General features: G+C 47.9%; 1 long non-coding RNA gene, 2 other non-coding genes and 2 pseudogenes across 3 annotated transcripts; 3 read left to right on the top strand and 2 right to left on the bottom strand.

Moving 5' to 3' along the window:
* Positions 1–44774: 44774 nt before the first annotated feature.
* LOC137353602 (uncharacterized) lies at positions 44775–45619 on the top strand. The gene is made up of 3 exons (XR_010969859.1): positions 44775–44889; positions 45029–45090; positions 45183–45619. It is a non-coding gene; the product is annotated as an uncharacterized lncRNA (long non-coding RNA).
* A 2740-nt stretch (positions 45620–48359) lies between these two features.
* On the top strand, positions 48360–49068 carry LOC137353518 (U3 small nucleolar RNA-associated protein NOL7 pseudogene; annotated as a pseudogene).
* A 587-nt stretch (positions 49069–49655) lies between these two features.
* Positions 49656–49819, top strand: LOC137354223 (U1 spliceosomal RNA). Its single transcript, XR_010970323.1, has one exon. It is a non-coding gene; the product is annotated as a U1 spliceosomal RNA (small nuclear RNA).
* Positions 49820–52871: 3052 nt separating this feature from the next.
* On the bottom strand, positions 52872–53035 carry LOC137354970 (U1 spliceosomal RNA). Its single transcript, XR_010970617.1, has one exon. It is a non-coding gene; the product is annotated as a U1 spliceosomal RNA (small nuclear RNA).
* Positions 53036–53365: 330 nt separating this feature from the next.
* On the bottom strand, positions 53366–55953 carry LOC137353517 (U3 small nucleolar RNA-associated protein NOL7-like; annotated as a pseudogene).
* Positions 55954–72089: the final 16136 nt, after the last annotated feature.

The following is a 72089-nucleotide window of genomic DNA, read 5'->3' as shown; positions in this document are numbered from 1 at the left end:
AAAGACCCTTTTTTCACCCTCCCCCCCCAGGAAATCCCAAAGCCCCTTTCATCACCCTCCCCGCCCAGGAAATCCCAAAGACCATTTCATCATCCTCCCCCCACAGGAAATCCAAATGACCCTTTCATCACTCTCCCCCGCAGGAAATCCCAAAGTCCCTTTCATCACCCTCCCACCCAGGAAATCCCAAAGACCCTTTCATCACCCACCCCTCCCGAGCAATCCCAAAGACCCTTTCATCACTCTCCCCCGCAGGAAATCCCAAAGACCCTTTCATCACCCTCCCACCCAGGAAATCCCAAAGACCCTTTCATCACCCACCCCTCCCACGGAATCCCAAACACCCTTTCATCACTCTCCCCCGCAGGAAATCCCAAAGACCCTTTCATCACCCTCCCACCCAGGAATTCCCAAAGACCCTTTCATCACCCACCCCTCCCGAGGAATCCCAAAGACCCTTTCATCACCCTCCCACCCAGGAAATCCCAAAGACCCTTTCATCACCCTCCCACCCAGGAAATCCCAAAGACCCTTTCATCACCCACCCCACCCACGGAATCCCAAACACCCTTTCATCACTCTCCCCCTCAGGAAATCCCAAAGACCCTTCCATCACCCTCCCACCCAGGAAATCCCAAAGACCCTTTCATCCCCCTCCCCCACCACCAGGAAATCCCAAAGACCCTTTCATCACTCTCCCCTCCAGGAAATCCCAATGACCTTTTCATCACCCTCCCCGTCAGGAAATCCCAACGACTCTTTCATCACCCAACGCCCAAGGAAATCGCAAAGACCCCTTCATCATTCTCCCCCGAGGAAATCCCAAAGACCCTTTTTTCACCCCCCCCCCCCAGGAAATCCCAAAGCCCCTTTCATCACATTCCTCGCCCAGGAAATCCCAAAGACCATTTCATTATCCTCCCCCCATAGGATCTCCAAAAGACCTTTTCATCACTCTCCCCCTCAGGAAATCCCAAAGACCCTTTCATCACCCTCCCACCCAGGAAATCCCAAAGACCCTTTCATCACCGACCCCTCCCACGGAATCCCAAAGAACCTTTCATCACTCTCCCCCTCAGGAAATCCCAAAGACCCTTTCATCACCCTCCCACCCAGGAAATCCCAAAGACCCTTTCATCACCCACCCCTCCCACGGAATCCCAAAAACCCTTTCATCACTCTCCCCCTCAGGAAATCCCAAAGACCCCTTCATCACCCACCCCCCCCAGGAAATCCCACGGACCCTTTCATCTCGCTACCACCCCCCCCCCCCCAGCAAATCCGAAAGACCCATTCATCCGCCTACCCCAGGAAATCCCAAAGACCCTTTCATCAACCTCCCCACCCAGGAAATCCCAAAGACCCTTTCATCACCCTCCCCCACCACCAGGAAATCCCAAAAACCCTTTCATCACTCTCCCCTCCAGGAAATCCCAATGAGCCTTTCATCACCTTCCCCATCAGGAAATCCCAAAGACCCTTTCATCACCCAACACCCGAGGAAATCCCAAAGACCCCTTCATCATTCTCCCCCAAGGAAATCCCAAAGACCCTTTTTTCACCCTCCCCCCCCAGGAAATCCCAAAGCCCCTTTCATCACCCTCCCCGCCCAGGAAATCCCAAAGACCATTTCATCATCCTCCCCCCATAGGAAATCCAAAAGACCCTTTCATCACTCTCCCCCGCAGGAATTCCCAAAGACCCTTTCATCACCCACCCCTCCCGAGGAATCCCAAAGACCCTTTCATCACTCTCCCCCTCAGGAAATCCCAAAGACCCTTTCATCACACTCCCACCCAGAAAATCCCAAAGACCCTTTCATCACCCACCCCTCCCACGGAATCCCAAAGACCCTTTCATCACTCTCCCCCTCAGGAAATCCCAAAGACCCCTTCATCACCCACCCCCCCCAGGAAATCCCAAGGACCCTTTCATCTCGCTACCACCCCCCCCCCCCAGCAAATCCGAAAGACCCATTCATCCGCCTACCCCAGGAAATCCCAAAGACCCTTTCATCAACCTCCCCACCCAGGAAATCCCAAAGACCCTTTCATCACCCTCCCCCACCACCAGGAAATCCCAAAAACCCTTTCATCACTCTCCCCTCCAGGAAATCCCAATGACCCTTTCATCACCCTACCCGTCAGGAAATCCCAAAGACTCTTTCATCACCCAACGCCCGAGGTAATCCCAAAGACCCCTTCATCATTCTCCCCCGAGGAAATCCCAAGGACCCTTTTTTCACCCTCCCCCCCCAGGAAATCCCAAAGCCCCTTTCATCACCCTCCCTGCCCAGGAAATCCCAAAGACCCTTTCATCACTCTCCCCCTCAGGAAATCCCAAAGACCCTTTCATCACCCTCCCACCCAAGAAATCCCAAAGACACTTTCATCACTCTCCCCCTCAGGAAATCCCAAAGACCCTTTCATCACCCACCCCTCCCACGGAATCCCAAAGACCCTTTCATCACTCTCCCCCTCAGGAAATCCCAAAGACCCCTTCATCACCCTCCCCCCCAGGAAATCCCAAGGACCCTTTCATCACGCTACCACCACCCCCGGAAATCCGAAAGACCCATTTATCACCCTCCCACCGCACCCCCCTGGAAATCCCAAAGACACTTTCATCACCCTCGCCCCCCATGTAATTCCAAAGTCTCTTTCATTACCCTCCGCCAAGGAAATCCCAAAGACCGCTTCATCACCCACCCCTCCCACGGAATCCCAAAGACCGCTTCATCACTCTCCCCCTCAGGAAATCCCAAAGACCCTTTCATCACCCTCCCACCCAGGAAATCCCAAAGACCCTTTCATCACCCACCCCTCCCACGGAATCCCAAAACCCTTTCATCACTCTCCCCCTCAGGAAATCCCAAAGAACCCTTCATCACCCTCCCTCCCAGGAAATCCCAAGGACCCTTTCATCACGCTACCCAAACCCCCCCAGGAAAACCCAAAGACCCATTCATCAGCCTCCCCCCAGGAAATCCCAAAGCCCCTTTCATCACCCTCCCCGCCCAGGAAATCCCAAAGATCATTTCATCATCCTCCCCCCATAGGAAATCCAAAAGACCCTTTCATCACTCTCCCCCTCAGGAAATCCCAAAGACCCTTTCATCACCCTCCCACCCAGAAAATCCCAAAGACCCTTTCATCACTGTCCCACTCAGGAAATCCCAAAGACCCTTTCATCACCCAACACCCGAGGAAATCCCAAAGACCCCTTCATCATTCTCCCCCGAGGAAATCCCAAAGACCCTTTTTCCACCCTCCCCGCCCAGGAAATCCCAAAGACCATTTCATCATCCTCCCCCACAGGAAATCCAAATGACCCTTTCATCACTCTCCCACCCAGGAAATCCCAAAGACCCTTTCATCACCCACCCCTCCCGAGCAATCCCAAAGACCCTTTCATCACTATCCCCCGCAGGAAATCCCAAAGACCCTTTCATCACCCTCCCACCCAGGAAATCCCAAAGACCCTTTCATCACCCACCCCTCCCACGGAATCCCAAACACCCTTTCATCACTCTCCCCCGCAGGAAATCCCAAAGACCCTTTCATCACCCACCCCTCCCGAGGAATCCCAAAGACCCTTTCATCACCCCCCCACCCAGGAAATCCCAAAGACCCTTTCATCACCCTCCCACCCAGGAAATCCCAAAGACCCTTTCATCACCCACCCCTCCCACGGAATCCCAAACACCCTTTCATCACTCTCCCCCTCAGGAAATCCCAAAGACCCTTCCATCACCCTCCCACCCAGGAAATCCCAAAGACCCTTTCATCCCCCTCCCCCACCACCAGGAAATCCCAAAGACCCTTTCATCACTCTCCCCTCCAGGAAATCCCAATGACCTTTTCATCACCCTCCCCGTCAGGAAATCCCAACGACTCTTTCATCACCCAACGCCCGAGGAAATCCCAAAGACCCCTTCATCATTCTCCCCCGAGGAAATCCCAAAGACCCTTTTTTCACCCCCCCCCCCAGGAAATCCCAAAGCCCCTTTCATCACATTCCCAGTCCAGGAAATCCCAAAGACCATTTCATTATCCTCCCCCCATAGGAAATCCAAAAGACCTTTTCATCACTCTCCCCCTCAGGAAATCCCAAAGACCCTTTCATCACCCTCCCACCCAGGAAATCCCAAAGACCCTTTCATCACCCACCCCTCCCACGGAATCCCAAAGAACCTTTCATCACTCTCCCCCTCAGGAAATCCCAAAGACCCTTTCATCACCCTCCCACCCAGGAAATCCCAAAGACCCTTTCATCACCCACCCCTCCCACGGAATCCCAAAAACCCTTTCATCACTCTCCCCCTCAGGAAATCCCAAAGACCCCTTCATCACCCACCCCCCCCAGGAAATCCCACGGACCCTTTCATCTCGCTACCACCCCCCCCCCCAGCAAATCCGAAAGACCCATTCATCCGCCTACCCCAGGAAATCCCAAAGACCCTTTCATCAACCTCCCCACCCAGGAAATCCCAAAGACCCTTTCATCACCCTCCCCCACCACCAGGAAATCCCAAAAACACTTTCATCACTCTCCCCACCAGGAAATCCCAAAAACCCTTTCATCACCCACCCCTCCCACGGAATCCCAAACACCCTTTCATCACTCTCCCCCGCAGGAAATCCCAAAGACCCTTTCATCACCCTCCCACCCAGGAATTCCCAAAGACCCTTTCATCACCCACCCCTCCCGAGGAATCCCAAAGACCCTTTCATCACCCTCCCACCCAGGAAATCCCAAAGACCCTTTCATCACCCTCCCACCCAGGAAATCCCAAAGACCCTTTCATCACCCACCCCTCCCACGGAATCCCAAACACCCTTTCATCACTCTCCCCCTCAGGAAATCCCAAAGACCCTTCCATCACCCTCCCACCCAGGAAATCCCAAAGACCCTTTCATCCCCCTCCCCCACCACCAGGAAATCCCAAAGACCCTTTCATCACTCTCCCCTCCAGGAAATCCCAATGACCTTTTCATCACCCTCCCTGTCAGGAAATCCCAACGACTCTTTCATCACCCAACGCCCGAGGAAATCCCAAAGACCCCTTCATCATTCTCCCCCGAGGAAATCCCAAAGACCCTTTTTTCACCCCCCCCCCCCCCCAGGAAATCCCAAAGCCCCTTTCATCACATTCCCCGTCCAGGAAATCCCAAAGACCATTTCATTATCCTCCCCCCATAGGAAATCCAAAAGACCTTTTCATCACTCTCCCCCTCAGGAAATCCCAAAGACCCTTTCATCACCCTCCCACCCAGGAAATCCCAAAGACCCTTTCATCACCCACCCCTCCCACGGAATCCCAAAGAACCTTTCATCACTCTCCCCCTCAGGAAATCCCAAAGACCCTTTCATCACCCTCCCACCCAGGAAATCCCAAAGACCCTTTCATCACCCACCCCTCCCACGGAATCCCAAAAACCCTTTCATCACTCTCCCCCTCAGGAAATCCCAAAGACCCCTTCATCACCCACCCCCCCCAGGAAATCCCACGGACCCTTTCATCTCGCTACCACCCCCCCCCCGCAGCAAATCCGAAAGACCCATTCATCCGCCTACCCCAGGAAATCCCAAAGACCCTTTCATCAACCTCCCCACCCAGGAAATCCCAAAGACCCTTTCATCACCCTCCCCCACCACCAGGAAATCCCAAAAACCCTTTCATCACTCTCCCCTCCAGGAAATCCCAATGACCCTTTCATCACCCTCCCCGTCAGGAAATCCCAAAGACTCTTTCATCACCCAACGCCCGAGGAAATCCCAAAGACCCCTTCATCATTCTCCCCCGAGGAAATCCCAAAGACCCTTTTTTCACCCTCCCCCCCCCAGGAAATCCCAAAGCCCCTTTCATCACCCTCCCTGCCCAGGAAATCCCAAAGACCATTTCATCATCCTCCCCCCATAGGAAATCCAAAAGACCCTTTCATCACTCTCCCCCTCAGGAAATCGCAAAGACCCTTTCATCACCCACCCCTCCCACGGAATCCCAAATACCCTTTCATCACTCTCCCCCTCAGGAAATGCCAAAGACCCCTTTATCACCCTCCCCCCCAGGAAATCCCAAGGACCCTTTCATCACGCTACCACCCCCCCCAGGAAATCCGAAAGACCCATTCATCAGCCTACCCCCAGGAAATCCCAAAGACCCTTTCATCAACCTCCCCACCCTGGAAATCCCAAAGACCCTTTCATCACACTCCCACCCAGGAAATCCCAAAGACCCTTTCATCACCCACCCCTCCCACGGAATCCCAAATACCCTTTCATCACGCTCCCCCTCAGGAAATCCCAAAGACCCCTTCATCACCCTCCCCCCCAGGAAATCCCAAGGACCCTTTCATCACGCTACCACCCCCCCCCCAGGAAATCCGAAAGACCCATTCATCAGCCTACCCCCAGGAAATCCCAAAGACCCTTTCATCAACCTCCCCACCCAGGAAATCCCAAAGACCCTTTCATCACCCTCCCCTCCCAGGAAATCCCAAAGACCCTTTCATCACCCTCCCCACTAAGGAAATCCCAAAGACCCTTTCATCACCCTCCCCCCAGGAAATCCCAAAGACCCATTCATCAGCCTACCCCCAGGAAATCCCAGACCCTTTCATCAACCTCCCCACCCAGGAAATCCCAAAGACCCTTTCATCAACCTCCCCTCCCAGGAAATCCCAAAGACCCTTTCATCACCCTCCCCCCCTAAGGAAATCCCAAAGACCCTTTCATCACCCTCCCCCCAGGAAATCGCAAAGACCCTTTCATCACCCTCCCACCCAGGAAATCCCAAAGACCCTTTCATCACCCACCCCTCCCGAGCAATCCCAAAGACCCTTTCATCACTCTCCCCCGCAGGAAATCCCAAAGACCCTTTCATCACCCTCCCACCCAGGAAATCCCAAAGACCCTTTCATCACCCACCCCTCCCACGGAATCCCACACACCCTTTCATCACTCTCCCCCGCAGGAAATCCCAAAGACCCTTTCATCACCCTCCCACCCAGGAATTCCCAAAGACCCTTTCATCACCCACCCCTCCCGAGAAATCCCAAAGACCCTTTCATCACCCTCCCACCCAGGAAATCCCAAAGACCCTTTCATCACCCTCCCACCCAGGAAATCCCAAAGACCCTTTCATCACCCACCCCTTCCACGGAATCCCAAACACCCTTTCATCACTCTCCCCCTCAGGAAATCCCAAATACCCTTCCATCACCCTCCCACCCAGGAAATCCCAAAGACCCTTTCATCCCCCTCCCCCACCACCAGGAAATCCCAAAGACCCTTTCATCACTCTCCCCTCCAGGAAATCCCAATGACCTTTTCATCACCCTCCCCGTCAGGAAATCCCAACGACTCTTTCATCACCCAACGCCCGAGGAAATCCCAAAGACCCCTTCATCATTCTCCCCCGAGGAAATCCCAAAGACCCTTTTTTCACCCCCACCCCCCCCAGGAAATCCCAAAGCCCCTTTCATCACATTCCCCGCCCAGGAAATCCCAAAGACCATTTCATTATCCTCCCCCCATAGGAAATCCATAAGACCTTTTCATCACTCTCCCCCTCAGGAAATCCCAAAGACCCTTTCATCGCCCTCCCACCCAGGAAATCCCAAAGACACTTTCATCACCCACCCCTCCCACGGAATCCCAAAGAACCTTTCATCACTCTCCCCCTCAGGAAATCCCAAAGACCCTTTCATCACCCTCCCACCCAGGAAATCCCAAAGACCCTTTCATCACCCACCCCTCCCACGGAATCCCAAAAACCCTTTCATCACTCTCCCCCTCAGGAAATCCCAAAGACCCCTTCATCACCCACCCCCCCCAGGAAATCCCATGGACCCTTTCATCTCGCTACCACCACCCCCCCCCCGCCCCAGCAAATCCGAAAGACCCATTCATCCGCCTACCCCAGGAAATCCCAAAGACCCTTTCATCAACCTCCCCACCCAGGAAATCCCAAAGACCCTTTCATCACCCTCCCCCACCACCAGGAAATCCCAAAAACCCTTTCATCACTCTCCCCTCCAGGAAATCCCAATGACCCTTTCATCACCCTCCCCGTCAGGAAATCCCAAAGACTCTTTCATCACCCAACGCCCGAGGAAATCCCAAAGACCCCTTCATCATTCTCCCCCGAGGAAATCCCAAAGACCCTTTTTTCACCCTCCCCCCCCAGGAAATCCCAAAGCCCCTTTCATCACCCTCCCTGCCCAGGAAATCCCAAAGACCATTTCATCATCCTCCCCCCACAGGAAATCCAAAAGACCCTTTCATCACTCTCCCCCTCAGGAAATCGCAAAGACCCTTTCATCACCCTCCCACCCAGGAAATCCCAAAGACCCTTTCATCACCCACCCCTCCCACGGAATCCCAGAGACCCTTTCATCACTCTCCCCCTCAGGAAATCCCAAAGACCCTTTCATCACACTCCCACCCAGGAAATCCCAAAGACCCTTTCATCACCCACCCCTCCCACGGAATCCCAAATACCCTTTCATCACTCTCCCCCTCAGGAAATGCCAAAGACCCCTTCATCACCCTCCCCCCCAGGAAATCCCAAGGACCCTTTCATCACGCTACCACCCCCCCCAGGAAATCCGAAAGACCCATTCATCAGCCTACCCCCAGGAAATCCCAAAGACCCTTTCATCAACCTCCCCACCCTGGAAATCCCAAAGACCCTTTCATCACCCTCCCCTCCCAGGAAATCCCAAAGACCCTTTCATCACCCTCCCCCCTAAGGAAATCCCAAAGACCCTTTCATCACCCTCCCCCCAGGAAATTCCAAAGACCCTTTCATCACTCTCCCCACCCCCCCCCCCAGGAAATCCCAAAGACCCCTTCATCACCCTCCCCCCCCAGGAAATCCCAAGGACCCTTTCATCACTCTCCCCACCCCCCCCCCAGGAAATCCCAAAGACTCTTTCATCACCCAATGCCCGAGGAAATCCCAAAGACCCTTTCATCACCCACCCCTCCCACGGAATCCCAAAGACCCTTTCATCACTCTCCCCTCCAGGAAATCCCAAAGACCCTTTCATCACCCTCCCCCCAGGAAATTCCAAAGACCCTTTCATCACTCTCCCCCCCCCCCAGGAAATCCCAAAGACCCCTTCATCAACCTCCCCACCCAGGAAATCCCAAAGACCCTTACATCACTCCTGTCCGAAAGCCAATTTTTGATCCAGTCGGGCACTGACCCTCCTGTTCCATGAGCCTCAATTTTATTAACCAGCCTTTTATATGGTACCTGAACAAATACTTTCTTAAAATCCAAAGGAATGACATCCACCACATTTCCTTCATCAACCTTCTCTGTTACTTCATCAAAAAATTCAATTCGTCAAGCATAAACCATGCCTTTTACAAATCTATGCTGGCTTTTCTTAGTTAACTCAAACCTCTCTGTGTCTGTTGATATATTCCCTGACTATTGTTTCCAACATTCTAACATTCAAACACCTCGAGGAATGCCTCTCATGTAAAAAGATGAATCTATTACTCTGCCTGATTGCCTTACATCATGGTAGATTTTACATTTGCAATTACATAATTTAATTAATGCTAACTTGAAGCCTCACCTAACCAGTGCAATTTTAAGCACTAGTTGGGCACAGTATCCAGATTACTGTCAAAATGAAACTACCCCGGCCTGTGTCTGTGCTGACAACTTCTATGCAGGTGGCTGACATAATTTTTACATCAGGTAATGCACTGAAGCATTAAAGAAATCCAAGACATTAGCAAAACAAAGAAGACATGTAACGCTCGGAGGTGAGAAATTGAAAGAGAGATCTTGCAGCTAAAGCCTGAAATTAAAACAGAAAATTCCAAAAGTGTGGGGTCTAAACCCAAGTAGCAAATCAGCTCCCAGCAAACAAACTGTTTGTGAAAAGGGTGTAGAACTGCCCAGAGCTTTAAAGAGACAGTCCATTAAAGTGACCAAAATTATTTTGACTTCTATAAATATAGCTCCAAACTCACATCTTTAGCTTCCGGTTTTCTGTGGTTTAGTTTGTCGCACTTTAGCCTCTTAATCAAGAGGGCAAGGGATCAAATCTCACCCCAGAAACTTGAGCACATAACCCAGCTGACAGTGATGTTAGATGTTAATTCGAGGCTTTCTCAAGCCAATGGAAAAGATCCTCTGGCATTATTCAAGGTAGAGTTCTCCCTGGTTTCCTGGTCAATTTTTATCCCTCAATCAACATTAGTTCAAACATTATTTGTCATTATCTTATTGCTGTATATTGGACTTTGCTGTGCACAAATTGGCTGCCACATTTCCAGCAGCAAAACAAATTTGAGCAGTTCCAAAGCAGTTAATTGTCGAAAGTGCTTTGGGACATCCAGCAATGAGCAGAAACAGGAATGAATGCCTGTTTGTTGACTCAGAGCCCCAGCAGAAACTGAAGTGGTAAAAATGAGGGAAATTCCTCCTTTGCCACAAGACAAACCGATCAAATGATCTAAAACAGGTTCTAAATCTGAATTCATAAATATCACTGTCCGGGAACCATTAACAAAATTTCTCATCAGAAAGAGTGGGATTGATCAGAAACTGTCCAATCCATCTGAACTGGGTAATTTTAAATCCCACTGTTTGATAGAAACTGAACTGGGTTGGGGTGTGCTGGGGTTGAGTTTCTGTTGAGTTTCTGCCCCAAACATGCCAACTGCAGTCTGGCTCCTTGCTATCTAATGCTAATTGTAGGATTGACAGTAAACTATTAAAACAAATGGTTTAATGCTGACCATTCAATCTGAAAAAAATCTCCAAAATACAAAACCTGCAACACAATGCACAGCTCCTGGCCAGTGAATAATGGTGATCATCGAAGTGTGAATACCTGCAATTCATTCCACATTGAGACAAGCACTTATCTTTAAAGTCTTTGCACCATTGTTGTCTGCACAATTACTAGACATGGCATTTCTTTTAAAATGTTTTATTCCCTTCTCAAAGATTATTTTCTTTCAAACTTGAGGAATTTTTCAGCCTTAAACAAACTAACAAAACCACATGGATGCACAGGACAGTACGTCAACCTGCACTGATTTCCTCTCTCCCTTTTCTTTCAATCATCTTTTCAAACTTCAATCAGTCCTGGTGCTGTAGGCTAGGTAATTGGGGAGAGCGAAATGGGAAGAGAAAGAACTAACATACGTATTAACCTCTAGGCAGGGAACTGACTTACCCTACAAAAGTAACTATCCAAACTGTAAAAATGTCTGTCACAAAACTTTGAACTTGAAATGCAAAATAGCATGCTTACCTGAGTGTGTGTCACAGTCTTTTCTGTCTATCTCACCCAGCTGTTAGCTTCTTTTGCCTTTTCAGTCGAATGTCCCGGTTTCTTGTGCTTACTGCAGTTTTGATGTTCCTCCTGGCAATGCACTAGGTTGTCCTTTTCTTGTGAATGCTCCATTATAGATCAGCGCTCTGTATTTCTGTATTCAGTAGAGGCTGCGAAAGGAGAAACATTTGACCCCTGGGCCCTTGCCTTAGTAAAATCCAAGTGGAACATAAAATGCTGCCGTTTCTCTCACTCACAACTGCATTTCTTGTCTTTTCTTCAGGCTGGGTTTGAATAAGCATTGCAGCCTCCAGCCACAAACAGATCCCAGGTACAGGGGCGGGGGTTGGGGAGAGGTCACCCAACATCTTGACTCCGCCCCCTGACTCCTACCCCAGAGACTAATTCTCTCTCCAGCTTATTTGCTAATGATCATTAACTGATTTTTTCCAAAAATATACTTTATTCATAAAGTTTGTAAAAATACATTACATAACAGTTCAAATTTGACATTACATAAAGTACAATACAGATCAGTCTCTGGCAGCACAGTTTGTGGCACTCTGGAGGTGTCTCACTACACCTACAATTGCAGGTTATATTTATAAAGTATATTTCATCTGAAACATACAGCCTGAGGGGTTTTACATGAGTTCCAACCCCTCAGTGGCTGGTGGTAAGAAGGGCCCTCCCTGTCAGATCCTTCCTGCAAGCCTGGAGTCTCACTGCCTCAGCACACTGTCCTCGAGTTGGCTGCGGTGGGGAAAAAACCGTTGCCCACCTCCTTCTGGAATGTGCCTTTGCAAAGCAGGTCTGGAAAGAGATGCAGTGGTTTTTTGTTGAGGTTCATCCAGAGCAGGACTCTGTGCTCTGTGGGCTGTTCCCAGGGATGCACATCGAAGCAAACATCAACTACTGCTGGAGGACCATCAACTCTCTTTGGTCTGCCCGAATCTTGTGGATCTTCTAGTGCACAGTTGTCCACGACAGAGTGTTGCACACTGGCACATACCAAATGACTAGAACCCATGTTAAACCCCTTGGACTGTATTCACCAGAGAATGTTTAATATGGAATGTAAATGTACATTGTAAATGTAACCTGTAAAGATAAGTGTAGTGAGGCACCTGTATTGCACTTGATATAATGTCAAGTTTGAACTTTTCTATAGGCATAAAATTTGTAAAAATATATTCAAGTATATTTTTAGAAAAAAACATACTATGACATGAGGGTTTTAGACAGTGCTTTTCCATAGAGTTGTTCATGACCAAGGAAGGAAAAGAATTTCACTCTCTTACAGTGGTCTCCCCTCATTACTTTGAGAAATAAATACTAAGTTGTCAAATTAATCCATTTTTTAAACTTAAAAATATTTTTTAAATATTGCAAATGTTCTGCATTTACTTTTTCAATTTACTCAAATATACATTCTGCTCTGTTCTGACTTGGACATATGTCACTGTTCCTTCAGTGTCACCGACTCATGAATTAAAAGATTTAGATAAGAGCCTGAGGATTGTTGTCAAACTCCTTTCTGATATTAGACCGCGTCATAAACTTGGCATGAACAGGCGGGAAGGATGTTTCAGTAAGGGAATTTAAAAGGCTTAGTTTCTGCTTTGTCATTTGAGGCTGCTGGATGTTTTATGGTCTGTTTTCTGACTCTAAAACCTTAATCCTGACCGCTGAGAAGAGGTTTCATTGGTGTTATTGGCTTTATTCACAGCTGTTGTATGGCTCTCATGGGTGCTCTGCAAGGGTTCCCATTGTGGCTGGAGGACAAAGGGGAGCAGCAAACTCAGGAAACAGTAGAAGCAGTTCACCCTGTAGGGAGGTAAATGGCTCCGTGCCGCAGTTTATACGAAGATCAGATCTCCTGCTTCAGCTGACAAACACCGTCAGGGCTTCGAGACGAGTAAAACTCCCGGAAGCGATGGCTTACCAGTTGAGTTGTATTCGGCCCTGTGGGACTGAACCTGCTGGAAGTACACGAGAGTATGCTCCTGGCCGGCAGCATGTCAGAATCCATGAGGAAAGGCACCATCACCCTCATCTACAAGCGGAAGGGGGAGAGGGCAGAAATCAGAAATTGGCGGCCCATCTCACTGCTTAATGCCGACTACAAGATTCTGTCCAAAGTCATAGCCAGTCGAGTCAAGTCTGCTCTGGAGTTGGTGATCCACCCCGATCAGACCTGTACTGTACCCGGCAGGAAATTCTCTGATAGTCTCGCGCTACTCAGGGATACGATCGCCTATGTACAGGACAGGAGGGTGGACACCTGCCTCATCAGCCTGGACCAGGAGAAGGCTTTTGACAGGATATTGCACACCTACATGATGGATGTGCTTTCCAAAATGGGGTTTGGGGAGAGAATCTGCAATTGGATCAAACTGCTCTCCACAAACATCAGTAGCGCAGTCTCAATCAATGGATGGAAATCAGAAAGTTTCCCAATCCAATCTGGAGTCAGACAGGGCTGTCCTCTCTCTCCTGTCTTGTTTGCTTGCTGTATTGAACCCTTTGCTGAGTCTATTGGGAAGGATGTGAGCATAAGAGGGGTGACAATCCCAGGCAGTGGAGGCACTCAAGTTAAAACCTCCCTGTACACGGATGACGTCGACGTCTTCTGCTCGGACCCGCTGTCTGTGCGCAGACTGATGAACATCTACAACCAGTTTGAACTGGCCTCGGGAGCCAAAGTTCAACACGGCAAGAGCGAGGCCATGTTCTTTTGGAACTGGGCTGACGGATCCTTTGTCCCCTTCACCGTTCGGTCAGATTACCTGTAGGTGCTGGGGATATGGTTCGGAAGGGCCGGGGCGTGCACCAAAACCTGGGAGGAGCGAGTAGCCAGGGTACAACAGAAGCTGTGCATGTGGGAGCAGCATTCTCTCTCCATTATGGGTAAGAAACTGGTCATCAGGTGCGAGGTGCTCACGTTGTTGCTGTACGTGGCGCAGGTCTGGCCCATACCTACTCCTGCACTGTGGCAGTCACCCAAGCCATTTTCCGCCTCATCTGGGGATCCAAAATGGACCGGGTCTGGAGGAACACGATGTTAAAACCTCTGGATAAGAGCGGAAAAAATGTACCCAACATCGCCCTCATCCTGATGACTGCCTTCGCGTGCGGCTGCATCAAGCTGTGTGTAGACCTCCAGTACGCAAACTCCAAGTGTCACTACGTGCTGAGGTTCTATCTGTCCCCAGTGTTGCGAAGGATGAGCCTGGTCACATTTCCGCGGAATACGCCATCCATTTGGACTGTGCCATACCACCTATCCTTCGTGGAGCAGTTTCTGCGGGAAAACACCTTTGACCACCAATTCATCAGGCAGTGGTTTGCACAGAATGTCCTCAAGGCCCTACGGGAAAAAGAGATGGTGGATCCTGTCAGATGGTTCCCCGAGCAGACCGTCAAAGTCATTTGTCGGAATGCATCATCACCAGAACTTTCAAACAAGCACCAAGATGTTGCTTGGCTGGTGGTGAGAAGAGCCCTCCCCTGTCAGATCCTTCCTGCACGCCTGAAGTCTGACCCCCTCCGCACAATACCCACGAGCTGGTTGTGGTGGGGAAGAGATGGTTGCCCACCTCCTTCTGGAATGTCTTTGCTAAGCACGTGTGGAAAGAGATGCAATGGTTTTTGTCAAAGTTCATCCCAAGCAGCTCTGCAACACAGGAGTCTGTACTCTACGGGTTGTTACCAGGCACACACACCGAGATAAACATCAACTGCTACTGGAGGACTATCAATTCAGTGAAAGATGCCCTTTGGTCTACCCGACACCTGCTGGTCTTCCAGTGCAAAGAGTTGTCCACGACCGAATGTTGCAGACTGGCACATTCCAAGGTCCAGGACTACGTGCTGAGGGACGCACTAAAGCTTGGGGCAGACGCTGTGAAGGCTCAATGGGGAAAGTCTACTGTGTAAGGTCCTCCCATCAAAGTGAATTGAGGGGCTGGATCCATGGAAAACCCCTCGAACTGTATCCGGAAAATATTTGTTTGCTGTAAAATGTACATGGAATGAAAAATAAAAATGGAAGGGTGGTGAGGCAGCTCACTCCTGTATTGAAGGAAACTGATCTCCTTTGCACTCTTTGTATTTTTTGACTTGGTGCTGTTTGGAACTGTTTTATAATGCATTTTTTACAGATTTTTATGAATAAAGTATATTTTGGAAATTAAAAAAAGTCACGTCTCCTGCTTCAACTTCTTTGTGGAGCAATGTGTGAAGCATCATCTCTTCACAAAGGGGGCTGTCACTGCACTATGTTACCTGCTGGTAACATTTCATACTTCTCAGCAATAAATTTTGTATATCATGTCCTCCTGTTACTATTCTCCAAATTGTTTCTACATTTCTGAGCTTGTGTCACCTGCAAACTTTGGGCTGAATTTTATCAGACCCCCGAGGTGAAGGGCAAGGAGGTAGGGAGGGGGCAAACAATACCAAGGAAAGGCGGGGGGTGGAGTGCCCGTTGCCTTCCCAACGCCATTCAGGGGTGGGCCTTCCCATCCAGAGGCAGTTGAGGCCCTTAATTAATGGCCACTTAAGTGCCTCATCCCGCCACCGTTGGCATTTTACCAGCGGCGGGGGAGCCCTCTACTATCCGGGGATGTTGCCCAGTAAAGCCAGATAGCCTCCTTGTGGGCTGGTTTGGGCTGGGGAGGGGTGCATCCTGCTTGGGCAATCTGTGGCCTGCACAGGGCCCCCGGCCGTAAAGGCCACCCCTGTGCCAACACCTAGTCCCCTGCCCTTAACCCACATGGCCCTCACCCGTTGCCTGGGCCGCCTGCCTGACTGCTCCTGGTCTGGGAACCAGCAGTGGCCACTGCTCCCAGTGGCGCTGTTGGGACTGCTGAGCTTCTGGCTCTCTGATTGGCCAGCAGCTCTTGGAGGCGGAATCCCTGTTCGTAAAGGGATAAGGACTCTGTCGCTGGGTGGTTTATTGCCTATGCATTGTAAAAGGCAGCCTGGGGTCCCCAAAACATCCGCAGCAGGGTTCTCCTTGCCTTTTTAGCCTGGCGTCCAGACTCATGCTGGCTGCATAAAATCCAGCCCTGTTTACAAATTTGCAGGTGCAGGTCATTAATATGCATGAAAAAGAGCAGAGCTCCGAGTACTGATCACTGGTGAACAGCATTATAAACTTCTTCCCACTCTGAAAAACAACCATTCATCACTGCTTTCTGTCCCTCAGCCCATTTCATATCCACGCTGCCACTGTCCCTTTAATCCCATGAGATTTAACTTGGCTAACATGTCTACAATGTGGCACTTTTATCAAAAGATGTATATTAACCCTTTAAATAGCACTGCTGAAACATCCTTCCTGTCTGTAAGCTCCACATTGCTGGGTGAGTTTACTATGGGGCGGGTCAGCCACTGGGGCACCCCAATATCAGAAAAGGGTCCGACAAAAAGCATAGGATCCTTATCTAAATATTTTAATTCATGTTTTTCATAGTTCTCGCATGCACCATAAACACCAAAAGATTCCATGGCACTAATCCAAGAGCAGGGGAACGCTCCCTGCTATTCTGACCAATATTTATCTCCCAGTCAACATCATGAAAACAGATTATCTGGCCATTATTACATTGTTGCTAATGGGATCTTGCTGTGCACAAATTTGCTACATAACAGTTGATACACATTGAAAATATTTCATTGGCTGTAAAGTGCTTAGGGACATCCTGAAGTTGTAAAAGATACCGTACACATGCAAATCATTCTTTTCTTTCTTTCAATCATTATTTGCTGCTTCCTTATTTTTCTTCTCTCCATATATGGACCTCTTTGCGTGAGTTTTGGGGTCAAATCAAGTCTCCAAATCCTCTCTTCCATCTAAAATGAAACCACAGATTCTCTTTAGTCAGGGCTTGGCTTATCCATAACTGAATCTGTGGAAATTCACATGGATGGCTGGCTATGCCAAGGAGGAAGATCTGAGGGATGTGTGTCTCAGGGCAGCTCATCATCCAATGCTATCCAGCCACCCCATTCAAAGGACTCGTGCGGAGCAGCTCAACTGGTACCTGCAACTGCAGGGACATCTTCTGATCCTCTTGGAGAAGGTAATGAGCCAGTTATGGCCCAAGTCCTCAGAGAGAGGCAGCAGCCAACCTCTTCATTTAAGAAGCAATATTAATGATTAATGGACTCTCATCAAGCAGCAGAGCAAGAAATCCTAGGCCACACATGAAGCACAAATATTCCACATGAATAAACTGGTACATTCAGTCTGTAATTTGATGTTGGAAGTTCCTTCATGGTGATGGCTCTGACAGCCGACTCCATGCAATCCTGCAAGAAGGTGTTGGATGCATTTTTAGAAAACTGCAAGATTACGTTTGAAGAAATGTAAGAACTTGCATTATGACCACGTAGTTATGGCCCCCGACATTTACCCGAGGGCTTTTCAGCCCTTGGAAAGGAATCTTTGCCAGATTTTTCCTGGATTGGCTGTGGACGCGAGTGCAGTGGGGCGAGTATGTATTAGCCTGATGGACTTTTCTCATCCAGAGTACATGGAAAGATTTTGGCTGGTGACTGCATGTTCCAAATGCACTGGGCAAGAAATTCATCTACTTACTCCAATTCCCTGGGGATAGGCAGTGCTGTGGGCCATGGCACACTCGGCATTCGGCATTGATATGGCTGCACACAACTGAATATCCTGCGTGTGCCCAAACACACCTGACTTCACACAGCCCAACCGGCTGCTGTGACGCCAGGATACCAGAATTGGGCAACACCGGTCCTGGCAACACCTGCATTGTTCAGCAAGGAAAAAAGAAATGACAAGTATCAAGATGAGCCCTGGAGTAGTGTTATTCAAAGCATCAGGCACCTTGATTGCAGTCAGTCAAATTTATGGAACTTTCAACTGTAAAGTATCTGAAAGTACTCTTGAATGTTTTTGGAGGTGTTTTGTTGTATTTGTCAGAGAGTGTTGCTGCATCCTAAAGGCCTGCTCGGGTATAAAATTAAAACCTGACCCGGGCCCGACCCGACCACAGCCAAACCGAACCCAACTGGAGCCAGAGTCCTTTAATATGTTTTCATGCCTGACCTGACCTGAATATCACTGCAATGTAATAATGCATTTATTTATAAAACACGGAGCCCAACACTTCAGCCCAACCCAACCCGAACCCGAATGCTGGCAACAGAATATAGACCCCACCCCACCCCAACCTGACACATGTAGTCGAGTTCGGGTCGGGCAGCCAGGTTTTACTGCATCCTCACAGGGACGGCAGAGAAGTAGGTGACCTGCGCATACAAAGGCTGCAACAGCAATGGGGGCTGCAGTGCCTCTGGGTTGGCAGCAGAAAGCTCTGTGCCAATCCCTCTGCCAACTTGGAACCAGTCTCCTCGAAGCTCCTTGCCAGTGACAGAGGCTATCTTGTGGGACAGCCATTGCACCCAGCATCTCGGCATGCATGTCCATTAGCGCTCTCCGTATGCCACCCCATTGAGTTCCTCATCTGAGTCCTCTGCAGCAGAACTCATCTATGACTTTGCCTTCAGAAAGCTGACAAACGGAAACATCCTTTATCCCCAAAATAAAAAAAATGTACTGGAAAAACTCTGCAGGTCTGGCAGCATCTTTGCAAAGAGAAACAAAGTTAACATTTCAGGTTGATGACCCTTCCTCAGGGTCATCGACATGAACTAATTCTGTTTCGCATTCCACAGATGCTGTCTGACCCGTTGAGTGTTACCAGAGTTTTCTGTTTCTATTTCAGATTTCCATCATCCGCAGTATTTTGCCTTTGTGTTGGAATGATAGATTTTATGTTGGTTAAGGGTTTCGGGAATATGGAACAAAGGTGGATAAATAGGCTTGAGGGGTACAGATTAGCTAAGAACTAGTTAAATGGCTAAAGAGGTATTTGAACTGGACAACATAAATGAAAAATAGTTTGCAGAAAGAGAAGTCAGGTAAGATCATTCTGTACCATGGCAACACATTGGTTAAATGTTTACCCTGGAAAGTGATAGAAGGAAAGAAAAGGCTCAATTTTATCCTAACTTTGTTTTCATTTTCTGCAACAGGAGTCAGCTAAACTCAGCAACCTATGTTGAGCAATGTACATTGAGTTTGGCTGCTGGGCAGTGATCCATCAATGATGTCACAGAACAGTGACCATTCCTATGATGACATAGATGTCAGGCAGGGATCAGGAAGAGTTACTGCAATGCAAACAGAGCAGGCTCTAGCTATTAGTCATCCACTAACTCAAAGAAAACTACTGGGAGAACCGAAATCAGGAGGAGCTTCAATTCGAATCGATCCACCTTATTTTCTTTAGCAGTCATGAGATAGTGAGCTGGATAAAAGTCCTGGCTGAGTGTAATTTCTACTGTTTTTCTATTCTTTTATTTCCAAAATATACTTTACTCATAAAAATCTGTAAAAAATACATTACCAAACAGTTTCAAACAGCACCAAGTCAAAAAATACAAACAGTGCAAAGGTGATCAGTTTCCTTCAATACGATCATGAGTTGCCTCACCAGCCTTCCATTTCATTTCTCATGCCATATACATTTTTACATTGTACAGCAAACGAAAATTTTCCCGATACAGTTCGAGGGGTTTCCCATGGATCCAGCCCCTCCATTCAGCTTGGTGGGGTGACCTTACACAGTGGTGTAACCTTTGCTGCGGCTGCCCCAAGCTTTAGTGCGTCCCTCAGCACGTAGTCCTGGACCTTGGAATGTGCCAGTCTGCAACATTCGGTCGTGGACAACTCATTGCGCTGAAGACCAGCAGGTTTCGGGCAGACCAAAGGGCGTCTTTCACCGAATTGATAGTCCTCCAGCAGCAGTTGATGTTTATCTCGGTGTGTGTGCCTGGTAACAGCCCGTACAGCACAGACTCCTGTGTTACAGAGCTGCTTGGGATGAACCTCAACAAAAACCACTGCATCTCTTTCCACACCCGCTTTGCAAAGACACATTCCAGAAGGAGGTGGGCAACTGTCTCTTCCCCACCACAGCCACCACGAGGGCATTGTGCGGAGGGGGTGAGACTTCGGGTGTGCAGGAAGGATCTGACGAGGAGGGCTCTTCTCACCACCAGCCAAGCTACATCTTGGTGCTTGTTTGAAAGTTCTGATGATGAGGCATTCTGCCAAATGACTTTGGCGGTCTGCTTGGGGAACCATCCGACAGGATCAACATCTCCTTTTCCCGTAGGCCCTTGAGAACATTCTGTGCAGACCACTGCCTGATGGATCGGTGGTCAAAGGTGTTTTTCCGCAGAAATTGCTCCACGAGGGATAGGTGGTACGGCACAGTCCAACTGGATGGAGCGTTCCGCGGCAATGTGACCAGGCCCATCCTTCGCAACACCGGGGACAGATAGAACCTCAACACGTAGTGACACTTGGAGTTTGCGTACTGGAGATCTACACACAGTTTGATGCAGCCGCACACGAAGGTGGTCCTCAGGATGAGGGCCACGTTGGGTACATTTTTCCCGCCCTTATCCAGAGGTTTGAACATCGTGTTCCTTTGGACCCGGTCCATTTTGGATCCCCAAATGAAGCGGAAAATGGCTCAGGTGACCACCACAGCGCAGGAGTGGGGTATGGGCCAGACCTGCGCCACGAACAGCAACAATGTGAGTGCCTCGCACCTGATGACCAGGTTCTTACCCAGAATGGAGAGAGATTGCTGCTCCCACATGCTCAGCTTGTGTTGTACCTTGGCTACTCACTCCTCCCATGTTTTGGTGCATGCCCCGGCCCTTCCGAACCATATCCCCAGCAACTTCAGGTAGTCTGACCTGACGGTGAAGGAGACAAAGGATCAGTCAGCCCAGTTCCCAAAGAACATGGCCTCGCTCTTGCCGTGGTCAACTTTGGTTCCCGAGACCAGTTCGAACTGGTCGCAGATGCTCATCAGTCTGCGCACAGACAGCGGATCCGAGCAGAAGACGGCGACGTCCTCCATGTACAGGGAGGTTTTAACCTGAGTGCCTCCAATGCCTGGGATTGTCACCCCTCTTATGCTCGCATCCTTCCTAATAGACTCAGCAAAGGGTTCAATACAGCAAACAAACAAGACCGGGGAGAAAGGACAGCCCTATCTGACTCCAGATTGGATCGGGAAACTTTCCGATTCCCACCCATTGATTGAGACTGCGCTACTGATGTTTGTGTAGAGCAGTTTGATCCAATTGCACATTCCCTCCCCAAACCCCATTTTGGAAAGCACGTCCATCATGTAGGTGTGCGATATCCTGTCAAAAGCCTTCTCCTGGTCCAGGCTGATGAGGCAGGTGTCCACCCTCCTGTCCTGTACATAGGCGATCGTATCCCTGAGTAGCGCAAGGCTATCGGAGACCTTCCTGCTGGGTACAGTACAGGTCTGATCAGGATGGGTCACCAATCCAGGAAATGCAAGGATAATCCAAGAAGTTATAGGCCGGTGAGCCTTACGTCAGTGGTAGGGAATTTATTAGAGAGGATTCTTCGGGACAGGATTTACTCCCATTTGGAAACAAACGAACTTATTAGCGAGAGGCAGCATGGTTTTGTGAAGGGGAGGTCGTGACTCACTAATTTGATCGCGTTTTTTGAGGGAGTGACAAAGATGATTGATGAAGGAAGGGCAGTGGATGTTGTCTATTTGGACTTCAGTAAAGCCTTTGACAAGGTCCCTCATGGCAGACTGGTACAAAAGGTGAGGTCACACGGGATCAGAGGTGAGCTGGCAAGATGGATACAGATCTGGCTCAGTCATAGAAGACAGAGGGTAGCAGTGGAAGGGTGCTTATCTGAATGGAGGGATGTGACTAGTGGTGTTCCGCAGGGATCAGTGCTGGGACATTTGCTGTTTGTAGCATAAAAAATGATTTGGAGGAAAATGTAGCTGGTCTGATTTGTAAGTTTGCGGACGACACAAAGATTGGTGGAGTTGCGGATAGTGATGAGGATTGTCAGAGGAGACAGGAGGATATAGATCGGTTGGAGACTTGGGCGGAGAAATGGCAGATGGAGTTTAATCTGGACAAATGTGAGGTAATGCATTTTGGAAGGTCTAATGCAGGTGGGAAGTATACAGTAAATGGCAGAACCCTTAGGAGTATTGACAGGCAGAGAGATCTGCACGTACAGGTCCACAGGTCACTGAAAGTGGCAACGCAGGTGGATAAGGTAGTCAAGAAGGCATACGGCATGCTTGCCTTCATCAGTCGGGGCATAGAGTATAAAAATTGGCAAGTCATGCTGCAGCTGTCCAGAGCTTTAGTTAGGCCACACTGAGAATATTGCATGCAATTCTGGTCGCCACACTACCAGAAGGACGTGGAGGCTTTGGAGAGGGTACAGAGGAGGTTTACCAGGATGTTGCCTGGTCTGGAGGGCATTAGCTATGAGGAGAGGTTGGATAGACTCGGATTGTTTTCACTGGAACGCAGAGGTGGAGGGGCGACATGATAGAGGTTTACAAAGTTATGAGCAGCATGGACAGAGTGGATAGTCAGAAGCTTTCTCCCAGGGTGGAAGAGTCAGTTACTAGGGGACATAGGTTTAAGGTGCGAGGGGCAAAGTTTAGAGGGGATGTGTGAGGCAAGTTCTTTACACAGAGGGTGGTGAGTGCCTGGAACTTGCTGCCGGGGGAGGTGGTGGAAGCAGGTACGATAGCGATGTTTAAGAGGCATCTTGACAAATACATGAATAGGATGGGAATAGAGGGATACGGTCCCCGGAAGTGCAGAAGGTTTTAGTTTAGGCAGGCATCAAGATCGGCGCAGGCTTGGAGGGCCGAATGGCCTGTTCCTGTGCTGTACTGTTCTTTGTTCTTTGTTCTATATTTTATTCATAAAATTTGTAAAAATATATTCAATCATTCAAATTTGACAGCACAAAATGCAATACAGATCATTTTCTTTCAATACAAGACATGAGGTGCCTCACTACACTTGCCATTACTGGTTATATTTACAATGTGTATTTCCATTACATGTTACCATTGTCCACCTCCTTCTTGAATGCGTCTTTGCAAAGCAGGTCTGGAAAGAGCTGCAGTGCTTTTACAAACATACTAATTAGGAACAGAAGTGGGACATTCAGCCCCTCGAGCCTGCTCCACCATTCAATAAGATCATGGGTGGTCTGATTGTGTCTCAAATTCCACACTCTCATCTACATCTGATAACCTATGATTCTCTTGCCTGACAAGTATCTACCTCCGCCTTAAAAATATTCAATGACCTACCTCCACCACCTTCTGGGGCACAGAGATCCAAAGTCGCACAACCCTCAGAAAAAATTTCTCTTCATCTATGTCCTAAAAGGGCAACCGCTAATTTTAAAACAGTGTCCCCTAGTTCTGGACTCACCCACAAGAGGAAACATCCTTTCCACATCCACCTTGTCAAGACCGTTCAGGATCTTATATACGTCAATCAAATCTCCCCTCACTCTTCTAAACTCCAGTGAATACAAGCCCAGTCTGTCCAACTTTTCCCCATAAGACAACTCGCTCATACCAGGTATCAATCTATTAAACCTCCTCTGAACCGCCTCCAATGCATTTACATCCTTCCTTAAATAAGAAGACCAAAACTGCACACAGTTTCTGCCAAGGGGAGAAAGAGAGAAAAAGAGGGAGAACAGACAAAGCAAGAGGGAGGAAGAAAAAAAGAGAAAGAGAGAGGACATTTGTGAAGTCAACTTTCACAAACTTATGACATCCCAAAGCACTTGACAGATAATGAAATATTTCTGAAATGGAATCACTGTTGTGATGTCGGAAAACATCAGCCAATTTGCACACAGCAAAGCCCCACAAACAACAATGTGATAATAAAATCTGCTTCAGTGATGCTGGTTGAAGAATTAATATTGGCCAAGAAATTTGGAGAACTACCCTTCAAAATAGTAATATGGGATCTTTTACCCCCACCTGAGAGGGCAAATGGGGCCTTTAACATTTCATCCAATAGAGGATACCTCTGATAGTGGAAGCTCGAGTTCACTGCTTGGTGTAATGTCTTAAAATGTATAAGCTTAATTAGAAGTGATTATGATAGGCAATAATGCTTTAAAATATTGTTAAAGTAACTATAATATGTGTCAGCTCAGTTAAACATGGTACAAGGCTGAGATGCAAAGCATGATGAAGAATTTAAGCCAACTTGATGTTAAAAGTTAAAAAAAATGAGGAATGTAAAGGTATGTTTGAAACTAACAGATAATGAAAGACAGAGCAATTAATTAATTTACAATGAAAACAGAAAGTTTAAGTTTGCGATCTGTTGTCATTGCTTTCACCCAAGTAACAATTGTTTGGATGAAGCTCCTAGCTAAGGAATAACTATGTTGCAAGAAGATGGAGAAAAAGGGTATAAAAGAACATTTAGTGAACATGAGAAGCAGCATGAAAAACCCAGAGGAAGAAAGAAGAGAATCTTCAGTCAACAGAACACAGCAAGAGAAAGAGAGACCCTACCGCAGTCACTCAGAGGGCTACCGCTGAGGTTCTGAGGGTCAGACTGTGACTATTGTTAAGTATTACTTCTTTGTACTGGCTGTAAACTATTTAATAAATCTGCTATACTTATAACCAACATATACCTGTACCTAAAGGCCTGCTACCGATGACGTGTCGGGTTCGGGTTGGGTCGGGCCAATCTTCCGGGTCCATCTTTCGGGCTCGGTTCGGGACGGGCAGAGTCCAGGTCGTGCTCGGGTCAGATTGGGCCGGACACACACGGTAAGTACTCTACCGGTAAGTATTAATAATAATTTTTTTAAATACCTGAGCTGGGAGTCTGGGACGAAACTTGTCTGCGCAGTGAGCAAGTGTCGTCACTATGACATCATCACGCATGCGCTGCGGCTTCATGGAGCTTCTCAGTCGGAAGGGATGGTTGAGTTGGGCTCGGTTCGGGTCGAGTGGAGTCGGGCTCAGGTCGGGTCAGGTTCGTGTCCGCTGTGGATTGGTCGGGTTCGGGTTGGGTTCTTTTTCCTGACCTAAGCAGACCTTTACCTGTACCCATAGTGGCTTGTTGTCATGGACAAGTCATCCTTGTTGTATTAAACTAAATCCTTAAAGCAGCAGGAAAGCTACAGTAGTGCACTGCTCCTTGAGTTCTGCACTCAACTATCAGCCTGGATTATGTGCTCAAGTCTCTGGAGTGGAACTTGAACCCACAGTGTTCTGATTCAGGGCAAGCGTGCTACCCACTGATCCTGAACTTCTGTGAGACTGAAAAATACTCAGAAACCAGTTTGAGCAAACTGGAGAAAAGTCACCTGGCAGTCAAACTGTGGAATTATAGAGTGATGGGTTCACATACACCAAACTCATTGGAGAAGATTTAGATGTAGCAGGGTCTGCCATTAGACTTGCCCCTTCACCTTTAACTCAAATAAATTTGCCCATAAAGTTGCTGGAAATGTGAGCTGCTAACAGTGCAGTGAGGGATACAGGGCACCGAGAACCCAAGTGAACAGAGCAACCAATAGGATATCTCCTGAACCAAAGAGAAAAAAATATCACTACCCTGTGTCAACTAAAACAAAATAAACATTTGAATCATTTACAAGAAATGAAAAGTAGAGGACCAAATTGTATTATTTTCCTGACGCTGACAAACAGATCATCGGGGTTGTTGATGGAGTTGACATCCACACTGAATGCCTTGCTGGTAACCACATCCACGCTGTATGCTCGGAAGATATCTGTCATGTTGGCAGTTGTCGAGGTTCATCCCGAGCAGCTCTGTAACACAGGAGTCTGTGCTCTGCTGGCTGTGCCCGGGGATGCACACAGAGATAAACATCAACTGCTGCTGGAGGACCATCAACTCGGTGAAAGACGCTCTTTGGTCTGCCTGAAACTTGCTGGTATTCCAGTACAAAGAGTTGTCCTCAACAGAGTGTTGCAGACTGGCACATTCCAAGGTCCAGGACTAAGTGCTGAGGGACGCCTAAAGCTTGGGGGCAGCTGTCGGAAAGGCCACTGTGTAAGGTCCTCCCGCCATAGTATACCGAGGGGCTGGAACCCGTGTAAAACTACTTGGGCTGTATGCACTAAAATGTTTTTGCTGTGTAATGCAAATGTTCATTGCATGTAAAATGGAATGGCAAGAGTTGTGAGGAAACTCACATTCTTTTTCAAAGGAATCTGATTTCTTTTGCACTTTCTGGAATGTCAGATTGTTTTGCAACATAATTTATTGCTGATTTTTATGAATAAAGTCCATTTCTTCTAAAATGTTTTTATTCCCTTCTCAAAGATTATTTTCTTCAAAACTTTAGGAATTTTTCAACCTTAACCAAACTAACAAAACCACATGCATGCACAGCACAGTATCTGTCAGCCTGCACTGATTACCTCTCTCTTCTTTTAATCATCTTTTCAAACTTCAATCAGTCCTGGTGCTGCAGGCTAGGTAAGTGGGGAAAGTGGGATGGGAAAAGAAAGAAACTAACATACAGACGTATTAACCTCGAGGCAGGGAAATGACTTATGTTAGAAAAGTAAAAACTATCCATACTGTAAAACGTCTATCACAAAACTTTGACCTTGAAATACAAAATAGCATGCTGACCTGAGTGTGTGTCACAGTCTTTTCTGTCTATCTCACCCAGCTGTTAGCTTCTTTTGTCTTTTCAGTCAAATGTCCTGGTTTCTTGTGCTTACTACAGTTTTGATGTTCCTCCTGGCAATGCACTAGGTTGGCCTTTTCTTGTGAATGCTCCATTATAGATCAGCGCTCTGTATTTCTGTACTCAGTAGAGGCTGCTAAAGGAGAAACATTTGACCCCTGGACCTTTACCTTAGTAAAATCCAAGTGGAACATAAAATGCTGCCGTTTCTCCCACTCACAACTTCATTTCTTGTCTTTTCTTCAGGTTGGGTTTGAATAAGCATTGCAGCCTCCAGCCACAAACAGATCCCAGGTACAGGAGTGGGGAGAGTCACCCAAGACCTTCACTCTGCCTCTGACTCCCACCCAGCTTCTTATTTGCTAATCATCATTAATTAACTAATTTCTTTTTCCAAAATATACTTTATAATTAATTTGTAAAAATACTTTGCGTAACAGTTCAAATTTGACAGAACAAAGTACAATACAGATCAGTTTCTGGAAACACAGTATGTGGCACTCTGAGGTGCCTCTTACAATTGCACTTACAATTGCAGGTTATATTTATATTTATAAAGTATATTTCATTTGAAACATATAGCCTGAGGGGTTTTACATGGCTTCTCGCCCCTCGGTGGCTGGTGGTGAGAAGGGCCCTCCCTGTCAGATCCTTCCTGTAAGCCTTGAGTCTCACCGCCTCAGCACACTGTCCTCGAGTTGGCTGCGGTGGGGAAAAGACTATTGCCTACCTCCTTCTGGAATGTGTCTTTGCAAAGCAGGTCTGGAAAGAGATGCAGTGGTTTTCGTTGAGGTCAGAGAGAGAAATAAAGTTAACGTTTCAGGTCAATGACCTTTCCTCTGAGTCATGAGTCATTGACCTGAACTAATTCTGTTTCTCACTCCACAGATGCTGTCTGACCCGCTGAGTGTTTCCAGAATTTTGTCGAGGTTCATCCCAAGCAGCTCTGTAACACAGGAGTCTGTGCTCTACGGGCTGTTCCCAGGGACGCACACCGAGACAAACATCAACTGCTGCTGGAGGACTATCAATTCGGTGAAAGACGCCCTTTGGTCTGCCCGAAACTTGCTGGTCTTCCAGCGCAAAGAGTTGTCCACCACCGAATGTTGCAGACTGGCACATTCCAAGGTCCAGGACTACGTGCTGAGGGACGCACTAAAGCTTGGGGCAGCCGCAGCAAAGGCTCAATGGGGAAAGACCACAGTGTAAGGTTCCCCCACCAAGCTGGACTGAGGGGCTGGATCCATGGGAAACCCCTTGAACTGTATCGTTAATATTTTCATTTGCTGTAAATGTAAAACTGTAACTGGCATGACAATTGTGAAATGGAAGGGTTGTGAAGAAACTCATGATAGTATTGAAGGAAACTGATCTCCCTTGCAATGTTTGGATTTTTTGGTGCTGTTTTGAAACTGTTTGGCAATGTAATTTTTACAGATTTTTATGAATAAAGTATATTATGGAAATAAAAAAAAACTGGGAGAGCTGAAATCAGGAGGGTCTTCAATTCCAAAAGATCAACCATATTTTGCTTTGCAGCCATTAGATAGTGAACTGGATCAGAAGTCCTGGCTGTGCTTTTTTTAAAATTCTTTCATGGGAAATAATTGTAAATTAACTGTATTGAATGCTGCTGAGAAATTGGGTTCAATTCACTCCTGTGCACAGACATCACATCCATCCCACAAAGTGCATCTTAATGTCAAAGGAAAAGAAAATTAAGCCTGATGAAAAACAGGCTGCTGATTTACCATGAGCCCATTTTGCACAACTGAGTCGGGGAGAATCATTCCCGTTCCTCCAGCTTGGGTTTTCTGCTGCGCGGAGGCAACTTCATCTCCGAAGTTAAGGAGGTGGTGGGCGGTCGCCTCCTTGCAGCAAAGGTAATGTACAAAAATGCTTCGCTCCGGTTAATCCACGCGTACGCCCTGGTTCGAAGCAGCGAGCGACTGACCGTCTTCCAGCAGCTCCCATTGCTGCTGGTGACATCCAGGCTGGTTATTCTCGGCAGTGACTTCAACTGCATCATCGATGCAGCTGGATGATCCAGCAGTGCCGACAGTCAAATGGACGCCACATCCAGACTCCTGATGGAAACAGTAAAAGATGCTAAACTGCACAACGTCTTCAGCAACCCTGCAAACGGAGCCCAGTGTAGATACACCTGGTCAAGACTGGACGGGTCTGCCTATTCCAGGATTCACTTCCTGTTTGTGCCCCGAGCGTTCACGATCAGATCAACCAACATCAGGCCAATGTTCTTCTCTGACCACTGCCTGTCACCTACAGAATGACCAGAGGGTTGCCAGGCAACATGGAAGCTGAACGTGAAACTGAGAACATTGAGGAATTCAAAATGGATTACAAAGGTTGGAGAACCATAAAATTCCTGAGTCCCTAACACACTGGTAAGAAGTGATCAAGGTGAACATTAACACACCAACCTGCTACGTTGAATGATATTTTTCTTTTAATCCATTGACTGCAGACCTGAATTTAAAGAAATTAATAAAGTAACAGATAAAAGGTGACTTTGCTTGCAGCTTAAGATGGCAACAGCAAGGCCAGTGAGGTTGGAGAGGAAGAGACTGGTCCATCCCAGCAAAAACCAAGGTCCAGGAATTTCAAGAAAACTGCCTGTTCCCTCAGCGAAACATCAAGACGACCACGCTTGAGTCATTGGGTGACTGTCATATGACAACCCACCACAACCAACACCAACCCCCCTCCGCTCCCCCGCCACCACATCTGTTTTTTACGCTGGCATTTCTCTGCAGCAGGCCGACAAGCATCTGGACTCCGACACGTGCAGTCCCAAGTAGGCGCACCTCCTTTCTCTCTCTCTCCATTCCAGCTTGCAAGTTTCGAACCCTGCCTGCTGACTGACCACCTCTGCATACTCCGGTTATAACCAGAAACCCTTTGGTGGAAATAATCTGCACCGCTGTCTCCATGAGACCCACCGAAACTGCCATCTGTCTCTTCAAGCTGAAAGTCTCAGGACCACTGAATTCAGCTAGAAGCCAGCTGAATCAAAGTCCACAGAATGTCCACCTCTTCTTTTCTATGGACTCGACCAATCTACCCTTTCCACTTGAATCTATTTGTGTGTGAACCGAGAGTGTGAGAGGGGGAAGAGAGTGAGAGAGAAAAAAGTATGTTGGAGCGTAGTTTATTATTTCACTTAGTTTGGTTTAAATACAATAAAGTGAACCTCTTTCTTCGTTAAACTCAAGAAAACCTGTCGGATTATTTACATGTTATAATAAGAACCAAACATCTACAGAATTGGCCAGTACATCCACTTTAAAAAAAGAATTAAACCTGTTCGTCAAACGAGAGGGAAAAGAGGGAAGCCCTTCAACCCCTCCTCATCTGACCGTAACACCTCAAAGGTGTGCAGAGGGCGAAAGACAGAGGGAAATGTCCAGAACAGAATTTGCTCCTGCTGCAGTCGATGGGAGTCAAGGTTAAGGAGGATCTCCAATAGGTGAAGAGCCAGCAGGCCTCATTGTTTACTGTAGAGGCTTCCAAGATCATCTTCCAGTCCAGAGTCCGCTCCGTTGAGCAGGATGAGACGTGCTTGCGCTTTTTCTTCCGAAAGGTACACAGAGAGAGCTCTGGGATCAGCAGCCTGAAGGAAGAGGACGGCTCGGTAACATCATGGCAGCCTAATATACTGAGGATCAGTAAATCTTTTAATGCTGGGCTGTACAACGTGAAGCCCAAGACAGCACAGCCTCCCAGTCCTTCCTGTTCTCTATCACAGAGGTCATAGATGACAAAAAACGGGAGAGTCTGCACAAATTGCTAACTCTTGACGAACTGACAAAGGCCATCAGGTCGAGACGCAGAAAAACTCCTGGAAGTCACAGCTTACTGGCCTGCTTGTATTCGACTCTGTGGGACTGGATCGGCCCAGACCTGCTGGAAGTGTATGAGAGTATGCTTCTGGCCAGCAGCATGTCAGAATCCATGAGGAAAGGCATCACCACCCTCATCTACAAGCAAAGAGGGAGAGGGAGGAAATCAGAAATTGGAGGCTCATCTCACTCCTGAATGTGAACGACAAAATTCTGCCCATGGTCATCGCCAATCGGGTCAAATCTGCTCTGGAGTTGGTGATTCACCCCGAACAGACCTGTACTGTACCCGGCAGGAAGATCTCCGATAGCCTCGCACTACTCAAGGATTCGTCACCTATGTTCAGGACAGGGAGGTGGACACCTGCCTCATCAGCTTGGACCAGAAGACGACTTTAGACAGAATATTACACACATACATGATGGACGTGCTCTCCAAAATGGGGTTTGGGAGGAAATCCACAATTGGATCCATCTGCTCCACACAAACATCAGGAACGCATTCTCAATCAATGGATGGGAATCAAAGTTTCCCAATCAAATCTTGAGTCAGACAGGGTGGTCCTCTCTCCCGTCTTATTTGTTTGCTGTATGGAACCTGATTCCTTCAGGAAGAATGTTGGCATTAGTAGGTGACAATCCCAGGCAGCAGAGGCACTCCGGTCACAGGCCGATGAGCATCAGCAACCAGTTTGAACTGGCGCTGGGAGCCAAAGTAAATCACGGCAAGAATGAGGCTATGTTCTTTGGGAACTGGGCCGATCAATCCTTCGTTCTGTTCACCATCAGGTCAGGCTATCTGAAGGTGCTGGAGATATGGGGCTGAATTTTACCGGCCCCTCAACACCGGGTCACTGTGCGGGAACCGGTAAAATTCTGCCTGGAGAAGCCCACCTTGAACCCCAACGTCGAGAAGGGCCCACCACGTTACCGTCGACCGGGGGGACCTCAGTGCGGGCAACTCCCAAACCCTCGACGGCAGCACCCCAATTACCATATTCAAAACACTACTTACCTCTCCCGATTGCGCAGCCTGCTCCCTCTCAATGTACACTTCAGCATTTTACAGTGAACGGGCGGCAGTCATGTGCCGTCCCATTCACGAATAGAAAAGCCGACGGGACATCGGAGTCAGATGTTTTCGCCAGCGAAGGCAAGTCCAGATCTTCAGGGGTGTTACTGAAGAGGTGTTGGGAACCATTATGATTCCACCCTCCGTAAAGGTTGGCAGCTCTGTGCCATTGATTGCCTGTTAATGAAGGAACAATAGCTCTCAAGGCACCCTATATTTGGAGAGAGTGCCAGAGATGGTAAGCGTGTGAAGCTTATATGCCTTGTGGGCCAATCGATGCAACTTGTGCAATCTTTATGTGGTCATGTGGTGCCATTCTTAGTGGGAGCTAAGATGGGCAATGCCATGCCATGCCACATAACTGCTACACGAAAGCACCTGATGTACCACTCAACATCATTCTCTGCCCTGTCAGGAACCTTGGAAGAATTGAAGGAACTGAGTTGAATTGCAACTTGACGATGGGGATGGTTCACCCGATATTAATTGATATGCTACTTGAGAGGATCCATATGTACCGCAGTTGTAGCCCACACAGAGGCCCGTCCTGGTCACGAGCAGCAGCACCCAAGGAGAGCTCGCCACTACAAATCACCGACCATCTACAGATCCCGCATGACAGACCTGTAGATGTCAGAGTGCCAGTGTCAGAGATGACAGCGGATGTCAAGAGAGGCAGTGACATATCTCTGCGCCCTGCTGAATGACGACCTGCAGCCCAGGGGCTTCAGGGGACATCCTGTGCCTGTGGCACTCTCGGTGACAGAGGCTCTCAATTTTTACACCTCTGCATCATTTCAGGGGCTCGTCGGAGACCTTTTTGGGGTCACACAGTCAGCAGTTCACCATTGCATCAGGGAGGTCACCGATGCCCGGTACCAGATGGTTGGTGACTATATCCGTTTCATGACAGACCCTGAAAGCCAAGCCCAGAGGGCCACCGGTGTCGTCTCCAATGCTGAATTCCCACAGGTACAAGGAGTTATAGATTGCACCTATGTGGCCATCAAGGCTCCCGACGGGCGACCAGCTGAATATCTAAATCATAAAGGCTTCCACTCAATGTGCAGCTTGCATGTGATCACCAGAAACGATTCATGCAAATCTGTGCCCGCTTTCCAGGCAGCTGCCATGATGCCTTCATCCTGCGCCAGTCCCAGCTGCCATTGCTGTTCAATGAAATGGCTCAGATGGAGGGGTGGCTTCTTGGAGACAAGGGCTCCGCCTTGCATACATGGCCCCTGACACCAATAAAAAACCCCACCACTGCTGCAGAAGAGAGATACAACGTCAGCCACAGAGCTACAAGAGCCATCACTGAGCAGGCGATCGGCATGCTGAAAATGTGATTCCGCTGCCTGGATAGATCGGGTGGTGCCCTGCAGTACAAGCTGGAAAGGGTAGCTCGCTTTGTTGCTGTCTGCTGTGCTCTGCACAACTACACACTCAATAGGGGGGAGGGCTTGCAGGATGAGCAGAGACATGAGCAGGACTCATGTGGCAGACTTTTAAGGAGATATTTAATAACTCTCAAAGATTTATCTCAGTGAGAAAGACTGAGAAGGATGCCTCATTGTGGCTAAATAAGGAAGTTAAGGATAGTATCAGATTGGAAGAAAAACTGCACAATTCTGCAAAGATTAGTGGCAAGTCAGAAGTTTGGACAGATAAGAACCAGCAAAGGATGATTAAAAAAATGGCGAGGGTGAAATTACAATAGAAGCGAAAGCTTGCTTGGAAAACAAAACCAGATACTAAGTTTCTACAAGTATTTATAAAGGAAAGAGTAACTAAAACAAGTGATAGTCCTCTAGAGAGTCAATCTGGGGAATTAATAATGGAAAACAAGGAACTGGCAGAAGGTTAAACAGGTATTTTGCACCGTCATCACTGTAGAAGACTTCCCAAAGATACTTAATAATCAAGAGGTGAAAGGGAGGGAGAAACTTTAAACAAACAATCACCAAGGAAAGGGTACCGGGAAAACTATTAAACCTAATAAACCAGGACCTGATGGCTTTAGAACATTTTAGAACATTAGAACATTACAGCGCAGTACAGGCACTTCGGCCCTCGATGTTGCGCCGACCTGTGAAACCATCTGACCTACACTATTCCATTTTCATCCATATGTCCATCCAATGACCACTTAAATGCCCTTAAAGTTGGCGAGTCTACTACTGTTGCAGGCAGGGCGTTCCACGCCCCTACTACTCTCTGAGTAAAGAAACTACCTCTGACATCTGTCCTATATCTATCACCCCTCAACTTAAAGCTATGTCCTCTCGTGTTTGCCATCACCATCCGAGGAAAAAGACTCTCACTATCCACCCTATCTAACCCTCTGATTATCTTATATGTCTCTATTAAGTCACCTCTCCTCCTCCTTCTATCCAACGAAAACAACCTCAAGTCCCTCAGCCTTTCCTCGTAAGACCTTCCCTCCATACCAGGCAACATCCTAGTAAATCTCCTCTGCACCCTTTCCATAGCTTCCACATCCTTCCTATAATGCGGTGACCAGAACTGCACGCAATACTCCAGGTGCGGTCTCACCAGAGTTTTGTACAGCTGCAGCATGACCTCGTGGCTCCGAAACTCGATCCCCCAACTAATAAAAGCTGACACACCATATGCCTTCTTAACAGCCCTATTAACCTGGTAGCAACCTTCAGAGATTTATGCACCTGGACACCAAGATCTCTCTGTTCATCTACACGACCAAGAATCTTCCCATTAGCCCAGTACTCTGCATTCCTGTTACTCCTTCCAAAGTGAATCACCTCGCACTTTTCCGCATTAAACTCCATTTGCCATCTCTCAGCCCAACTCTGCAGCCTATCTATGTCCCTCTGTACCCTACAACATCCTTCGGCACTATCCACAACTCCACCGACCTTAGTGTCATCCGCAAATTTACTAACCCACCCTTCTACACCCTCTTCCAGGTAATTTATAAAAATGACAAACAGCAGTGGCCCCAAAACAGATCCTTGCGGTACACCACTAGTAACTAAACTCCAGGATGAACATTTGCCATCAACCACCACCCTCTGTCTTCTTTCAGCTAGCCAATTTCTGATCCAAAGCTCTAAATCACCTTCAACCCCATACTTCCGTATTTTCTGCAATAGCCTACCATGGGGAACCTTATCAAACGCCTTACTGAAATCCATATACACCACATCCACTGCTTTACCCTCATCCACCTGTTTGGTCACCTTCTCGAAAAACTCAATAAGGTTTGTGAGGCACGACCTACCCGTCACAAAACCGTGCTGACTATCGCTAATGAACTTATTCTTTTCAAGATGATTATAAATCCTGTCTCTTATAACCTTTTCCAACATTTTACCCACAACCGAAGTAAGGCTCACAGGTCTATAATTACCAGGGCTGTCTCTACTCCCCTTCTTGAACAAGGGGACAACATTTGCTATCCTCCAGTCTTCCGGCACTATTCCTGTCGACAATGACGACATAAAGATCAAGGACAAAGGCTCTGCGATCTCCTCCCTAGCTTCCCAGAGAATCCTAGGATAAATCCCATCTGGCCCAGGGGACTTATCTATTTTCACACTTTCCAAAATTGATAACACCTCCTCCTTGTGAACCTCAATCTCATCTAGCCTAGTGGCCTGAATCTCAGTATTCTCCTCGACAACATTTTCTTTCTCTACTGTAAATACTGACGCAAAATATTCATTTAACACTTCCCCTACCTCCTCTGATTCCACACACAACTTCCCACTACTATCCTTGATTGGCCCTAATCTAACTCTAGTCATTCTTTTATTCCTGATTTTCCTATAGAAAGCCTTAGGGTTTTCCCTGATCCTATCCGCCAATGACTTCTCGTGTCCTCTCCTTGCTCGTCTTAGCTCTCCCTTTAGATCCTTCCTGGCTAGCTTGTAACTCTCAAGCGCCCTAACTGAGCCTTCACGTCTCATCCTAACATAAGCCTTCTTCTTCCTCTTGACAAGCGCTTCAACTTCTTTAGTAAACCACGGCTCCCTCGCTCGACAACTTCCTCCCTGCCTGACAGGTACATACTTATCAAGGACACGCAGTAGCTGCTCCTTGAATAAGCTCCACATTTTGATTGTTCCCATCCCCTGCAGTTTCCTTCCCCATCCTCCGCATCCTAAATCCTGCCTAATCGCATCATAATTTCCTTACCCCCAGCTATAATTCTTGCCCTGCGGTATATACCTGTCCCTGCCCATCGCTAAGGTAAACCTAACCGAATTGTGATCACTATCACCAAAGTGCTCACCTACATCTAAATCTAACACCTGGCCGGGTTCATTACCCAGTACCAAATCCAATGTGGCATCGCCCCTGGTTGGCCTGTCTACATACTGTGTCAGAAAACCCTCCTGCACACACTGGACAAAAACTGACCCATCTAAAGTACTCGAACTATAGTATTTCCAGTCGATATTTGGAAAGTTAAAGTCCCCCATAACAACTACCCTGTTACTCTCGCCCCTGTCGAGAATCATCTTCGCTATCCTTTCCTCTACATCTCTGGAACTATTTGGAGGTCTATAAAAGACTCCTAACAGGGTGACCTCACCTCTCCTGTTTCTAACCTCGGCCCATACTACCTCCGTAGACGTGTACTCAAACGTCCTTTCTGTCGCTGTAATACTGTCCTTGATTAACAATGCCACACCCCCCTCTTTTACCATCTTCTCTGTTCTTACTGAAACATCTAAATCCCGGAACCTGCAACATCCATTCCTGCCCCTGCTCTACCCATGTCTCCGAAATGGCCACTACATCGAGATCCCAGGTACCAACCCATGCTGCAAGCTCACCCACCTTATTCCGGATGCTCCTGGCGTTGAAGTAGACACACTTTAAACCAGGTTCTTGCTTGCCAGTGCCCTCTTGCGTCCTTGTAACCTTATCCCTGACCTCACTACTCTCAACATCCTGTACACTGGCACTACATTTTAGGTTCCCATTCCCCTGCTGAATTAGTTTAAACCCCCCGAAGAGCACTAGCAAATCTCCCCCCCAGGATATTGGGTCCCCTCTGGTTCAGGTGAAGACCATCCTGTTTGTAGAGGTCCCACCTACCCCAGAAAGAGCCCCAATTATCCAGGAAACCAAAACCCTCCCTGCTACACCATCCCTGCAGCCACGTGTTCAACTCCTCTCTCTCCCTATTCCTCGCTTCGCTAGCACGTGGCACGGGCAACAACCCAGAGATAACAACTCTGTTTGTTCTCGCTCTAAGCTTCCACCCTAGCTCCCTGAATTTCTATCTTAAATCCCCATCTCTCTTCCTACCTATGTCGTTGGTGCCTATGTGGACCACGACTTGGGGCTGCTCCCCCTCCCCCTTAAGGATCCCAAAAACACGATCCGAGACATCACGAACCCTGGCACCTGGGAGGCAACATACCAACCGTGAGTCTCTCTCGTTCCCACAGAACCTCCGATCTGTTCCCCTAACTATGGAGTACCCAATGACTAATGCTCTGCTCCTCTTCCCCCTTCCCTTCTGAGCAACAGGGACAGACTCTGTGCCAGATACCTGTACCCCATTGCTTACCCCTGGTAAGTCGTCCCCCGCAACAGTATCCAAAACGGTATACCTGTTGTTGAGGGAAACGGCCACAGGGGATCCCTGCACTGCCTGCTGGTTCCCTCTCCTTCCCCTGACGGTAACCCATCTACCTATTTCTTTTTACCTGAGGTGTGACTACCTCCCCATAACTCCTCTCAATAACCCCCTCCGCCTCCCTAATGATCCGAAGTTCATCCAGCTCCAGCTCCAGTTCCCTAACGCGGTTCTCGAGGAGCTGGAGTTGGGTTCACTTCCCGCAGATTCAGTCAGCAGGGACACTCTTGGCGACCCTTACCTCCCACATTCTGCAGGAGGAACATTAATCTGCCTTAACTTCCATTCCCTCTATTCTAAATTCCCAACAAATCTACTGAAAAACCAAAAAAAAATGTCAAAACTTGTAAGGTTAGCAATCCAACGGACAGAACTTCTTAAATAAAAAGCTTACCTTATCAACACAACAGAGTCCTTTATTTTGGTTAGAGGAGGAGGGTGGGTGGGAGGCACTACACGTGTAGTGTCTCGGGTACAGCCACCACCCAAATATATAGTTTTTCCTTACCCAGCAGTCCCTGGTCCCAGCGGTCCCTGGTCCTCCGAAAACAAAAGGGAATTAACTTTTAAACTTCCACTGAAATTGACTTCCCAGCTGTCAGCTCGCTCTCGCACCTTCGCTACTGTCAAAGCTGCAGTCACCAAAACTAAAAGGCTTGCATCCTCGGGTCTGAAAAGAAGTGACTGCAGAGATAGTAGTGGCATTGGTTATAATCTTTCAAAATTCCTTAGAGTCTAGAAGGGTCCCAGCAAATTGGAAATCACAAATATAATACCTTCATTCAAGAAAGGAAGGAGACAGAAAGCAGGAAACTCAAGGCCAGTTAGCCCAAAGAAAGAATCTATTATTGAGGTGGTTATAGTGTGATGAAACAAAGGCATAATAGTCTTCATGAGGTAGAATTTGGATATAACTAATACATTCTACCTTTTAGAATTTAAGATTGAATAAAATGGTCAGTTTTCAAGACGCACTGAAATTCCCTTTTAAGGGCAGAGTTAAAAATTCATAAACATCCCTGTTACAATAGAATGTGAACCAGAAACACCTTTTAAGTTTAAAAAATCCATTCCAAGGTCTTCTGTTACAATGGAATTAGAAGATGAAATATACCGAAACATGCTATATGAAGTCCATACTGGTAACTATAATTTTAATCAGTTGGTAGTGTTAGTGATATAGACAGACTGACTTCAGAGGATGGGACAAAGTACCATCAATGGACCATCACAGATGATCAGTCACAAAATGGAAAGGTAATTACAAAAACAGATGCCATGTAAACCCAATTACAAACATTTTGACCAGGTAAAAGCTCAACTTCAAGAGAAGGGAATTCTCAGCAAATAATTAAGTGGGAATGGTCGCTCATGATATTACCATATATGGATAACAAAAGGAAAAACACACAGAAAGATAACACTTACATTCCAAAAGATGAGATGATAGATTAGAAACAGTATAAACGCGAGTTTTGAATCGAAATACCAGAAGTATTGAATTCCTCATCAATGCTTTTCAACCTATGGTAAGAACAGCTGACTGCATGACAAGAGAATTCTGCTCTTAACCGAGTGTTTTGTCTTGTTAAGCAGGAGGCTTACTCGGGGAATTTAAGGTAACAGTTTACTTTGAATTTTGATGGCTATTCTAAGATATTTTGCTGTAACATTGTCAAGGTTGAACTTTTGGAATCTATTTTAGAAATAAGATCATGTTTTAGTATACTTAGTCGCTTAAAATGTATTACATGTTCAACTCGAATAAATACATAAAAGTTAATAAATCATCTCATGTTGTATACAGAATGCTACAAGAATCCCCTCTCTGTATCTCCTTCAGTGGGGAGATACTTATTTAGAGTTTCCCAGACCCTTATAATATCTGGAATATTTATGACAGTGATAATTATTAAAATTTGGCTATCCGAAAGATAGTCATATTCTGTTAGTTTTCTTTCTTTGAGGGAAGACTAGTTCAGTTCTTCAGACCCAAACAAGTGTCTAACGGAATCTGTCTAGAACAAACAACAAAAAACAATACAGCACAGGAACAGACCATTCGGCCCTCCAAGCCTGCATCGATCTTGATGCCTGCCTAAACTAATACCTTCTGCACTTCCGGGGCCCATATCCCTCTATTCCCTTCCTATTCATATACTTGTCAAGATGTCTCTTAAACGTCGCTATCGTATCTGCTTCCATCACCTCCCCTGGCAGCATGTTCCAGGCACTCACCACCCTCTGTGTAAAAAACTTGCCTCGCACATCCCCTCTAAACTTTGCCCCTCGCACCTTAAACCTATGTCCCCTAGTAACTGACTCTTCCACCCTGGGAAAAAGCTTCTGACTATCCACTCTGTCCATGCCACTCATAACTTTGTAAACCTCCATCATGTCGCCCCTCCACCTCCGTCATTCCAGTGAAAACAATCCGAGTTTTTCCAACCTCTCCTCATAGCTAATGCCCTCCAGACCAGGCAACATCCTGGTAAACCTCCTCTGTACCCTCTCCAAAGCCTCCACGTCCTTCTGGTAGTGTGACGACCAGAATTGCACGCAATATTCCAAGTGTGGCCTAACTAAAGTTCTGTGCAGCTGCAGCATGACTTGCCAATTTTTATACTCTATGCCCCGACCGATGAAGGCAAACATGCCGTATGCCTTCTGGACTACCTTATCCACCTGCGTTGCCACTTTCAGTGACCTGTGGACCTAGTTTGAACTTAATTAAAAGGAGACTCATAGGGATGTATGCCTGATTTGGTTTAGTCCGTATATATGATTAAAGTCACAAATCATTTCAATAGGGTACTTAGAAAAGCAACAGGATCAGGCAGAGTCAGCATGGTTTTGTGAAAGGGAAATTGTGTCTGAACTAAGTTATTTGAGTTCTTTGAGGAATTAACAAGCATGGTAGATAAAGGGAAATCTGTAGATGTGGTGCACTTGGATTTCCAAAAAGCATTTGTTAAGGTGCCACATCCAAAGGTTATTACACAAGCAAAGAGCTCATGGTGTAATGGGGGGTGCGGGGGGGGGGTAACACTGATAAAAGGACTGGCTCGCTAACAAGACGCAGCGAGTGGGGATAAATGGGGCAATTTCAGATTGACAAGCTGTAAATTTGTGGAGTGCCACAAGGGTCAGTGCGGGGCCTTAACTATTTACAATCTATATCAATGACTTAGATGAAAGGACCAAATGTATGATAGTTATATTTGCCAACATCCCAAGATAGGTAGGAAAGTAAGTTGTCAAGAGGAGGTCCAGAGTCTACAAAGGGAGAGAGATAGGTTACTTTTGGCAGATGGGGTATAATGTGGGAGAATGTGAACTTATTTACTTCAGCAGAAAGAATAGAAAAGCAGAATACTATTAAAATGGGGAGAGATTGCAGAACTCTGCGGCACAGAGGGATCTGGGTGTCCTGGTACATGAACCACAAAAAGTTAGTATGCAGTATTCTCGATGCAGAATTAAACAAGCGCATGGGAAAGGATTCCTCTGCTATGTCCAGACTGGCCAAGAGAGTGTGGGAAAATGGCGCACTGACACAGAACACAAATGTCCAAGTGTATCAAGCCTGTGTCCTCAGTACCTTGCTCTACGGCAGCGAGGCCTGGACAAAGTACCTCAGCCAAGAGCGACGTCTCAATTCATTCCATCTTTGCTGCCTCCGGAGAATCCTTGGCATCAGGTGGCAGGACCGTATCTCCAACACAGAAGTCCTCGAGGCGGCCAACATCCCCAGCTTATGCACCCTACTAAGCCAGCGGCGCCTGAGATGGCTTAGCCATGTGAGCCGCATGGAAGTTGGCAGGATCCCCAAGTACACATTGTACAGCGAGCTTGTCACTGGTACCAGACCAACTGGCCATCCATGTCTCTGCTTTAAAGACGTCTGCAAACACGACATGAAGTCCTGTGACATTGATCACAAGTCATGGGAGTCAGTTGCCAGTGATCGCCAGAGTTGGCGGGCAGCCATAAAGGCGGGGCTAAAGCGTGGCGAGTCGAAGAGACTTGGCAGTTTGGCAGGAAAAAAGACAGAAGCGCAAGGAGAGAGCCAAGTGTGGAGCCAACAACCAATTTTATCTACAGCACCTGTGGAAGAATCTGTCACTCTGGAATTGGCCTTTATAGCCACTCCAGGCGCTGCTTCACAAACCACTGACAACCTCCAGGCGCTTACCCATTGTCTCTCGAGACAAGGAGGCCAAAGACGAGTATGCAGGTACAGCGAGTGTTTGGGAAGGCAAATGGAATGTTGGAGTTTATTGCAAGGGGAATGGAATATAAAAGTAAAGAGTTTTACTGCAGCTGCAGGGCCTAGGTAAGACCACAGCTGGAGTACTGTGTACAGTTTTGGTGTCCTTATTTTAAAAAGGATATAATTGCATCAGAGGCAGTTCAGATAAGGTTCACTCGACTCATTCATAACTAAGTCCTTCATCCCAGGAAGAAAGGTTGAACAGGTTGGGCCTTTACCCATTGGAGTTTAGAAAAATGAGAGGCGACCTTATTGAAACATATAAGATCCTGAGGGGTTTGATAGGGTGGATACCAGGAAGATGTTTCCTCTTGTGGGGGAGACTAGAACAAGGGGACAGAGTTTAAGAAGAAGAGGTTTCCCTTTTAAGACTGAGATGAGAATTTTTTTTGCCTCTGAGGGTTGTTAGTCTGTGGAATTCTCTTCCCCAGAAACAGCAGAGGCTCAGTCATTGAATTTATTCAAGGCAGAGTTAGAAAGATTTTTGAGGGGTCAAGGGTTATGGGGGGTGCCGACAGGACAGTGGAGTTGAGACCACAATCAGTTCAGCGATGAACTTATCGAATGGTTTGAAGGGCCAAATGGCCTATCCTGCTCCTGTGTTCCTGGAATGGACAGATGTGGTCAGGTTGATGAAGGTCTCTAGATGACCTGGCAGGGGAGAGGCCTTGATTCCGCAGGAGGATGTTGTGTTTCTGTGGGTTTTGGTTTCTCGGTGTGGATTTCAGCATTTTCATTCTTTTGGTGTTCGAGTTCTCCTGTGGTTGTTTTCATGCTGGTTTGGATCTTGGTCCCTGTCCTGTGAAGACCGAGCATAATGGCTGCAACCAACAATAGAGCTCCAGGCCAGGCAGTGTGTAACACAGTTAGGGTGGTAGTGAAAAACAGCAAAGGAGGTGCACACATGGACCATACCTCCGTCGTTAAGCAAGTCCTTTTCTAATGCTGTGGTTTCGAGATTTAAAGCTGCTGACATCTTCTGCCTGCAGGACATCTGTAGCAGTTGTTACTTTGATGTGACGTTCAAGAACATAGCAGGATGCATCAAGTTCCTGAAGGTCTTCAAGGAGAGAGGAAACCAGGCGCCGCTGTCAATCCTCACGGCGGAGCTACTGTTTACGCTGCCATTGCAATGAACCGGGTAGTGACCATCACCTCTACAACCCCTATGTTCATGTCGTGAATGTGCTCACTTTCCTCGCCAGGTACTGCACTCTGGTCCAGGACCTGTTTGGGATTTGGACCAGCAAGCTGCAGATCCAGGTCACCTTGAAGGTAGATGCCAATCGAACCATCCTTCACTCTGCCTCCAGCTTCGCTATCAGGGGAAGTTGAGGCTTCTTGGTCCACACGGGGCAGCCCAGGGTTTGTCGTACCTGTGGCAAATCCGGTCATGTGGTGGCCAGCTGCAGCACAGTCAATTATAGGAACTGCAAGCAGAGTAAGTGCTGCAACCTGTTCGGTGGGGCAGGCCACCTCGACAAGACCTGCCCAAAATACTCCCTCAGTTATGGACAGGGAGCAAGAACCAAGGAAAGGTATGGGGGAAAGGACAGTGAACGTGGCTGGTGCCGAGAAGGAGACCAGAAACCCTCCCCCCAGTGAGGAAAATCTGTCTCAGGAAGACAAGGAGAGGGAGCTGCAGAAAGCTAACAAATGCCGACCTTGTTACCTGAACCTCCCTATCAACAGACAGCATCAATGGAGGAGCAGCCAGGAGAGGGACAACTGGGTGAGTGGCAAGTGGTTAAGAGGAAAACCACAAAGACCACCCAGAAAAAAAAGGAACAGGCCACCACCCAAACCAGTGGCAAGAGGTGGTTTACGGACTACAGCAACTGCTCCTCATCACATGAGGAAGGGCCAGAAAGATGGCACCTTGCAAAAGCAATAAAATGCAAAGAAGCTAGAAGAGAAAGCCCCCCAGCTTCAAAACACTAGATGCAGCCAAGGGCACAGTGCTCCCTAACCCCAAATCAGCCAGCGCAGTGAGACACACAGCGCAGCCCAGCTCCGGGAAACCGGAAGCAGCAACGTCCTCGATGAGGAACAAAGGGAAAAACACCACCAGCAGAGAACAGTCAAAACCTGGCTGTTTACAAGATGCCGCCCCATCTCCCCGCCCCTGCCAAGTTGTCACCCGGGCAAACAAACCCCCTGTGATTGACCAGGAATGTTGCAGACCGAGTTTTGCAGACTGGCATATTCCAAGGTCCAGAACTACGTGCTGAGGGGTGCACTAAAGCTTGGGGCAGCCGCCACAAAGGCTCAATGCAGAAAGACAACAGTGTAAGGTCCTCCCGCCATAGCGAACTGAGCTGCTGGAACCTGTTTAAAACCCCATGTGCTGTTTGCACCAAAATGTTTTTTACTATGTAATACCAATGTACATTGCATTTAAAATGAAATGGCAAGAATTGTGAAGTATTTCATCTTTTCCTGCATCAAAAAAATCTCATCTTCCGAACTGGGAACATTGAACTGTTTGGTAAAGAATTTTCGCATATTTTTATGAATATGCTGTATTGTTGGAGAAAAAAGTTGGCTCCCGTGTCAGGAACGGTTCCTTTCTATGATTCTCCTCCTTGTTCTCCAATATATCCATCCACACACTCTCCATGGCGAGGACAAGGAAATTGGGGGAGTGACGAGGACGTCGGGGTCGAGCGAGGCTGTGTGCCTCTTTACAACCTGCTTCATCGTGACTATTCACTCCAAACCGCAAAGATAAATTCAATGTTCAGGAACGTGTTTGGTGACTGCACAACCCCTACTTGACATACTATTGGCACATGCGCAAATGAAGCCTCACTGGCTGAGACCTCCTCCCCAATGGCCACTTCCTCCTGCCTCCCCAGCTACTTCCTCCCATGGCCACTTCCTCGCCCCCCCACCACCCGCCTCCTCCACCACCCACCCCACCAGCCGCCTCCTCCCACAGCTGCTTCCTCCTCTTTCTTTTCATATAAAAGATGCCTTTGAGACGACAATCCTTCCTGGTGTCTGAAACTCAAGGACAGCATTCAAGCAACGAAGGCAGTGCAGGAGAAGACACAGAAGGATAATCTTAGCCTGCAGTATCATGGTAAATACTGGAGACATGAGTGCTGCAGATTGACAGTGACAAGCTGCTTGGTCTAAATTTTGAACCATGCTTTATTGTTGCTTTAAATGGTTTTAATCTAATTTGCCAAGTGTGACATAATTTGGTATTAAATTTGCAGTGTTACTGAAGAGGAGCCCAGATTCAACCTCGATTTTTGGTTGGAATAAGCACCAGCAGGGGGTAAGTGAGATTTTCCACTTTCCATTGATATCTGCTGAGAAGCAGGACTGGATATGAGAACAATTCTTAATTGTCTTTGGTTTTTCTTCCAGGGGAAGTGTGGGAGAGAGGTCCAGTGTAGAACAGCGCATGAAATAGGATCAATGCACAGAGCAACCGTTTCATTCTCTGAAATTTGTCACCATCTGAAAATGAAACTTGCATTTTATGAATGAAGTGGACATTGGGATGCTTCTTCTCTAGCCCAGCAACTATACAAATGCCAAAAGATTCTGGTGAATTCTCAGACTTTGCGTTCTTCACATGGACAATAAACTAGTGGATTTCATTCGCCGCATGGCGCTCCACAGGAACAATCTCTTCGGTTCTGCAAACAAGAATCTCGGCCTGTTCCTTTTGCAAGAATTTTGGCAAAGCAAAATTCATCTACTCAAACAGAGCAGTGTTTCAAATGGTTTGACACAGCAATGGGGATGTTTAAATTCATGCTCTTGTGTTTGTCTTTACTTAATACTCCATTAAACTCAGAAATGCTGAAAATGTTGAGGTTACTCTGTTGATATTGCTCCCTACTTTTCAATTGCACTTGCAATATTCCAACTGTCTAGTGCCTGCTTTTGCGTACCCCTACAGGCAGTTGCAACACAGCACCACAAATCAGGACACCCACTCCGGAGAGTTCTGGAAGGTACCTCCAGAGTAGTCAAGGCACCAGAACCTTTACCTCAGCACCCTAATGGTCTGCTCAAAACCGTGATTCTCATGACAGCATTGGTTTCATTATGAGTGCTGGCCACAAGTTTGTTGGAGGGGAGACATTAGCCAGGTGTACAGCAGATATCTCATCCTCCAGCATCCGTTCTCTGGTTTGACATGGTGACTGAAAGACATCATACTGTTTCCAGGATAACTGGCATTCACCACCGATGATGAGCTGGGCAGGGTTGTAGGCCAACTGTAGTGCAGTAGCCTCTACTGAGCAAATGGAGTCTCGGACTGGAATTTTACCTGCTCAAAACGGGCGTCCGAGGTGAAAAATGGCAGTCGATATCAGGTCCCCGACATTATTACTCCCAATCACCATTTGACATGGGTCGGACGGGGGGAGAGATTGAGGTGCTGATCGCTGTCCACTTTGCAGCAATTAAGGGCCAATTGAGATAGTCTAGAATTCAATTGACAGCCATTTTACGTCAGCTGTCACATTTTGTGCCTGGCAAACGAGTCAAACGGGGAGTTGGGAACTCGGCAGCTTTGAAAGAGCGGCAACCAGTGTATCTGTGAAGGAGTTGGAGGTACTGTTTTTTTATTACACTTTGATAGATTTGTGTGCTGTTTTGAAGGTTGGGACTGTTTTTGCTGGTTCACCAGGGTTCACCTGAGTGATTGAAACTCCTGGTTGGGCCACAGCATCACTGATTTATTCTGTGTAGGAGAGGGGGGGTTCTGAGTGCCTGTCCTTGCAGCAGACTGCAAATACCTGTCCTCAGAACATCTTTGGGACACTGCAGCCATGGGAATTGTCCGCTCTGGAGGCAGCTCACCTCTTGAGGAAGACTTCGCCACAAAGAGGGACAGGAGGGCAAATGTCCAGTGAAATCAGCAATCTGCTGGCCAAGTGCAGCCTGGTAATGGGGGAGGGGCAGAAGGTCACAGAGTGCGCCAGGAGCAACCACCTGTGAGGAAATGAGCCTACCCAGCAGGCAGGGTCTATTGCCCGCGATTGAGCCTTCTTCAAATGTCACAGCGCCAGTGCCGAAGACATCACCTGTCCCGAGAGACTGTCACATCCCTGAGATGCTGGCAGCAGAGGTCGCTTCCAACTGCGTGGGTGGCCATCCAACGGCAGCCCCACTGAAGCTAACAGTCACTCTGAACTTCTATGCATCAGGTCCTTCCTGGCCTCATCAGGAGTGTGCAATCATCAGCGCATCACTACATTGCTACATTACCACTGCAGGTGGTAACTGATACCATATTCAGGCATGCCAACAGGTTCATCAGGTTCCAGACAGACTCCGCCAGTCAGGCTGAGAGCACCAGAGGATTCAGCACCGTCGCTGGGTTCCCCGTGGTCCAAGGAGTCATTGATTGCACACATGTGGCCATTCGAGCACCTACAGATCAATCAGGGCCTTCATTAATCGAAAGGGGTTTCATTCAATGAATGTGCAACTTGTCTGTGATCACTGTATATTGCAAGTGTGTGCTCGTTATCCTGGAAGCAGTCACGGTGCATTCATTCTCCAGAACTCCCAGGCACCAGCACTATTCAGCACCCCTCCACCCAGCCCCCCCGAGTGCCTGCAAGGATGGATACTTGGTGACAGGGGATACCCGCTGACGACATGGCTGATGACACCAGTGAGGAACCCACAGAATGAAGCAGAGGAACGGTACAATGCAAGCCATGCGACCACCAGAGTCACGATTGAGCAGACCATGGGTCTTCTGAAAATGAGATTTAAGTATCTCAATCGCTCAGGTGGTGCCCTACAGTACTCGCCAGCAAGGGTATGTTGCATTGTTGTCGTCTGCTGTGCCTTACATAACCTGGTGCTGCAGTGGAGGGGGAGGGGGGGAAGAGGGGAAGAGACCCTGGAAGATGACGACGACGTTGTTCAGCGCGAGGCATCCTCAGACGAGGATGTTGAAACAGCTGAGGATGAGGAGTAGGGGGCACAGCCACCTGAATAGCAGGGGGAGGGAACTGGAGGTTTGCAGGAGTTGAGTAGCTCTATTCCTTCTTCTAATATGCTGCTCCGCCAAACATCCTACTTGCTGCAGGTAAGCCTCTCAGAGCCAGTGAGGTTGCTGAAAGTCCTTTTAAATGGCTTTCAGCACCTTCTTCCGGCTCCAGCTCCGCCCCCGACACTCACCCTCCCACCCGTGCCCTTTTCTGTCATTGGTATTCTTTCAGGTTGTCCTGATGAGTGCAAGAAGAAAAGCTTCGACAAAATGTCTCTGTCTTCTTCAACCGTTTAATGTGGCTTCTCCTCACATCATTTACCGGCTATGTGGACAATGATCATACTGCAGAGAGTAAGATAGATTGCAAAGCCAGACTTAAACAAAGGGAGGTGGGTTTGCTCCCTTTGGGAAACCGGTGAAATATTTCAAGCAAAGGCAGTGAATGTGACAAGTGAGGAAGACTTGACGGCCAGAACTCGCTCCCTACGTCCCTATTGGTGTTGAGGTGCAAAACGTGAAAAGTGCTTTTTCGAAGGCATCAGATTGTGAACGGTGTTTGAAAGGAAGAGAAGCCAAGCATGTCCTTCCTTTGTTTGCAATGTCTACGTCTAGGGATTTCTTTCCGGAAAACGCCTCGCGGCCTGAAGGAGAATGGCATGGAAGTTGGTTCTGTGAAGAGTCAAGAGAGCCGGGAAATGTTGGCCGAGATCAGCCCAGAGGAAGAGGACGAAGCGCCGGAGGAGGTGACTTTCAGCAGCGCCCGGGAGGAAGCTGAAAAGAGCATGAAAGCGCCGCTGGAGAGCGTGAGGAGAGACAAAGCTTTGCTGAAGGAGAAAAGAAGAAGAAAGGAGCAATTATTCAAAGAGCAAAAGAAGCGCAAGTCGCTTCCAGATGGCATTCTTTAAGAGATTACTTCAGTCCGAGAAAAGAATGACCAGGCACCTGACTCAAGTAAAGAAGGTGATGATTGTAATTCTGTGCAGCAACCTGAGGAAGATAGTGGATTGAAGGAAGATGTTGAAGAATGTGTGGATACCAGATGGAAGGAGAGCTCCATGGCCATTCCATTAAAGGATCAAGGCCAAACAAAGCAGCAGGTTGAAAATGCCAGATTAATGATCGACTGTATGGCCCAGGCAGCAGGAGAGGCAGTGTCAATGAATACTTCTCACTTGCAAACAAGAAAGCTCAACAGAAAAAACCAGCAATGCAGTTTGTCAACAAATCCTGGGGAGCAGAACTTCAACAAAAATCTGGAAAGTTTCGAAAGTTGTAGATTCAGCATCATGGTGTGACTGCAAGATGAGAGAATGGAACTCGTGAGAAAACTAAAATCTACACGGGCTCTTAAACAGATGAAATGGGAGGTTTCTTTGGCTGGAAGCAAACTCTGAATTTAGTACATTAATGCTAACCTTCAAGAGGAAGCTCTTTGTCATTTGTGCAGTTAATAGTCCATTGGTTTGAACCGTGTCTTTTGTTATTATACTCAAGGACAGCTGTTAAGATTTGTTTCTGTATAAAGAAGGAAGATTGCTTGAGACTGTTCTAATGTATATAATCTCTAATCTTTCTAAAATATTTAATGGACATGAAAAAAAAGCCTCGCGGCCTGAAGAAAGGCAGCTGAGGGAGGGGGAGGGTGCTGATTTCCTATTAAGGGCATTATGCAAATAGCATTGCAGGCTCTGGATCCGTGCGGCATTTTGTCGGAAGGTGTAATGAATGATAGAGTGCAATATTTGCCAAGAACTGACATGTGCGAAGAGCAGCAGATTGTGAATGGAGTGTCAAGGTGATGTGTAAAAACGGAGTGTTTGAGACCGTAAGAGGTGGTGTGTGATGTCAGGTGGCAGTGTGTGATGCTATTTAGCATACTTACCTGGCAGGGGAGAGACCATGATCAAGAAGGTGGTTCTCCCAGGACGAGGCTAGCCCATTGCACTTCGGGTGTGCTGACGCCTGCGATGTCCCCAAATGCGGGATACTCGACTGCAAAATTTGTGGTAGTGGGGGACTGCGTTCGCGCTCTCCCCTGGTTTTACAAAGCAAAATTAGATTTTACTGTGTTTTGCTCTATTTCCGACGTGGTTGTTTTTTCTTCTTGTTTTAATAATTCCCTAATCTTTTCTGTTCGCCACGCGTTCAGCACGTCGTATCAGCATTCTTTCTCTCCATTGTGCCCAGCGACCTGCTCATCAGCTGCCACATGCTCACGTTCTTACTCGAAATGCTTCCCCACTCCTGCCCTGCGCCACGCTGCTCACCCGTCCTTCTTGCACTTTATCGCCACGTACAAAATGGACCCTGTCTGCACAGACACCATCTTCAAACCTCGACATGAAGCTTGCCCCACTTTTCTGTGCCAAGTCTCACTACCTGCTCACCTTCTATCTGGCCCCCATCTTGCCAGGGATGGGTCTGGTCTGCCCACATTGCCCCAGAATGCTCCATCCACTTCCACTCCGCCCTACCACCTCTCCTTCGTGGAAAAGTGCAGACAGGGTCCATTTTGTACGTGGCGATAAAGTGCAAGATGGGTCGGGTGAGCAGTGTGGCGCAGGGTAGGAGTGGGGAAGCATAGCAGGTTGCTAGGCACAATGGAGAGAAAGAATGCTGATACGACAGGCTGAACGCGTGGCGAACAGATAAGAGTTTCTTTTGGGCCTCCTTATCTCGAGAGACAATGGATATGCGCCTGGAGGTGGTCAGTGGTTTGTGGAGCAGCGCCTGGAGTGGCTATAAAGGCCAATTCTGGAGTGACAGGCTCTTCCACAGGTGCTGCAGAGAAATTTGTTTGTTGGGGCTGTTGCACAGTTGGCTCTCCCCTTGCGCCTCTGTCTTTTTTCCTGCCAACTACTAAGTCTCTTCGACTCGCCACAATTTAGCCCTGTCTTTATGGCTGCCCGCCAGCTCTGGCGAATGCTGGCAACTGACTCCCACGACTTGTGATCAATGTCACACGATTTCATGTCACGTTTGCAGACGTCTTTATAACGGAGACATGGACGGCCGGTGGGTCTGATACCAGTGGCGAGCTCGCTGTACAATGTGTCTTTGGGGATCCTGCCATCTTCCATGCGGCTCACATGGCCAAGCCATCTCAAGCGCCGCTGACTCAGTAGTGTGTATAAGCTGGGGGTGTTGGCCGCTTCAAGGACTTCTGTGTTGGAGATATAGTCCTGCCACCTGATGCCAAGTATTCTCCGAAGGCAGCGAAGATGGAATGAATTGAGACGTCGCTCTTGGCTGGCATACGTTGTCCAGGCCTCGCTGCCGTAGAGCAAGGTACTGAGGACACAGGCCTGATACACTCGGACTTTTGTGTTCCGTGTCAGTGCGCCATTTTCCCACACTCTCTTGGCCAGTCTGGACATAGCAGTGGAAGCCTTACCCATGCGCTTGTTGATTTCTGCATCTAGAGACAGGTTACTGGTGATAGTTGAGCCTAGGTAGGTGAACTCTTGAACCACTTCCAGAGCGTGGTCGCCAATATTGATGGATGGAGCATTTCTGACATCCTGCCCCATGATGTTCGTTTTCTTGAGGCTGATGGTTAGGCCAAATTCATTGCAGGCAGACGCAAACCTGTCGATGAGACTCTGCAGGCATTCTTCAGTGTGAGATGTTAAAGCAGCATCGTCAGCAAAGAGGAGTTCTCTGATGAGGACTTTCCGTACTTTGGACTTCGCTCTTAGACGGGCAAGGTTGAACAACCTGCCCCCTGATCTTGTGTGGAGGAAAATTCCTTCTTCAGAGGATTTGAACGCATGTGAAAGCAGCAGGGAGAAGAAAATCCCAAAAAGTGTGGGTGCGAGAACACAGCCCTGTTTCACACCACTCAGGATAGGAAAGGGCTCTGATGAGGAGCCACCATGTTGAATTGTGCCTTTCATATTGTCATGGAATGAGGTGATGATACTTAGTAGCTTTGGTGGACATCCGATCTTTTCTAGTAGTCTGAAGAGACCACGTCTGCTGACGAGGTCAAAGGCTTTGGTGAGATCAATGAAAGCAATGTAGAGGGGCATCTGTTGTTCACGGCATTTCTCCTGTATCTGACGAAGGGAGAACAGCATGTCAATAGTCGATCTCTCTGCACGAAAGCCACACTGTGCCTCAGGGTAGACGCGCTCGGCCAGCTTCTGGAGCCTGTTCAGAGCGACTCGAGCAAAGACTTTCCCCACTATGCTGAGCAGGGAGATTCCACGGTAGTTGTTGCAGTCACCGCGGTCACCTTTGTTTTTATAGAGGGGGTGATGATGTTGGCATCGCGCATGTCCTGGGGTACTGCTCCCTCGTCCCAGCACAGGCATAGCAGTTCATGTAGTGCTGAGAGTATAGCAGGCTTGGCACTCTTGATTATTTCAGGGGTAATGCTGTCCTTCCCAGGGGCTTTTCCGCTGGCTAGGGAATCAATGGCATCACTGAGTTCCGATTTGGTTGGCTGTACGTCCAGCTCATCCATGACTGGTAGAGGCTGGGCTGCATTGAGGGCAGTCTCAGTGACAGCATTCTCCCTGGAGTACAGTTCTAGGTAGTGCTCAACCCAGCGGTCCATCTGTTTGCGTTGGTCAGTGATTATGTCCCCCGATTTAGATTTGAGGGGGGTGATCTTCTTGATGGTTGGCCCAAGAGCTCTCTTCATGCCATCATACATTCCTCTGATGTTTCCGGTGTCTGAGGCCAGCTGAATATGACTGCATAGGTGTTGCCAGTAGTCGTTTGCGCAACGCCTAGCTGTCCTTAGTGCAGTACTTCTGGCTGCTTTAAGTGCTGCGGATGTTAAATCGCTGGGGGCTTTCTTGTAGTTCAAAAGTGCAATGCGCTTAGCGGCTATGACAGGTTCCAGCTCTTCAGTATGAGATTGAAACCAGTCTGCATTTCTCTTCGCACTTTTGCCGTAGGTGGTCAAAGCTGACTCAAATATGGCGTCTCTGATGTGGGCCCACTTGGTCTCAGCATCCCCTGTGGGAGTGTTTTGAAGGGCTGTTATAAGTGAGTAGGGAATTATAAAAACAAAAAGAAAAAAAACAACCACGTCGGAAATAGAGCAGAACACAGTAAAATCTAATTTTGCTTTGTAAAACCAGGGGAGAGCGCGAACGCAGTCCCCCACTACCACAAATTTTGCAGTCGAGTATCCCGCATTTGGGGACATCGCAGGCGTCAGCACACCCGAAGTGCAATGGACTAGCCTCGTCCTGGGAGAACCACCTTCTTGATCATGGTCTCTCCCCTGCCAGGTAAGTATGCTAAATAGCATCACACACTGCCACCTGACATCACACACCACCTCTTACGGTCTCAAACACTCCGTTTTTACACATCACCTTGACACTCCATTCACAATCTGCTGCTCTTCGCACATGTCAGTTCTTGGCAAATATTGCACTCTATCATTCATTACACCTTCCGACAAAATGCCGCACGGATCCAGAGCCTGCAATGCTATTTGCATAATGCCCTTAATAGGAAATCAGCACCCTCCCCCTCCCTCAGCTGCCTTTCTTCAGGCCGCGAGGCTTTTTTTTCATGTCCATTAAATATTTTAGAAAGATTAGAGATTATATACATTAGAACAGTCTCAAGCAATCTTCCTTCTTTATACAGAAACAAATCTTAACAGCTGTCCTTGAGTATAATAACAAAAGACACGGTTCAAACCAATGGACTATTAACTGCACAAATGACAAAGAGCTTCCTCTTGAAGGTTAGCATTAATGTACTAAATTCAGAGTTTACTTCCAGCCAAAGAAACCTCCCATTTCATCTGTTTAAGAGCCCGTGTAGATTTTAGTTTTCTCACTAGTTCCATTCTCTCATCTTGCAGTCACACCATGATGCTGAATCTACAACTTTCGAAACTTTCCAGATTTTTGTTTAAGCTCTGCTCCCCAGGATTTGTTGACAAACTGCATTGCTGGTTTTTTCTGTTGAGCTTTCTTGTTTGCAAGTGAGAAGTATTCATTGACACTGCCTCTCCTGCTGCCTGGGCCATACAGTCGATCATTAATCTGGCATTTTCAACCTGCTGCTTTGTTTGGCCTTGATCCTTTAATGGAATGGCCATGGAGCTCTCCTTCCATCTGGTATCCACACATTCTTCAACATCTTCCTTCAATCCACTATCTTCCTCAGGTTGCTGCACAGAATTACAATCATCACCTTCTTTACTTGAGTCAGGTGTCTGGTCATTCTTTTCTCGGACTGAAGTAATCTCTTAAAGAATGCCATCTGGAAGCAACTTGCACTTCTTTTGCTCTTTGAATAATTGCTCCTTTCTTCTTCTTTTCTCCTTCAGCAAAGCTTTGTCTCTCCTCACGCTCTCCAGCGGCACTTTCATGCTCTTTTCAGCTTCCTCCCGGGCGCTGCTGAAAGTCACCTCCTCCGGCGCTTCGTCCTCTTCCTCTGGGCTGATCTCGGCCAACATTTCCCGGCTCTCTTGACTCTTTACAGAACCAACTTCCATGCCATTCTCCTTCAGGCCGCGAGGCGTTTTCCGGAAAGAAATCCCTAGACGTAGACATTGCAAACAAAGGAAGGAAATGCTTGGCTTCTCTTCCTTTCAAACACTGTTCACAATCTGATGCCTTCGAAAAAGCACTTTTCAAGTTTTGCACCTCAACACCAATAGGGACGTAGGGAGCGAGTTCTGGCCGTCAAGTCTTCCTCACTTGTCACATTCGCTGCCTTTGCTTGAAATATTTCACCGGTTTCCCAAAGGGAGCAAACCCACCTCCCTTTGTTTAAGTCTGGCTTTGCAATCTATCTTACTCTCTGCAGTATGATCATTGCCCACATAGCCGGTAAATGATGTGAGGAGAAGCCACATTCAAAGGTTGAAGAAGACAGAGACATTTTAGATTAGATTAGATTAGAGATACAGCACTGAAACAGGCCCTTCGGCCCACCGAGTCTGTGCCGAACATCAACCACCCATTTATACTAATCCTGCACTAATCCCCTATTCCTACCAAACATCCCCACCTGTCCCTATATTTCTCTACCACCTACCTATACTAGTGACAATTTATAATGGCCAATTTACCTATCAACCTGCAAGTCTTTTGGCTTGTGGGAGGAAACCGGAGCACCCGGAGAAAACCCACGCAGACACAGGGAGAACTTGCAAACTCCACACAGGCAGTACCCGGAATCGAACCCGGGTCCCTGGAGCTGTGAGGCTGCAGTGCTAACCACTGCGCCACTGTGCCGCTTTTCTTCTTGCACTCATCAGGACAACCTGAAAGAATACCAATGTAAGGGAAGCAACAAATTAATACTGTATAAGAAGAGACTGCTGATCGGTTGGCAAGTGGACTCTGATTGGTAGAGGCGTTGACAGTTTTATGGTGACTGACAGTTAACTGCCAAGCTTTGTTTGAAATTTGTGTGGCGCATTTGCATGTACTGGAAGCTACATATATTAATACACAGGGCCCTGTTCTTTGCAGACAGAAAGAACATGTATACACACTGCGCCTATTTCAGGTAAACAAAATATGTGACAGCCATTTGCTGCTTCATTCCTCAGGGCAATGCCTTGACCAATCAGAGTCAACCTGCCCGCTTTAAATTTCAAACAAAGCTTGGCAGTTAACTGTCAGTCACCATAAACTGGTGCATTCTGCACGGCAACGCCTCTACCAATCACAGTCCACTTGCCAACCAATCAGCACTCTCTGCTCATACAGTATAAATTTGTTGCTTCCCTTATGCTTGCGAGTTGTCCTGATGAGTGCAAGACGAAAAGCTTTGACAAAATTTCTCTGTTTTCAGCAATATTCAGGTTGTAGACACGCATGGGAAATAACCCGCACCAACAGAACAGGCGACAGAGCCAACGTGTTGCTGTCCATTGCTGCATCCAGGAGGTGACTGAGGCCGGAATTTTACTTGTCCCGGTGGGTCCACGTTCCCGGAGGCAGAAGCAGGTGCCAAGGTTGCTCCCACTCCGCGCTCAGCTGCCACGGCGATCGAGCGCTAAGTGACCAATTAGTGGCTCGGCAGTGTATTTATGACAGAAAAGGGCACGGGTGGGAGGGTGAGTGTCGGGGGCGGAGCTGGAGCCGGAAGAAGGTGCTGAAAGCCATTTAAAAGGGCTTTCAGCAACCTCACTGGCTCTGAGAGGCTTACCTGCAGCAAGTAGGATGTTTGGAGGAGCAGCATATTAGAAGAAGGTATACAGCTGCCTGAGGGTGAAAGGAGTGCAACAGGAATTAAAGGGGTCACCCCTCCAGTAAACATGAATATACCAGAGAGAGACCAGAACCCGCTTGCGGCAATGGCAGAGAGATGCCACCGCATGGCACCTAGGTTCTCTGAAGACTCCCTGCATGTCCTCCTCCAGGGGGCTGAGGCAAGGCAGGAGGTCCTCTTCCCATCAGACGGAAGGAGGAGGCCTCCCCAAGTCACCAAGAAGGCGTGGCTGGAGGTAGCGGAGGGGGTCAGCAGCCGCGGAGTAGTGAGGACACGGCTCCAGTGCCGCAAGCGGGTCAATGACTTCTGTGCTCTGCCAGGGTAAGGGGCATTCCGCAGTCATCGCAGCTTTTAACTGATACGGGAGGGTCACTGGGTGCTGATGCTGCAAAGTCAAAGCCATCCATCTTCAGTGATTGGCTGCATCCCTGCCTTGGGCCGTATACTGGGCACATCTGAGATACACATTGATGCAGAGGTGTGCCATCCATGCACCTCAATGGCATTGGTTCCAGATGCAGCATGCAGCACGAGGGGTGAGTGGGTGCTCTTTCAAGTCAAGGGACTGAACTAATTGCCAAGTGTCTCCACAGGAGAAGAGGGCCCGGACCGATGGCGGGGTGGCCAACCCAACATCCCTCTGAGGTCAGCAGGGAGGCCAAATCGAGCTTTAAGAGGGCACAGGAGCAACAGCAGAATGCATATGGGGACTCCTCTCCGGGCACTCCTGATACATTCCGAAGCTCTTTGTCCCTCAGCCAGTGACGACATCACCTCATAATCTCAGGGTGTCTGAGGGTGGTCCTGAGACTGCTCAGGGTCACCTCAACAGGCCAGGGCCCTCACGACCTCGGGCAGGCAGAGGACACCCGCCAAAGTCATCCAAAGCCACAGGGCAGCCTGAACAGCCACCTGCCTCTGCCGTGACTGGCTGCGAGGGGTCGTCCACATGTGTGAGCACTCGCAAACGTTTCAAACTATCAGAACGGCGGTGTCACAATTTGTAAATATTTATTTGCTGTTATACTTCATGGAAAATTGTTACATTTTTCACTTGGCATTTTCATCTGTCATAAGTCGACGCTGATGTTTTAGGCCATCTTGTTCTGCATGAGATGGAGACTTGGGGAGGTGGTGTATTCGGGCCTTGTGGTGTTTGAGGGAAAGGCAGGCCATTGCAGCTGAGATTTCCACCAGCAGGTGAGTGCTTCTGTGCTTCCAGCTGATGAGAATGCCTCATTTCACACGGACATGTCAGTCACTGGGTGACGAGCCTCCGTTCAGGAAAAACTCCTGAGTATTAGAGCCTCCTGGGACTCCCTTGTACTCAACTCCTGCAAACCTCCAGCTCCCTCCCCCTGCTATTCAGGTGGCTGTGCCCCCTCCTCCTCATCCTCAGCCATTTCAACATCCTCGTCTGAGGATGCCTCGCGCTGAACAACGTCGTCGTCATCTTCCAGCGTCTCTTCCCCTCTTCCCCCCGCTCCCCCTCCACTGCAGAACCAGGTTATGTAAGGCACAGCAGACGACAACAATGCAACATACCCTTGCTGGCGAGTACTGTAGGGCACCACCTGTGCGATTGAGATACTTAAATCTCATTTTCAGAAGACCCATGGTCTGCTCAATCGTGACTCTGGTGGTCGCATGGCTTGCATTGTTCCGTTCCTCTGCTTCATTCTGTGGGTTCCTCACTGGTGTCATCAGCCATGTCTTCAGCGGGTATCCCCTGTCACAAAGTATCCATCCTTGCAGGCACTCGGGGGGGCTGGGTGGAGGGGTGCTGAATAGTGCTGGTGCCTGGGAGTTCTGGAGAATGAATGCACCGTGACTGCTTCCAGGATAACGAGCACACACTTGCAATATACAGTGATCACAGACAAGTTGCACATTCATTGAATGAAACCCCTTTCGATTAATGAAGGCCCTTATTGACCTGTAGGTGCTCGAATGGCCACATGTGTGCAATCAATGACTCCTTGGACCACGGGGAACCCAGCGACGGTGCTGAATCCTCTGGTGCTCTCAGCCTGACTGGCGGAGTCTGTCTGGAACCTGATGAACCTGTTGGCATGCCTGAATATGGTATCAGTTACCACCTGTAGTGGTAATGTAGCAATGTAGTGATGCGCTGATGATTGCACACTCCTGATGAGGCCAGGAAGGACCTGATGCATAGAAGTTCAGAGCGACTGTTAGCTTCAGTGGGGCTGACGTTGGATGGCCACCCACGCAGTTGGAAGCGACCTCTGCTGCCAGCATCTCAGGGATGTGCCAGTCTCTCGGGACAGGTGCAGTTTTGGGAACTGGTGCTCTGACATTTGAAGAAGGCTCAATCGCGGGCAATAGACCCTGCCTGCTGGGTAGGCTCATTTCCTCACAGGTGGTTGCTCCTGGCGCACTCTGTGACCTTCTGCCCCTCCCCCATTACCAGGCTGCACTTGGCCAGCAGGTTGCTGATTACACTGGACATTTGCCCTCCTGTCCCTCTTTGTGGCGTAGTCTTCCTCAAGAGGTGAGCTGCCTCCAGAGTGGACAATTCCCATGGCTGCAGTGTCCCAAAGATGTTCTGAGGACAGGTATTTGCAGTCTGCTGCAAGGACAGGCACTCAGAACCCCCCCTCTCCTACACAGAATAAATCAGTGATGCTGTGGCCCTACCAGGAGTTTCAATCACTCAGGTGAACCCTGGTGAACCAGCAAAAACAGTCCCAACCTTCAAAACAGCACACAAATCTATCAGAGTGTAATAAAAAAACAGTACCTCCAACTCCTTCACAGATACACTGGTTGCCGCTCTTTCAAAGCTGCCGAGTTCCCAACTCCCCGTTTGACTCGTTTGCCAGGCACAAAATGTGACAGCTGACGTAAAATGGCTGTCAATTGAATTCTAGACTATCTCAATTGGCCCTTAATTGCTGCAAAGTGGACAGCGATCAGCACCTCAATCTCTCCCACCGTCCGACCCATGTCAAATGGTGATTGGGAGTAATAATGTCGGGGACCTGATATCGACTGCCATTTTTCGCCTCGGACGCCCGTTTTGAGCAGGTAAAATTCCAGTCCGAGACTCCATTTGCCCAGTAGAAGCTACTGCACTACAGTTGGCCTACAACCCTGCCCAGCTGATCATAGGTGGTGAATGCCAGTTATCATGGAAACATTATGATGTCTTTCAGTCACAATGTCAAACCAGAGAACGGATGCTGGAGGATGAGACATCTGCTGTACACCTGGCTAATGTCTCCCCTCCAACAATAGTGGGAATGGAAGTTAAGGCAGTTGTATGTTCCTCCTGCAGAATGTGGGAGGTAAGGGTCGCCAAGAGTGTCCCTGCTGACTGCATCTGCGGGAAGTGCACCCAACTCCAGCTCCTCGAGAACCGCGTTAGGGAACTGGAGCTGGATGAACTTCGGATCATTCGGGAGGCGGAGGGTGTTATTGAGAGGAGTGAAAGGGAGGTAGTCACACCTCAAGTAAAAGAAGTAGGTAGATGGGTTACCGTCAGGGGAAGGAGAGGGAACCAGCAGGCAGTGCAGGGATCCCCTGTGGCCGTTTCCCTCAACAACAGGTATATCGTTTTGGATACTGTTGGGGGGGGGGACTTACCAGGGGTAAGCAATGGGGTACAGGTCTCTGGCACAGAGTCTGTCCCTGTTACTCAGAAGGGAAGGGGGAAGAGGAGCAGAGCATTAGTCATTGGGGACTCCATAGTTAGGGGAACAGATAGGAGGTTCTGTGGGAACGAGAGAGACTCACGGTTGGTGTGTTGCCTCCCAGGTGCCAGGGTTCGTGATGTCTCGGATCGTGTTTTTGGGATCCTTAAGGGGGAGGGGGAGCAGCCCCAAGTCGTGGTCCACATAGACACCAACGACATAGGTAGGAAGAGAGATGGGGATTTAAGGCTGAAATTCAGGGAGCTAGGGTGGAAGCTTAGAGCGAGAACAAACAGAGTTGTTATCTCTGGGTTGTTGCCCGTGCCACGTGCTAGCGAAGCGAGGAATAGGGAGAGAGAGGAGTTGAACACGTGGCTGCAGGGATGGTGTAGCAGGGAGGGTTTTGGTTTCCTGGATAATTGGGGCTCTTTCTGGGGTAGGTGACACCTCTACAAACAGGATGGTCTTCACCTGAACCAGAGGGGTACCAATATCCTGGGGGGGTGGGATTTGCTAGTGCTCTTCGGGGGGGTTTAAACTAATTCAGCAGGGGAATGGGAACCTAAATTGTAGTTCCAGTGTACAGGATGTTGAGAGTAGTGAGGTCAGGGATAAGGTTACAAGGACGCAAGAGGGCACTGGCAAGCAAGAACTTGGTTTAAAGTGTGTCTACTTCAACGCCAGGAGCATCCGGAATAAGGTGGGTGAGCTTGCAGCATGGGTTGGTACCTGGGATCTCGATGTTGTGGCCATTTCGGAGACATGGGTAGAGCAGGGGCAGGAATGGATGTTGCAGGTTCCGGGATTTAGATGTTTCAGTAAGAACAGAGAAGATGGTAAAAGAGGGGGGGGGTGTGGCATTGTTAATCAAGGAGAGTATTACGGCGGCAGAAAGGACGTTTGAGGACTCGTCTACTGAGGTGGTATGGGCCGAGGTTAGAAACAGGAGAGGAGAGGTCACCCTGTTGGGAGTTTTCAATAGACCTCCGAATAGTTCCAGCGATGTAGAGGAAAGGATAGCGAAGATGATTCTCGACAGGGGCGAGAGTAACAGGGTAGTTGTTATGGGGGACTTTACTTTCCAAATATTGACTGGAAATACTATAGTTCGAGTACTTTAGATGGGTCAGTTTTTGTCCAGTGTGTGCAGGAGGGTTTTCTGACACAGTATGTAGACAGGCCAACCAGGGGAGATGCCACATTGGATTTGGTACTAGGTAATGAACCCGGCCAGGTGTTAGATTTAGATGTAGGTGAGCACTTTGGCGATAGTGATCACAATTCGGTTAGGTTTACCTTAGCGATAGGCAGGGACAGGTATGTACCGCAGGGCAAGAATTATAGCTGGGGAAAAGGAAATTATGATGCGATTAGGCAAGATTTAGGATGCGTAGGATGGGGAAGGAAACTGCAGGGGATGGGCACAATCGAAATGTGGAGCTTATTCAAGGAGCAGCTACTGCGTGTCCTTGATAAGTATGTACCTGTCAGGCAGGGAGGAAGTTGTCGAGCGAGGGAGCCGTGGTTTACTAAAGAAGTTGAAGCACTTGTCAAGAGGAAGAAGAAGGCTTATGTTAGGATGAGACATGAAGGCTCAGTTAGGGCGCTTGAGAGTTACAAGCTAGCCAGGAAGGATCTAAAGGGAGAGCTAAGAAGAGCAAGGAGAGGTCACGAGAAGTCATTGGCGGATAGGATCAAGGAAAACCCTAAGGCTTTCTATAGGTATATCAGGAATAAAAGAATGACTAGAGTTAGATTAGGGCCAATCAAGGATAGAAGTGGCAAGTTGTGTGTGGAATCAGAGGAGATAGGGGAAGCGTTAAATGAATATTTTTCGTCAGTATTTACAGTAGAGAAAGAAAATGTTGTCGAGGAGAATACTGAGATTCAGACTACTAGGCTAGATGGGATTGAGGTTCATAAGGAGGAGGTGTTGCAATTTTGCAAAGTGTGAAAATAGATAAGTCCCCTGGGCCAGATGGGATTTATCCTAGGATTCTCTGGGAAGCCAGAGAGGAGATTGCAGAGCCTTTGTCCTTGATCTTTATGTCGTCATTGTCGACAGGAATAGTGCCGGAAGACTGGAGGATAGCAAATGTTGTCCCCTTGTTCAAGAAGGGGAGTAGAGACAGCCCTGGTAATTATAGACCTGTGAGCCTTACTTCGGTTGTGGGTAAAATGTTGGAAAAGGTTATAAGAGATAGGATTTATAATCATTTTGAAAAGAATAAGTTCATTAGCGATAGTCAGCACGGTTTTGTGACGGGTAGGTCGTGCCTCACAAACCTTATTGAGTTTTTCGAGAAGGTGACCAAACAGGTGGATGAGGGTAAAGCCGTGGATGTGGTGTATATGGATTTCAGTAAGGCGTTTGATAAGGTTCCCCATGGTAGGCTATTGCAGAAAATACGGAAGTATGGAGTTGAAGGTGATTTCGAGCTTTGGATCAGAAATTGGCGAGCTGAAAGAAGACAGAGGGTGGTGGTTGATGGCAAATGTTCATCCTGGAGTTTAGTTACTAGTGGTGTACCGCAAGGATCTGTTTTGGGGCCACTGCTGTTTGACATTTTTATAAATTACCTGGAAGAGGGTGTAGAAGGGTGGGTTAGCAAATTTGCAGATGACACTAAGGTCGGTGGAGTTGTGGATAGTGCCGAAGGATGTTGTCGGGTACAGAGGGACATAGATAGGCTGCAGAGCTGGGCTGAGAGATGGCAAATGGAGTTTAATGCGGAAAAGTGCGAGGTGATTCACTTTGGAAGGAGTAACAGGAATGCAGAGTACTGGGCTAATGGGAAGATTCTTGGTAGTGTAGATGAACAGAGAGATCTTGGTGTCCAGGTGCATAAATCCCTGAAGGTTGCTACCCAGGTTAATAGGGCTGTAAAGAAGGCATATGGTATGTTAGCTTTTATTAGTAGGGGGATCGAGTTTCGGAGCCACGAGGTCATGCTGCAGCTGTACAAAGCTCTGGTGAGACCGCACCTGGAGTATTGCGTGCAGTTCTGGTCACCGCATTATAGGAAGGATGTGGAAGCTATGGAAAGGGTGCAGAGGAGATTTACTATGATATTGCCTGGTATGGAGGGAAGGTCTTACGAGGAAAGGCTGAGGGACTTGAGGTTGTTTTCGTTGGAGAGAAGGAGGAGGAGAGGTGACTTAATAGAGACATATAAGATAATCAGAGGGTTAGATAGGGTGGATAGTGAGAGTCTTTTTCCTCGGATGGTGATGGCAAACACGAGGGGACATAGCTTTAAGTTGAGGGGTGATAGATATAGGACAGATGTCAGAGGTAGTTTCTTTACTCAGAGAGTAGTAGGGGCGTGGAACGCCCTGCCTGCAACAGTAGTAGACTCGCCAACTTTCAGGGCATTTAAGTGGTCATTGGATAGACATATGGATGAAAATGGAATAGTGTAGGTCAGATGGTTTCACAGGTCGGCGCAACATCGAGGGCCGAAGTGCCTGTACTGCGCTGTAATGTTCTAATGTTCTAAAGCCATCAGGTCCTGGTTTATTAGGTTTAATAGTTTTCCCGGTACCCTTTCCTTGGTGATTGATTGTTTAAAGTTTCTCCCTCCCTTTCGCCTCTTGATTATCAAGTATCTTTGCGAACTCTTCTATAGTGATGACGGTGCAAAATACCTGTTTAACGCTTCTGCCAGTTCCTTGTTTTCCATTATTAATTCCCCAGATTCACTCTCTAGAGGACCATCACTTGTTTTAGTTACTCTTTCCTTTATAAATACTTGTAGAAACTTAGTATCTGGTTTTGTTTTCCTCGCTAGCTTTCGCTTCTATTGTAATTTCACCCTCACCATTTTTTTAATCATCCTTTGCTGGTTCTTATCTGTCCAAACTTCTGACTTGCCACAAATCTTTGCAGAATTGTGCAGTGTTTCTTCCAATTTGATACTATCCTTAACTTCCTTATTTAGCCACAATGAGGCATCCTTCTCAGTCTTTCTCACTGGGATAAATCTTTGAGAGTTATTAAATATCTCCTTAAAAGTCTGCCACTGCATCTCGACTGGGTGATACAAGAATGTTGAAGGGCTGAAAACAAAATCGTCTTCACTAACGTGCGTTGCTTTTACTGTGTGAATGAAGTGTGCCAGCATGTACCGATCTTGGCTCCTTCCATTATATCATTGGTCTTTCAGAACTGCCAATGTATGGAGTAACATCATTGCTATGCCAGTATCACTCATGTACATCTCCACGGATGTAGTAATATGGACAATAGCTCAGTAGTCTGCTGCCAGTAATGTTGGACACAAAAGTGTTGCAGATGCAGACTGCTGCACAACAGGTGAACGAGGGTGCTGTGTGGCATGCAGAGCCCACAGTGGTTCCTATAGCATGAAGAACCCTGCTGTGCATTCCTAGCTCACTGCTCGCCCTGCATGCGGTGCCTGGATGCTCTCTGTCCTCCCGTGTGCCTTTCCTGCTGTAAGTCCTTAGCATCCTCATCATCTGAGGATGAGTCCTGCTCATGTCTCTGCTCATCCTGCAAGCCCTTCCCCCTATTGAGTGTGTAGTTGTGCAGAGCACAGCAGACAGCAACAATGCAAGCTACCCTTTCCAGCTTGTACTGCAGGGCACCACCCGATCTATCCAGGCAGCGGAATCACATTTTCAGCATGCCGATCGCCTGCTCAGTGATGGCTCTTGTCGCTCTGTGGCTGGCGTTGTATCTCTCTTCTGCAGTGGTGGGGTTTTTTATTGGTGTCAGGGGCCATGTATGCAAGGCGGAGCCCTTGTCTCCAAGAAGCCACCCCTCCATCTGAGCCATTTCATTGAACAGCAATGGCAGCTGGGACTGGCGCAGGATGAAGGCATCATGGCAGCTGCCTGGAAAGCGGGCACAGATTTGCATGAATCGTTTCTGGTGATCACATGCAAGCTGCACATTGAGTGGAAGCCTTTATGATTTAGATATTCAGCTGGTCGCCCGTCGGGAGCCTTGATGGCCACATAGGTGCAATCTGTAACCCCTTGTACCTGTGGGAATTCAGCATTGGAGATGACACCGGTGGCCCTCTGGGCTTGGCTTTCAGGGTCTGTCATGAAATGGATATAGTCACCAGCCATCTGGTACCGGGCATCGGTGACCTCCCTGATGCAATGGTGAACTGCTGACTGTGTGACCCCAAAAAGGTCTCCGGAGAGCCCCTGAAATGATGCAGAGGTGTAAAAATTGAGAGCCTCTGTCACCGAGAGTGCCACAGGCACAGGATGTCCCCTGAAGCCCCTGGGCTGCAGGTCGTCATTCAGCAGGGCGCAGAGATATGTCACTGCCTCTCTTGACATCCGCTGTCATCTCTGACACTGGCACTCTGACATCTATAGGTATGTCATGTGGGATCTGTAGATGTCCGGTGATTTGTAGTGGCGAGCTCTCCTTGGGTGCTGCTGCTCGTGACCAGGGGGGGCCTCTGTGTGGGCTACAACTGCGGTACATATGGATCCTCTCAAGAAGCATATCAATTAATATCGGGTGAACCATCCCCATCATCAAGTTGCAATTCAACTCAGTTCCTTCAATTCTTCCAAGGTTCCTGACAGGGCAGAGAATGATGTTGAGTGGTACATCAGGTGCTTTCGTGTAGCAGTTATGTGGCATGGCATTGCCCATCTTAGCTCCCACTAAGAATGGCACCACATGACCACATAAAGATTGCACAAGTTGCATCGATTGGCCCACAAGGCATATAAGCTTCACACGCTTACCATCTCTGGCACTCTCTCCATATACAGGGTGCCTTGAGAGCTATTGTTCCTTCATTAACAGGCAATCAATGGCACAGAGCTGCCAACCTTTACGGAGGGCAGAATCGTAATGGCTCCCAACACCTCTTCAGTGAGACCCCTGAAGATCTGAACTTGCCTTCGCTGGCGAAAACATCTGACTCCGATGTCCCGTCGGCTTTTCTATTCGTGAATGGGACGGCACATGACTGCCGCCCATTCACCGTAAGATGCTGAAGTGTACATTGAGAGGGAGCAGGCTGCGCAATCGGGAGAGGTAAGTAGTGTTTTGAATATGGTAATTGGGGTGCTGCCGCCGAGGGGTGGGAGTTGCCCGCACTGAGGTCCCCCCGGTCGATGGTAACGTGGTGGGCCCTTCTCGACGTTGGGGTTCGAGGTGGGCTTCTCCAGGCGGAATTTTACCGGTTCCCGCACAGTGACCCGTGGTGTTGAGGGGCCGGTAAAATTCAGCCCCATATCTCCAGCACCTTCAGATAGCCTGACCTGACGGTGAACAGAACAAAGGATTCATCGGCCCAGTTCCCAAAGAACATTGCCTCGTTCTTGCCGTGATTTACTTTGGCTCCCAGCGCCAGTTCAAACTGGTTGCAGATGCTCATCGGCCTGTGACCGGAGTGCCTCCGCTGCCTGGGATTGTCACCTACTAATGCCAACATTCTTCCTGATGGAATCAGGTTCCATACAGCAAACAAATAAGACGGGAGAGAGGACCACCCTGTCTGACTCAAGATTTGATTGGGAAACTTTGATTCCCATCCATTGATTGAGAATGCGTTCCTGATGTTTATGTGGAGCAGATGGATCCAATTGTGGATTTCCTCCCAAACCCCATTTTGGAGAGCACGTCCATCATGTATGTGTGTAATATTCTGTCTAAAGTCGTCTTCTGGTCCAAGCTGATGAGGCAGGTGTCCACCTCCCTGTCCTGTACATAGGTGACGAATCCTTGAGTAGTGCGAGGCTATCGGAGATCTTCCTGCCGGGTACAGTACAGGTCTGTTCGGGGTGAATCACCAACTCCAGAGCAGATTTGACCCGATTGGCGATGACCATGGGCAGAATTTTGTCGTTCACATTCAGGAGTGAGATGAGCCGCCAATTTCTGATTTCCTCCCTCTCCCTCTTCGCTTGGAGATGAGGATGGTGATGCCTTTCCTCATGGATTCTGACATGCTGCTGGCCAGAAGCATACTCTCATACACTTCCAGCAGGTCTGGGCCGATCCAGTCCCACAGAGTCGAATACAAGCAGGCCAGTAAGCTGTGACTTCCAGGAGTTTTTCTGCATCTCGACCTGATGGCCTTTGTCAGTTCGTCAAGAGTTAGCAGTTTGTGCAGACTCTCCCGTTTTTTGTCATCTATGACCTCTGTGATAGAGAACAGGAAGGACTGGGAGGCTGTGCTGTCTTGGGCTTCACGTTGTACAGCCCAGCATTAAAAGATTTACTGATCCTCAGTATGTTAGGCTGCCATGATGTTACCGAGCCGTCCTCTTCCTTCAGACTGCTGATCACAGAGCTCTCTCTGTGTACCTTTCGGAAGAAAAAGCGCAAGCACGTCTCATCCTGCTCAACGGAGCGGACTCTGGACTGGAAGATGATCTTGGAAGCCTCTACAGTAAACAATGAGGCCTGCTGGCTCTTCACCTATTGGAGATCCTCCTTAACCTTGACTCCCATCGACTGCAGCAGGAGCAAATTCTGTTCTGGACATTTCCCTCTGTCTTTCGCCCTCTGAACATCTTTGAGGTGTTACGGTCAGATGAGGAGGGGTTGAAGGGCTTCCCTCTTTTCCCTCTCGTTTGACGAACAGGTTTAATTCTTTTTTTAAAGTGGATGTACTGGCCAATTCTGTAGGTGTTTGGTTCTTATTATAACATGTAAATAATCCGACAGGTTTTCTTGAGTTTAACGAAGAAAGAGGTTCACTTTATTGTATTTAAACCGAACTAAGTGAAATAATAAACTATGCTCCAACATACTTTTTTCTCTCTCACTCTCTTCCCCCTCTCACACTCTCGGTTCACACACAAATAGATTCAAGTGGAAAGGGTAGATTGGTCGAGTCCATAGAAAAGAAGAGGTGGACATTCTGTGGACTTTGATTCAGCTGGCTTCTAGCTGAATTCAGTGGTCCTGAGACTTTCAGCTTGAAGAGACAGATGGCAGTTTCGGTGGGTCTCATGGAGACAGCGGTGCAGATTATTTCCACCAAAGGGTTTCTGGTTATAACCGGAGTATGCAGAGGTGGTCAGTCAGCAGGCAGGGTTCGAAACTTGCAAGCTGGAATGGAGAGAGAGAGAAAGGAGGTGCGCCTACTTGGGACTGCACGTGTCGGAGTCCAGATGCTTGTCGGCCTGCTGCAGAGAAATGCCAGCGTAAAAAACAGATGTGGTGGCGGGGGAGCGGAGGGGGGTTGGTGTTGGTTGTGGTGGGTTGTCATATGACAGTCACCCAATGACTCAAGCGTGGTCGTCTTGATGTTTCGCTGAGGGAACAGGCAGTTTTCTTGAAATTCCTGGACCTTGGTTTTTGCTGGGATGGACCAGTCTCTTCCTCTCCAACCTCACTGGCCTTGCTGTTGCCATCTTAAGCTGCAAGCAAAGTCAACTTTTATCTGTTACTTTATTAATTTCTTTAAATTCAGGTCTGCAGTCAATGGATTAAAAGAAAAATATCATTCAACGTAGCAGGTTGGCGTGTTAATGTTCACCTTGATCACTTCTTACCAGTGTGTCAGGGACTCAGGAATTTTACGGTTCTCCAACCTTTGTAATCCATTTTGAATTCCTCAATGTTCTCAGTTTCACGTTCAGCTTCCATGTCGCCTGGCAACCCTCTGGTCATTCTGTAGTGGTCAGAGAAGAATATTGGCCTGATGTTGGTTGATCTGATCGTGAACGCTCGGGGCACAAACAGGAAGTGAATCCTGGAATGGGCAGACCCGTCCAGTCTTGACCAGGTGTATCTACACTGGGCTCCGTTTGCAGGGTTGCTGAAGACGTTGTGCAGTTTAGCATCTTTTACTGTTTCCATCAGGAGTCTGGATGTGGCGTCCATTTGACTGTCGGCACTGCTGGATCATCCAGCTGCATCGATGATGCAGTTGAAGTCACTGCCGAGAATAACCAGCCTAGATGTCACCAGCAGCAGTGGGAGCTGCTGGAAGATGGTCAGTCGCTCGCTGCATTGAACCAGGGCGTACGCGTGGATTAACCTGAGTGAAGCATTTTTGTACATTACCTTTGCTGCAAGGAGGCGACCGCCCACCACCTCCTTAACTTTGGAGATGAAGTTGCCTCCGCGCAGCAGAAAACCCAGGCTGGAGGAACGGGAATCATTCTCCCCGACTCAGTTGTGCAAAATGGGCTCATGGTAAATCAGCAGCCTGTTTTTCATCAGGCTTAATTTTCTTTTCCTTTGACGTTAAGATGCACTTTGTGGGATGGATGTGACGTCTGTGCACAGGAGTGAATTAAACCCAATTTCTCAGCAGCATTCAATACAGTTAATTTACAATCATTTCCCATGAAAGAATTTTAAAAAAAAGCACAGCCAGGACTTTCTGATCCAGCTCACTATCTAATGGCTGCAAAGCAAAATATGGTTGATCTTTTGGAATTGAAGATCCTCCTGATTTCGGCTCTCCCAGTTTTTTTTAATTTCCAAAATATACTTTATTCATAAAAATCTGTAAAAATTACATTGCCAAACAGTTTCAAAACAGCACCAAAAAATACAAACATTGCAAGGGAGATCAGTTTCCTTCAATACTATCATGAGTTTCTTCACAACCCTTCCATTTCACAATTGTCATGCCAATTACAGTTTTACATTTACAGCAAATGAAAATATTAACGATACAGTTCAAGGGTTTCCCATGGATCCAGCCCCTCAGTTCAGCTTGGTGGGGGGACCTTACACTGTGGTCTTTCCCCATTGAGCCTTTGCTGCGGCTGCCCCAAGCTTTAGTGCGTCCCTCAGCACGTAGTCCTGGATCTTGGAATGTGCCAGTCTGCAACATTCGGTGGTGGACAACTCTTTGCGCTGGAAGACCAGCAAGTTTCGGGCAGACCAAAGGGCGTCTTTCACCGAATTGATAGTCCTCCAGCAGCAGTTGATGTTTGTCTCGGTGTGCGTCCCTGGGAACAGCCCGTAGAGCACAGACTCCTGTGTTGCAGAGCTGCTTGGGATGAACCTCGACAAAGTTCTGGAAACACTCAGCGGGTCAGGCAGCATCTGTGGAGTGAGAAAGAGAATTAGTTGAGGTCAATGACTCATGACTCAGAGGAAAGGTCATTGACCTGAAACGTTAACTTTATTTCTCTCTCTGACCTCAACTAAAACCGCTGCATCTCTTTCCAGACCTGTTTTGCAAAGGCACATTCCAGAAGGAGGTAGGCAATGGTCTTTTCCCCACTGCAGCCAACTCGAGGACAGTGTGCTGAGGCGGTGAGACTCAAGGCTTACAGGAAGGATCTGACAGGGAGGGCCCTTCTCACCACCAGCCACCGAGGGGCGAGAAGCCATGTAAAACCCCTCAGGCTGTATGTTTCAAATGAAATATACTTTATAAATATAAATATAACCTGCAATTGTAAGTGCAATTGTAAGAGGCACCTCAGAGTGTCACATACTGTGTTGCCAGAAACGAAAAAGAAATTAGTTAATTAATGATGATTAGCAAATAAGAAGCTGGGTAGGAGTCAGAGGCAGAGTGAAGGTCTTGGGTGACTCTCCCCACTCCTGTACCTGGGATCTGTTTGTGGCTGGAAGCTGCAATGCTTATTCAAACCCAACCTGAAGAAAAGACAAGAAATGAAGTTGTGAGTGGGAGAAACGGCAGCATTTAATGTTCCACTTGGATTTTACTAAGGCAAGGGCCCAGGGGTCAAATGTTTCTCCTTTCGCAGCCTCTACTGAGTACAGAAATACAGAGCGCTGATCTATAACGGAGCATTCACAAGAAAAGGACAACCTAGTGCATTGCCAGGAGGAACATCAAAACTGCAGTAAGCACAAGAAACCGGGACATTCGACTGAAAAGACAAAAGAAGCTAACAGCTGGGTGAGATAGACAGAAAAGTCTGTGACACACACTCAGGTAAGCATGCTATTTTGTATTTCAAGGTCAAAGTTTTGTGATAGACGTTTTACAGTATGGATAGTTTTTACTTTTCTAACATAAGTCATTTCCCTGCCGAGAGGTTAATACATCTGTATGTTAGTTTCTTTCTTTTCCCATCCCACTTTCCCCACTTACCTAGCCTGCAGCACCAGGACTGATTGAAGTTTGAAAAGATGACTAAAAGAAGAGAGAGGTAATCAGTGCAGGCTGACAGATACTGTGCTGTGCATGCATGTGGTTTTGTTAGTTTGGTTAAGGTTGAAAAATTCCTAAAGTTTTGAAGAAAATAATCTTTGAGAAGGGAATAAAAACATTTTAGAAGAAATGCCATTTTTTCCCAAAATAGACTTTATTCATAAAAATCAGCAATAAATTATGTTGCAAAACAATCTGCCATTCCAGAAAGTGCAAAAGAAATCAGATTCCTTAGAAAAAGAATGTGCGTTTCCTCACAACTCTTGCCATTCCATTTTACATGCAATGAACATTTGCATTACACAGCAAAAACATTTTAGTGCAAACAGCCCAAGTAGTTTTACACGGGTTCCAGCCCCTCGGTATACTATGGCGGGAGGACCTTACACAGTGGCCTTTCCGACAGCTGCCCCCAAGCTTTAGGCGTCCCTCAGCACTTAGTCCTGGACCTTGGAATGTGCCAGTCTGCAACACTCTGTTGAGGACAACTCTTTGTACTGGAATACCAGCAAGTTTCAGGCAGACCAAAGAGCGTCTTTCACCGAGTTGATGGTCCTCCAGCAGCAGTTGATGTTTATCTCTGTGTGCATCCCCGGGCACAGCCAGCAGAGCACAGACTCCTGTGTTACAGAGCTGCTCGGGATGAACCTCGACAACTGCCAACATGACAGATATCTTCCGAGCATACAGCGTGGATGTGGTTACCAGCAAGGCATTCAGTGTGGATGTCAACTCCATAGAACAACCCCGATGATCTGTTTGTCAGCGTCAGGAAAATAATACAATTTGGTCCTCCACTTTTCATTTCTTGTACGTGATTCAAATGTTTATTTTGTTTTAGTTGACACAGGGTAGTGATATTTTTTTCTCTTTGGTTCAGGAGATATCCTATTGGTTGCTCTGTTCACTTGGGTTCTAGGTGCCCTGTTTCTCTTACTGCAGTGTTAGCAGCTCACATTTCCAGCAACTTTATGGGCAAATTTATTTGAGCTAAAGGTGGAGGGGCAAGTCTAATGGCAGACCCTGCTACATCTAAATCTTCTCCAATGAGTTTGGTGTATTTGAACCCATCACTCTATAATTCCACAGTTTGACTGCCAGGTGACTTTTCTCCAGTTTGCTCAAACTGGTTTCTGAGAATTTTTCAGTCTCACAGAAGTTCAGGATCAGTGGGTAGCACGCTTGCCCTGAATCAGAACACTGTGGGTTCAAGTTCCACTCCAGAGACTTGAGCACATAATCCAGGCTGATAGTTGAGTGCAGAACTCAACTGTGGCTTTCCTGCTGCTTTAAGGATTCAGTTTAATACAACAAGGATGACTTGTCCATGACAACAAGCCACTATGGGTACAGG

Source organism: Heterodontus francisci, chromosome 41, assembly GCF_036365525.1.
Source record: "Heterodontus francisci isolate sHetFra1 chromosome 41, sHetFra1.hap1, whole genome shotgun sequence".
NCBI classification, from domain to species: domain Eukaryota; kingdom Metazoa; phylum Chordata; class Chondrichthyes; order Heterodontiformes; family Heterodontidae; genus Heterodontus; species Heterodontus francisci.
This window is presented reverse-complemented; position numbering and strand designations above follow the sequence as displayed.